At 43.9% G+C, this 72,089-nt stretch overlaps 1 protein-coding gene, 1 long non-coding RNA gene and 1 pseudogene across 3 annotated transcripts; 2 read left to right on the top strand and 1 right to left on the bottom strand.

The window, feature by feature from the left end:
* Positions 1 to 16,493: 16,493 nt before the first annotated feature.
* Positions 16,494 to 18,866, bottom strand: LOC115516125. Of its 2 annotated transcripts, none has more exons than XR_003969473.1 (2): positions 18,405 to 18,866; positions 16,494 to 17,077 (listed from the first exon to the last, which is right to left on the bottom strand). It is a non-coding gene; the product is annotated as an uncharacterized LOC115516125 (long non-coding RNA). The 2 variants fall into 2 exon arrangements; XR_003969472.1 differs by lacking the exon at positions 18,405 to 18,866 and adding an exon at positions 17,673 to 17,872.
* THBS1 (thrombospondin 1) lies at positions 18,132 to 33,863 on the top strand. Its single transcript, XM_030318526.1, is given in 23 exon segments — positions 18,132 to 18,305; positions 18,899 to 18,994; positions 19,252 to 19,811; positions 20,737 to 20,812; positions 21,110 to 21,309; positions 21,422 to 21,544; positions 22,457 to 22,550; positions 23,975 to 24,148; positions 24,435 to 24,611; positions 24,909 to 25,082; positions 25,337 to 25,464; positions 25,576 to 25,728; positions 26,097 to 26,315; positions 26,770 to 26,877; positions 27,408 to 27,567; positions 27,681 to 27,799; positions 29,048 to 29,282; positions 29,466 to 29,693; positions 29,864 to 30,135; positions 30,567 to 30,628; positions 30,630 to 30,662; positions 30,767 to 30,906; positions 31,748 to 33,863. Coding segments are annotated over 22 exon segments (3,510 nt in total). The 5' UTR covers positions 18,132 to 18,305; positions 18,899 to 18,927; the 3' UTR covers positions 31,756 to 33,863.
* Positions 33,864 to 39,132: 5,269 nt separating this feature from the next.
* LOC115516045 lies at positions 39,133 to 39,728 on the top strand (annotated as a pseudogene).
* The last annotated feature ends 32,361 nt before the right edge of the window (positions 39,729 to 72,089 follow it).

The raw sequence follows: 72,089 nt of genomic DNA, 5'->3' as shown, positions 1-72,089 counted from the left end.
TGGAAGACATAAGCATTTTTATTATCCGCTTTTTCATTTTTTACTATAAAGTTGCCTATTTTATCACCATGTCATCAACACTGTGTTTATTAGCTTTCTTCTTAATCCTCGCCAAGTTGATAAGCCAAAAGTCGTCTCGTCTTAATTTTTATTTGTCTGATCACTAGTGAGGTTGGCCTTTGCTTTCCTTTGATTTAATGACCACTCGTATTTTTTTATATATATAAATTATGTTTTGTGTCTCCTGCCTACTTTTCTGCTGGAGTATTCGTAGTTTTCTTGGCATTGAAAAGATTAGGGATATATATGAATATCTCCTTGGCCATATATATGTTACAAGTATCTTCACTGTCATTTGATTTTGACTTGGTTCATGGTGCCATCTAACTCTCAGAATCTTTAGTTTGTGTATAGTCAAATCTACCCATATTTTCCTTTTCAGTTTCTTCCTGTTTTTAAGTATAGAAACAACTTCCCCACATGATCCACCATCCAGGTTCATTTTCTTCAAGTTTTTATGATTCGATTTTTATATTTTTAAAAAAATAATGCATTTGGGGCGCCTGGGTGGCTCAGTCGGTTAAGTGTCTGACTTCGGCTCAGGTCATGATCTCACGGTCCGTCAGTTCGAGCCCCACATCGGGCTCTGTGCTGACAGCTCAGAGCCTGGAGCCTGTTCCGGATTCTGTGTCTCCCTCTCTCTGACCCTCCCCCGTTCATGCTCTGTCTCTCTCTGTCTCAAAAATAAATAAACTTTAAAAAATTTAAAAAAAAATAATGCATTTACATGATTACAAGGCCAAATTTATAGCTTTATATATACACTCAGAGGTCTTGACTCTACCCTTGCCTCCCTCAGCCCCTCACTCCCATTCTCTGGAGGTTATCATTTTTATTATTGCCTTGTTTACCCTTCCAGTGCCCCCTTTTTGCAAACTTTAAAACAATTATCTATTTGATCCTCTGGAATTAATAGACAGCATTGCATATTGAAAAGGATTGTGTTTTTCCACTAAATTTTCTAATTGGTTATGATTAATATCAGAATGTTGATTTCTGAACATTTATTTTTAATACATTCATCTTGTTGAATTTTGAATAAATTGTCAGTTTGTTGTCTTAGGTTTTTAGATAGACGATCATATCACTTTTTAAATTTATATTGATAATGTCATCTACCTCCACATAGTATATTCTTACTCTAACTCTTATTTTGTTATATTGAAATAAACCACCATGTTTCTTTGTGTAAGTTTATAAATATAACTTATAATACTACTTATGATTTTTAATCATAAGAATCTTTTACAGCTCTCAAAGATAATGGCCAATGCCATTGGAGGTGCTGTTCTCATTTATATTGGTTAGGATGGGCTAAGTTATGTTGCTTTAGTAAACAACCATGAAATCTTAAAAGCTTAGAACAATGAAGGTTTTTCTCTCACTTAGAGAAATCATGACCATGCATTGTGGGAAGCTCAGTTCTGTGTGAGCCAGACTCCAGGCCCCATTCCATTTCCAATCACATTTTATTGGCCAAATCATGCCATATAACCATGGCTGCTTGAAAAGAACATAGAAATTCTATCCTACAATTTGCCTAAAGGAAAACAACTTGGAAATATGAGTGGACATAACAAACTACTATGTCAGTCTAAAGCACACACATCTATATACACACCCACAAATGTACGTGAATAGATTCTTCACTGTTGATGATAGTTTTTAACATGTCTTGGGGTTTGGGTGGTGACAGAAGTAATCCATGTTAATTGTACTAACTAGATGATTTTTACATAGACTCTCTAATCTAATGATGCTCGCCTTCCAATTCAAAGATTGAATTTTTTAAATTGATGAACTGTTGGGGCTTTTACTTATTTCTTCCCTTCTCCTTAGAGAGTCTAAATTAATTAAATTTTACTATAATTTACTGGTGGCTGATTTCCAAATTTAGGTTCATAATCATGTACAGCATAGCTAGTAATTTAATTATAAATTCAAGTAATCCCTAAGAGGCTATAGTTTGCTTCCAAATATTACTCATTTCAGAAAATTTGAGTAACCCATGCTCTAGAAAGTTCATTGCTTTACGACACTGATCAACAGATGATCACGTATTCATAAACGTCCAGTAATTACTAAATAATTCAGCCTGATAAATCATTTCTAATTGTGCCTAAGTCAAAGATATTATTTAATCTTTCTTCATTTGAGGTTAATTGCATTTATTATATCAAGCAACTCTTTGCCATGAAGAAAGTGGAATCATTCAATCCTCACCATCCCAAACAGAACAAGATCTTCCACTTCCATGGCCTCCATCATGCCCACGGGGTTGGCATACCTAAGACATGAAATCACATAGACATTCTCTTAGGAATCCCCCAAAACATGTCTGTGAATCAAGAGCTGGCAAATATACAATTATGGTTTCAAATCACTGGTTAGTAACACAGAAAACCTGCGTATTTTTATAGCATGCACTCCTTAAGAGATTTATCTATTGACGTTAAAATCCCCAGTAAAAGTTCTTGGTATGGAGGGTACCAGCTGTGGTAATAACATTTGGTAAGAACTTACCATAGCCCATACATCATGCTACATACTGGCCCCACCTTCTCATTAAAGCTCTCATCTACCCTAAGAAGTAGGAACTACTTACTACTTTTATTTTACCAGAAGTGCACTGAGTCTAGAGAGAGCAGGGGTTTTAACCAAAGTCAGACAGCAGGAAGACCAGTTAGGAGGAATTGCAATGTCGTAAACTGTCAGGAGCTTGCAGGAGGTCACCAGAGTGGAACTAGAGAGGAGGTAATTTGAGATACACTTTACAGCAACAGCGTTGCTGATAGACTGAGTGTAACGGATAAAGAAGCAGCAGCAAACAGGAATGACTACCAGGAGTCTGGCTTCGGTACTATGATGATGGCACTTATTTACATGAGGAAGATTGGAAGAGAAATAAGTTGGTATGTGCCCCACCCAAAAAAAAAAAAAAACCCTTTATAATCGTAATACATGTAATGCATATAATACACACATATGCATATATACATTCTTTAAACATGATCCTGGAGGAGAATGTTCTTTCACTTGCTGTTTTTCATATTGTCCTAGTACAGGAGACCCTCAATCATGAGGATTTTGTTTGTTTGTGGTTTAGTTAACGATTTGGTCTGTTAAAGTAAGGCACACAATGCTGAGGAGAAATCTAGCACCAAACCACCCTTGAATGGACCCACCCCTCGTCTGGTTTCTATTAGCCTTAGCACTCAGCTAAGTTAGCATTGTTTTAAAAAGGCTATTCTTTGTCTGTTCTCCCTTGGAGTACATGTCTCACTTGTAACCCAACTATTTTTTGCCAGCCCAGAATTTTACTAATGCTGAGGCAAGTGCCCCGTTTTGGAGGACAATTCTGAATGCATGTTCCTAACTGTCATAGGGTGTCTTCTATTGTTTTTACCTTCACTGTTTTCCTTCACTGGTGTTTTTGACCTGTGTCTGGAAATGTCTGGTTTGTACCATTTTAATTTTATAACTTTTTGTGTCATTTTATTTAAATTTTAGGAAATAATGGATATTTCAAAGAATAAGCATTTGAACTCAAACAATTAAAGGGTAGAATTAAACAGAGCATGGGATGACCATTTGAGTCATGACCAAAAGGGCCCAGAAAAGCCTTTCCAGTATGCTCTGCAGGGATGTCTGTCCAGGCTCCAAAACATCAAACATTTTGATACTCCCAAACAAGTTCTCGGCCACTCAAAATAAACCACCAAATCTGAGGAGATGATATACAATTAATTCTCAGTTTTTTGGTTCACTGTAGATGTAAAACCATGTCCGGCCTTAATTTGCCTGCATATGTGAATAGCCAAAGAGCTCTCTCTGTCATGTGAAGAAAAAGGGAGCAAATCTAATCATAGGTATAAATATCCTTCTAGAACCGCACTTTAGATAGCATGGTCCATGGAACAACAGTTCCTTGGGATACTAACAAGCGTCCTGAAAGAGAAAAAAGATCTGTGGTCATGTAGCTATGCTAAGTTAAATAAGTTTAAACTATGTTCTTTATATAGACTTCACTATATCTTTAACATGATGTTAATATGCATTCTGAATCTCCAATGCAATATTAAATATGCACTTAGCTGTTTCCCAAATGTATGTAATCACAGAACCCTATTTTTTGAGAAATCTTTTGTGACACATATTTTGGGACTCTCTAAGGGAAAGAAAAACATAAATCAGTGTTTAGTTGAAAAGACAACCTCATTTAAAATGAGCAGATGAGGGGAAGGCCACCATTTGGATCACGGGAAACTAACTCCTCATACCTAATATGGAGCCCATTTCTCCATTTGGTCGCTAATATTAAGATTTGTCCTTGTAAGGGATTCTCAGCACCTGTGAGTAAACACCTGTAGTAAATTGACCCTTAAGCATTATCATACTACCAACTGTAATGAAACCAAGTCTTGGACCAAATTCTGTTTCATACGCAGGCATTTATTAGATAAAAATTTATTAACAGCTCTTACAGCATGTTAGGTAATGCCAGAGAAGTCCTAATTTTCTGTCTTTTTAGATGCTGTCACTAGCACCTTGAGTGAAGTATTTCTTCAAGGCGCACCTGACAACATTCCAGAGGAAGGATTCCAAAAACCTCAGAGTCCATATCAGACATCCTTCAACTAGAAATCCTTCAACTAAGTGGCTGGAGGAGCACCTGGGTGGCTCAGTGGGTTAAGCGTCTGACTTCAGCTCGGGTCATGATCTCACCCCTCGTGAGTTCGAGCGCCGCATCTGGCTCTGTGCTGACAGCTCACAGCCTGGAGCTTGCTTCGGATTCTGTGTCTCCCTCTCTCTCTGCCCCTCCCCAACTCGGGCTCTATCTCTCTCTCTCTCTCAAAAGTAAATAAACATAAAAAAAAATTAAAACAAAGTGGCTGGATACAGGACAATTGAGGAGTCAAGTCTCAGGCACTGTCCCTAAGGGAAAGACTACAGGCTTTGCTGGATTCTTATGTTCTCTTTATTACAGCTCATAGAATGGCTCTAATATTTTAGTCAATCTATGCAACTATATTAATTTTCTAGGGCTTCCATAAGAAAAAGTACTACAAACTGGCAGACTTAAATAGGAGAAACTTCTTTTCTCACAGTTCTGGAGGCTAGGAGTCCAAAATCAAGATGTCAGCAGGTTTGGTTTCTCCTGAATCCTCAGAAGGCCACCCTGCTTGCTGCGTCCTCACACATTCTATCCTCTGTTCATGCACATCCCTGGTGTCCCACCGTGTGTCCAAATTCCCTCTTCTTATAAGGACACCAGTCATATTGGATCGGAGCCCACTCTAAAGGGCCTCAGTTTAACTTACTCATTTTTTTTTTTTAATTTTTTTTTAACGTTTTATTTATTTTTGAGACAGAGAAAGACAGAGCATGAACGGGGGAGGGGCAGAGAGAGTGGGAGACACAGAATCGGAAGCAGGCTCCAGGCTCTGAGCCATCAGCCCAGAGCCCGACGTGGGGCTCCAACTCACGGACCACGAGATCGTGACCTGAGCTGAAGTCGGCCGCTTAACCGACTGAGCCACCCAGGCGCCCCTAACTTACTCATTTCTTTAAGGGCCCTGTGCCCAAAGACAGCCACATTCTGAGACACTAAAGGTTAGAGATTCAACCCATGAATTTTGGGGAAACATGATTCAGTCCATAATAACATCCTAATTGCTGATTGCATCAAAGTGGCATCTCTAACGTCCATCTTGTTAATTCGTAAGTCACTAATTTTCACAGGAAGGACCCATTACTGATTTTTACGATGCTAATCAGTAGTTTTGCCACTTCTTTACACCACTGGCTTTGCCATCAGTCAGGTACGAGGGCACCAACTGACAGAAGCTACTAGCAAGGGAGGCTGGTGAAATAAGTTTCTGGCTTTTCCACTGGGAGGTGGGGACTTATATAACTGGGCTCTTTCTTTGCAGTATCTGTATTGCTCCCCATATTTCAGCATACGCAGTACGATATCACGGGTGTGCCAGCTTCAACTCTAGGGGCAGCCAATTACATCGGTAGAGAAGCCACACTCAGGGCTGGTTCTACAGCAACGTTCAGGATGCAACACCAAACAAATGCTCCAGCTATTCCTAAACTCAGCAGCGTTCCTAAACTCAGCAGGTTTGGCTGTATTTTATTATTTTATTTTTTAAATTTACTTAATGTGCATTTATTTTTGAGAGAGAGAGAGAGAGAGAGACAGAGCATGAGCGGGGGAGGGGCAGAGAGAGAGGGAGACACAGAACCCGAAGCAGGCTCCAGACTCTGAGCTGTCAGCACAGAGCCTGATGCAGGGCTCGAACCCACGAACCGTGAGATCATGACCTGAACCAAAGTCGGATGCTTAACCGACGGAGCCACCCATGAGCCCATATATTTTATTATTTTAGGTGGTCGTCTGCCTCCCAGAGATTTGGTGCATTACCTCACAGATAATTCTTGAAATAATTCCCATCTATGCTTAAAGTGGTCAGAATTGGTTGCTTTACAGTCAAGTCATCTACCAATTCTCGGATGTCCAGAAAGCACATACAGCGGAGTCGTCTCCTTTCTTACATAATCAATCACAGGTTGACCAGCTGGTCAGCCTACATTTAGGCATCTTGGACCCAAAGCAAGGAAGAGAGGAATTTGAGATTTATATTATATCATAACTGGAATGTACTGTAGCAATCATCTAATACAGATGAAGAAACAGAGTTCTAGAGAAAAAAGATTTCTCAAGATCACACTCATGTTCATCCTCACCACCAAATGGATGTTGTAAAGTAACCCCTGGGGCGCCTGCGTGGCTCAGTTGCTTAAGCATCTGACTTCAGCTCAGGTCATGATCTCGCCATTCCCAGGTTTGAGCCCCACGTTGGGCTCTGTGCTGACAGCTCAGAGCCTAGAGCCTGTTTCAGATTCTGTGTGTGTGTGTGTGTGTGTCTCTCTCTCTCTGACCCTCCCCCACTCACACTCTGTCTCTTTCTTTCAAAAATAAACATTAAAAAAATTTTTAAGTAACTCCTATAATTCATTCCATAATTTTCAGCGTTAAGAATTCTTTTTCTTTAGATTGAATCTCTAAACCTATTAATGTCACACTGGAAGATGAATACAATATGTATTCCTAGTTGTTGGGGCTTTAAGTTAGGAGACAACAATTTTCTGTTTCATTCTAGACTCATAATCCATGGTGGTGGAGAGAGGTATCAAGAAAAGAAAACACAGCTGGGCCTTTACTAGAGACATGCCTGGGCCAAGTTGTGCTACCTGTGCAACCTTTCACCTTGGCAGGGATCCCCCAGCCTTGGCAGTGATTCATCAGAGGGTCATCTGGGCATGTCTTGCTCTGTCCATCTCCGTTTCACACAACAACTCAGCTAGGCTATTAAGATCAGCATCCTAATACAAGGCAGTGGAAACTTCCCTGGTTGGGGGACCAAGAGGGGAACAAGACGCTTGTGCCTGAACCTGGCCCACATGTCCTCCCCAACCAGGCCCAGCTAGCCAGGAGAGGCACTGTTGTTTTTTTATGGATGTCATCCGGGGTAATTCATTCCTCTGTGTTTGCCATTTAGCCATAACTGTGGTCGGAGAGTTTTTTTTTTTTTTTTCTTTGAGTTTTGTGTGTGTGTGTGTTTTAAACCTAAACTGTTCAAAGAAAATATGTGTTGTTCTTGGGCCTCTGCAAAGCATGTTTTCTGAATTAGATGCATTTTCACAGAGAATTAGTCTTAAAACCCCTGTGAGCTTAAAAATAGACCAAGAACTAACTGATTCCTCTCTCTTTGGAATTTAAAGTGTTTTTGTGAGTGGGTATTGATTTTTCTTTTGGGGGTGGGTGCAGAGGGAGTAGCATAATGAAGCAGATCAAGAAAAGAACAAAAATTTAACTATTTCCATACCGCCCATACTTTGAGACTTACTTATGTTGATAATAAAGCTTATCCTGGATATTCATTCATTTATTCATCCACACCTTCATTCACGAAAGTTGACTGTGTACCTATCAAGTTCAAGACACTGTGCTAAGAGAAATGGAGCATTTAAGAGCAGGATATTGATGTACAAACAAATTGAAGGTACCCTGATTTGAGCTTCTGCGATTTTTGACTAATTAAAGCTCAGGAAAAGTGGTATCTATGTTGCCAGCAAAACTGCCAACAAAGGAGTTATCAGACAGAACAATCCACAGTAAGTTTCAGCAGCCAAGAAAGCTCATTTCATTATACCCGTCCAAGGAGAAAGTTAATTACTGGCTTTGGTTAATTGCTCACCTGGCTCTGTGGTATTATCTTAACACAGAAGGCAAGAGAAGGCAAGAAAGAGTTGAAAGAACAATCCTTCCGAAACACACTGGGGAGAATCAAAACTACCGATGTTCCTCTCTGGGACCCTTATGACTGGTCAGATTCGCTTGCCCAGATCCTAAAAGGGCTTAGTGGAAGCAAAAAGGCTAGGTGTGAATGTTAATATATTAGTTAGTCTTTCTTCTGTATGGAAATGTCCAAGCCTTTCTGAACAGAGTCCTTCAAGACTCAGCTTATACATCTCTGTGACCTCCGCACCCCCAAGCCTCCCCACACAACCAAGCCAGCCCAGACCCCTACTCAGCACTCCCATACATTCATGCTTACCCTTGCAGTAAGCATTGGGTATTTGTGGGTCCCTCTCCTTCACAGGCCTGGTGGATACATGGTGGGTCTTTGGCACATAGCAGGCACTCAAAAAATGATACATACTACATAGGTAATGAAATACATTTTCAGAGCATGTATGTACAGGAAAACATAAACAAACACTCTCTGTGCACACTGAAATAATAAACACTACGTTAAATGTGGTTTACATCCATAAATAGAAAAGATTTGGCAAACAGCAACAACAACAACAACAACAACAATGTATCTCACAGGGTGCACGTAACCTGCCACATCTTCCAAATTACCGAAAGAGAGGTAATTAGCCTAAAGGTAACTCTCAACTCTGATCACTAAGAGTATAGAGCCCATTTGTTTTTAATAGCAGGGAGCATTTAAGAACAGGATGTTGAGACACGTACACACATGCACATTGGAGGCACCATGATTTGAGATACTGAAATCTTGGATCAGCTAAAGCTCGTGTTGACGGAGCTCACTCCTCAAACTTTGCAAGACTATCACATGTAGAAAACCTGTGACATTATAATGAAAACTTAGACAAGTTCATCTGCAACATTAGTTGGGTTACGTAATTATTATTCTGCTCTACAGTAATGAGGTATCGGCAGTAAGCAATTCATGTAGATTATTAGAATAACTAGCAAAGCCAGGTCATACTTTCCTTTCCCCCTTCTGGCTTCATTTTTTTTCTCCAATGTCTGTAGAAGTGTCAGTGTCTATGGTATTCCTGACATCGTGCACTTAGCAATGCCTACCACACATACACATAAGCACAGGCACCAAAAGACGGAGATCCTATGCCCACTGTCCTGATGATCTTTCACATGATTGCCTCTGTTATCCTGGGGAATGCTCCCCACTCTCCCTCCCTCCTCATTCCCTCTCAGATGCATCTCCTCCAGGGGAAGAGTCAAGTTAGGTGGGCCTAAAACGTATATAGTTTGGGAATTCCTACGTAGGAAAAGTATTACAAACTTATGAGTTCAAAATCAGGGGAAAATGGATGTTCGTTTGCAATGAGAAAAGTCACAGCAAACTAAAAAATACTTCACAAATACCACAAACATCATGAAATCCGGGAAAAATAATAGAGTATTTGTATTATACACTTCCGTAGTGCTTTTCCACAGACTACCTTGTGGCTCCATACATTTAAACCTTTGTTTCTGCCCAATTACACACATGTATCCCACGTCAGACACTATAGGACACACGCCACGAGGTCGCCTCTAACCCTGAACCTTCATTCTAGGACACCAGGTAGGCAATAGCAACATTCATGGAAGCTCCTTCAATGCAAGGAGGGCTAGCAATTACTTCACTACACAAATATATCTCTCTACCACATCCCTTTCACCAGATCCAAAACCTGCCTGTGGCCACTGTAACTCTCCAACATGAGAAGTATGACAGAGGCAAGTTACGGTGAAAACGTCGGCAGCGCTGTGGTTAAAATCTTACTTCTGTTTTTTTGTTTTTTCTCAAATGTTTCTTTATTTTGAGAGAGAGCGCACAGGGGAGGTGCAGAGAGAGGGGGAGAGAGAGAGAAACCCAAGCAGGCTCTGCAGTGACAGATGAGGGACTTGATCCCACCAACTGTGAGATCATGGCCTGAGCTGAAACCAAGAGCCAGACGCTTAACCAACTGAGCCACTCAAGCACCCCTAAAATCTTACTTTTGTGCATGTTAGTGAACGTACAACCGTGAGTCATTGCTAGAGCCTCTCCAGGGCCTTGGAAGGAGCCCAGGCACAGGAGGAGCCCTGAAACTAAAGTTCCATCAGCTTGTTGATAAATCCACCACCATCCCCCACCCACACCTCCTACCATGAATCCAACCCTTACCTCCCAGGTTTGACAAGACCATGAGGCTCAAGGTGCCAAGCCCCATGCCTTAAGGAAGGACGGACAGACTGACAAGGGAAACAGGAAGGGGAAGCCAGAAGGTGCCCTCTGCCTTGGGACACCTTGGGACAAAGAGGGATGGGGGCAGCGGGTTGAATTCTGATGGAAGTCAGGACTTCAAACTCAAGCAAGGGGACTCAAGGTCATTGGGTAATGAGCATCTAACTCATTAAGATGAGAAGGAGAAGAGGGGCGCCTGGGTGGCTCAGTCGGTTAAGCGTCCGACTTCAGCTCAGGTCACAATCTCACGGTGCGTGAGTTCGAGCCCCGCGTCGGGCTCTGGGCTGATGGCTCAGAGCCTGGAGCCTGCTTCCGATTCTGTGTCTCCCTCTCTCTCTGACCCTCCCCCATTCATGCCCTGTCTCTCTGTTGTCTCAAAAATAAATAAACTTTAAAAAAAATAGTTTAAAAAAAAGATGAGAAGGAGAAGAGAGGGGGAGGAGGCAGGGGAAAGAAGAAGAGAAAATGAAAGAGAAGAAGGGAAGGGGAAGGAAATAAAGAAGAAAGGGAGGAAGAGAAGAGAAAAAAGAAGACATTTCTTCCGTGTACACCTCTTCCCTGGGAAGCAGCAGTGTTTATCTGTGTGTCATAATAACATTTACAAGCTTTCTTCAGACTATACACTCATCCTCTTAAATTAGAAAGAGTGAGAGTTCTCTTGGCTCGGCTCTGCAAAATGCCAGTTGTCATGATCTCACCAATAAAAAAGGGGGAAAAGGGGGAAAAAACCACCTCCCAAGAGACTGATATCACTTAAAACAAATGCCCGGTGGCCCTGCCATTTGGTCAGTGTCCACATTCCCCAGTGGCATGTGAGTTTTTCATCCAGACTGAAATTGGACACCAATCTCCATGTCATATGCAATCTTCAAATTTCTCCACACAATAGTTGGAGTTTTCTTTATGTTTGCTTGTCTTACTCTTTTAAGTGACTCTCATAATTTTCTTCCAGGAAAAAAAAAATAACAGAAAACTTGGAAAGATCACTTAATCTGGACTGCACATGTGAAGACTGTTCAGAAAATTTGAAAAATTATAATTTATAAATGGGTGGCTTGAAGTAGCATGTTGAACCTCAGAAAAGTTAAATTATTTGGGAGGAATGTGTTTAATCAGCATCAGGAACAAACTCCCTCACGGAAGTCCTGGAAACTATCGTTTCATAGCTTTGCAGTGTCATAGACTTCCTTAGTGACAGGGACCCCTGGAAGCCACCTACTTCCAGATCAACTACCATCCATGCCATTGGTAAAGACATCCAGAAAACATTTCACAACCCATCCCAGGAACATTGCAAAGTGTCATAATCCTCACTTTTAGGAAATCGTTATTTCCAAAGATACTGCCATTACTCCACACACGTTGTAAAAATAAATAGACCAACACCTTTACACCCTCAATAAGGAAAAAAGGTACAGAATTAAAGCACATTCTATTCCACTGCAAGCTAACTTGTCTGTTCTTTTTCCAGGCTTTGAACCACCTGTGAGGCTCTCAGACATGACCCAGGTCCTCCCTGGGTCCTTCAGTTGTGAGCAGAACAACTAAACATCTCACTCTACAGAAGATTTGGTTGGTGATGGGCTGAAGGATTCTTTCATAGTTCCTGGAGAGCCTGCAGGTCAGAGTTCCTCTAGTTCCATAAGAATCAAAGTGATTCTTAGGGGCACCCGGGTGGCTCAGTCGGTTAAGCATCCGACTTCGGCTCAGGTCATGATCTCACGGTCCATGAGTTTGAGCCCTGCGTCAGGCTCTGTGCTGACTGCTCAGAGCCTGGAGCCTGTTTCAGATTCTGTGTCTCCCTCTCTCTCTGCCCCTCCCTTGTTCATGCTCTGTCTGTCTCTGTCTCAAAAATAAATAAACATTAAAAAAAAATTTTTTTTTTAAAAAACAAAGTGATTCTCCATCGTGTCCAAGGCTGGGTAAACCTGAAGTGATGGTGCATTTCTAAAGCACTTGGCAATCCCAGCATCGAACCAAAATGTAGCACCTCTCCCAGAAGCAGAAGTAAGTATTACAGAAAAGTCAAGGGAGAGAGTCAGGAAACCACAAGAGTCAGGGACTCTGAAGAGAACAGAAAGAAAAACAGAGGCAGCTTTGGTCAACAAGCTGTGTTCAGCATCTTCTGCTCTGCCCTTCCCTCCTCCCTCTTCCCTTCACCGCCTGGTCTCCCACCTCTCATACCCTGTTCGTAAAAGGCAAATTGGAAAGCTCTTCTGCTGATTTTAATACTGAAACATCTTTGAAACCATATGAAATGAATCTCGAACAGCAGAGTGCTATCAAGGGAAAGACTGAGCTGGAGGTCAGGGCCCCAGAGCTGTTTTCTGGATTTCCACCACCGACAGGCTCTGTGACCTTTCTCAAGTCACTTCACCTCTCTGAACCAACTTCCTCATCTATTAACTGAGTGGCTGGACTAGATGGCTCTTTTTTCTGACTTAAAAAGTTCCAGGATTTTATTTTTGGAGGAATTTCAAGCGCTGGGAAAGAAAGAAGAGACTGGGAGGGAGGAGGTGTTCTTCGGATGCATTACACTTACATCGACCGGTGATTTCCCTTCCCCTTATCTGTAAGGCTGCCTTTGGAAGTGCACCCTTCTTGTGAGGTGGCAAACACAGAAAAGAAAAAGTTCCCACACTGAAACCCAAACCAGCCCATACTCATGAATGCTCCGGAAGGACACTGAGATGATAAAGCATAAAAGTTGCACAGAGTATAAGGTCTGAGGATCTGATGCATGACATGGTGACAACAGTTGATGCTACAATATTATATAATTGGCATTTGCTAGGAGAATAGAACGTAAGTATTCTCACACGCACCAGAAAGGTAACCATGGGGCGTGATGGATGTGTTCATTAACTCGATGGAGGGAACCCTTTTGCAATATGCACATATTTCAAATCAGCACGTTGCACGTGTATTGCCAATATCTGACCATTTTACTTGTCAGTTTTACTTCAAGAAAGCGGAAAATAAAAGTTGGACAGAGAGAAGAGTGTGAAAGGGGAGCTGAAGAGGCTGCTGCGAAACACAAGGCTTTTCACCGTCCACCCAAGTTAGCCCTGCACCCCCGCCCAGAGGACCGACGGGTCTTTTGTCAAAGATGGCATTGGAGGCCTGTCATTATTTCTGCTAAGAGGAGTCCCCTCACATCCCTTTCTTGCTAACCCTCCCCACTTCCATCTCTGGGCCCAGAGGCAGAGATCTCACCACCTCGTCTTTCCATCTTCTCACCCCATGTCCTCGATTTCCTAGCAGGTCCATTTGCTAACTCCTTCCCTCGGGGTGAGCTACTCCCCAATAGCCTTTCCTTTGTGTGTATCTCAGCAGTGCCGGGTATCTGCAATTAGTGGGCTGCTGGCAAAGGCACAGGAAAAGAGAGAATGGCACAACTTCTCCAGAAAGCATTTGAATAATGTCTGTGCAGAGTCCTTAAAATATTTTATCCTATGACCTATTCTCATTTCTCTTATCCTAAAGAAGCCAGAAGAGGTGCAAGCAAAGTATGAGTGAAAAGGCAATTCAGACAGATGGAAAAGAGCTGCACGCGTTGGGACGTTTGTGGCTCTTAGTAACAGGAACAAAGTGGCTTAAATAAGCAGCACATATCCAGAGAAATCTGGAGATATGACAGCCTTCAGGACTGGTAGCCTTAGAAGCTCAAAAATGTATTCTAACATACTACATTCTTTTTATGTCTCTGCTCTTTCTTCTCCAGCGTTGGTCTCTTGCTAAGTTTGGCTCCCCTAGTGGCCAACAGCGCTTATCGCATTCTTGTTCACGTCCAAATGGAACCAGAGAAAGCCTGATTTCACAGAGCTCTTTCTCAAAAATAAGAAAGCACTTTTCCCAGAAGCCTTCAGCAAACTTTTCATTGGCCAGAATTGGATAACATGCAAATTCCAAAATCAATCACTGTCTGGGAAGGGGACGATGGTCGTGGAGAAGGCAGTTATCCTTATTGCTTCTCGGCCTTTTGGCTAAGATCAAGTGAAGGCAGTTATCCTGAAGCCAATAGTTCTACTCGTTCTTACTGAGATCAGTTCCCAGAGAGTACAGCCTCAGTCCTGTGGGGAGGGGTGCAATGTATGGAAGTTCCCTCATGCACCCCAAGAGCTACGGCATATCTACGTGAAATGGCACAAGTGGTTAGGGAGGTGGTGGGTAGTCCAGTCCTTTTGTGCCATAAATTCACGTGCGCACAAAGGGATTTGGCAATTCAACTATTACAGCCCTTCCCAAGCCCAAGCCTTTGGGTACTTACAATAGAGTCCTTATATATAAGAAAATAAAAGTTATTCGGAAAAACTGAACACTAAAGAACGTAAGCAGATGAGTTACATGGCAGGCATAATGCATGTTTCAAAGTTTCACAGAAAGAAGAAACAGTGGAACATAAAGCCACTGGAGAACATCTCATGAAGGAGGGGGATGGGTGTTTGACTGAAGAATAAGAATAATCCGCTGGAAACTTCCCTCTGGCCCTGACCATCAAGGCAGCTGAACTGAAACAACTTTGAGCTATGAGCTAGGGAAAATATTCAGAGGCGATGAATTTGTGATGTCTTCATTTTAGAGATGCTATGATTTTGGTCTATTCTAGAATTCCACGATTTTTGGGTGCTGCTCACTTCGAAGAAATGTATTTCTCGAATTGCTCACTTCCTGCAATGTATTTTTTTGAATCCCTGCACAAAATCACAGCCCACCTTGCTGTTCTTTGCTAGATAAGCAAAATTTTTTCTCAAGTATCTTGCTCTCCTTAATCGTATGTCATTTTTAAACTAGGTATTACTGACAGTCCTTTCCTCCTATTTACTGGCAGTGTTTTTAGGTCAATCCCACATCCAATTAGGGGAACTTGGAAAAAGGAAATCCTACAGCAAAATGCCATATGCCTTACAATTTAATTTTAAATACATAATCCTCAAGGATGGCAACTTGGCAAAGAGAGAACTGGACCGTCTCCCTGGAACACCCATCACTCAGGTCCATGTCAGATTATTGGCCTGAAATCCCAGCATTTGTAAATGTGGATATACACACACAAGAGGGACAATATCCCCCCAATTAAAGGTGTAGGCTTTCTTACTCTTTTTTTCATTCCTGCTTCTCTCAAAGCTTCCCAGAGGTTATTTAGGTTTCTAGGGAATATGTGCAGCACACACGGAGCAGCCGGAGTGTGTGTGAGTTTCTAACAGCTGCCCAAACACCCCTTCCACCGTGATGGGTCCCTTCCAACAGAAGGACCTTTGTGACCTGAGGAAGGCCTTTGCGTTTGAGATAAATAACCCCTACACCTCTGTCAGCTTTCTTTGACAAGACAGCTCTTCCCTGCCACCATACAGGTCACCTTCCTAGCTGTAAAGCATGTTGGAGGATGAAATTCTTCTCCTTGTTTTGTTGAAAGAAGCCAAGTTCCAAGAAAAATCCAGAGGGATTCCTAAGGTCCCTTAGTCACGGAAGCAGCTAGCCCTGAGGGGGCATTCCAGGGAGCTTTTACTCTATCCTTGTGGCTAAGCCCAGGGGAGATGATTGTTTTATAAAAGAAAAGATGTATCCTGCTTCTGTGGGTTTCTTGTAGACTTGAAGCCCCCAGCTGATCTGTATAAAAATAGCAAGTGGGCGAAAGGAATGGGGGAGGGGGGCATTAGCATGCCATCCCTCCAAACACTGTTCCTAAGTAGCTGATATTGTGAAGAATTATTGGCAATTGTAAAGAAAAAAAAATGCCTCTCCAGGAGCAAACAGGATGCTAGCTAGCTAGGGAAGGAAAGGGACATATATGGCTGCTGCCTCTGGAATCTTCAGATCTATTTGCATGAGTCATTACCTATGACTTCCACAATAGGAATCTGATTCAACGAATCATCCGATAGAAACTTTTATTTCTGTCTCTCAACATGTGAAATCTATCTGTCAGGTTTAGTTATTATTTGAGCAACCAACAAACATGTGTCTTAGGAACATACTTGTCATCTTCCAGAAGCACTTGATGTATACTGAGTAACTAGAAAACACGGATGCCGCAATCCGCGCACACGTGCACGTTGTCACACAACACTCCCACACAAGAAAAGCGACAGGGCCCTTGTGATGAAGGCAAAGTCGTGGGCGTTTCCAGCAGTTAGGAGTCCTGCCAGGTGTGAGGACTGAGAAGGAAGGTGAACCAAAGGGCTTTCCCCAGCCTGTGGCACAGCTCCTTATTTGGTGAGGCTACTACCTGCGTCCTGTGTCTCAGGGCCAGCCTGACAGTGCAGGGCCACAGCAGGGGAAGTGTGGCTGCTGACATCCCGGCCCTTAGAGATGAATGGAATTCCAGGCAGCTGGAGTCATGCTGGCTTGAGACGGTGGTTTGGAGACCAGACTTCCAATGACAGAAGCATTAAGCAGCCGCGCTCATGGCAATTGGTGCACCCGCAGAAATGTAACCCACACCTCGGTTTCGGGAGCTGAAAAATGAAAAGAACGTTGAGGGAGGAAAAGGGGAAATAAAATGATAGGCAGAGGGTAACGTATTACTTTCTGGGTCTGTTCTGTAAATAGTTTAAGACCCCAGAGCCAGATGGTTCCGCAAATCCTCCAACCGGGAGTCACGTTAAGAAGCACGAGTGGGCATAAAAACTGTTTTTCAAGACACAATTTCAGTTTTGGCTTGGGGGAAGAGGACAGGAGTAAGTTTCCTTAACATTCCTGACTAGAAAGAAGCCGTCCTCGCGGGTGCCCTTCATCAGAATACGCATGCCGCCCCCAAGCGGCCAGCCGTGGAAACGCCGTAGCCGGGGCGAGAAGCGACCTTCTGCGCGCCAGGCAGCTGCAGAAAGTGTGCCCCGACGGGCAGCGGGAACGCGAGCTCCGCTCACCGCCCGGCTGGTCGACGCGTCCCGCACCCAGCGCCCGTAGGGGGGCGGGCGAAGGGCGGGCGAAGGGCGGGCGAGGCCGAGCGCGTGGTCGCACACCCCGCCCCCCCCGGTGGATGGAAGAGGGCCCCCAAATACCCCCAGAGGGAACTTCTTTAACGACTGGTTCTCTCTTGGCCGCATTTACCCCGTCGTACTCATCTGGCTTTGCAAAGACTCTCGGTGCACAGTGTCAAACGTCGCCCAGGTATTCAAGGAGACGCGTTTGCCTGAAATCCCGCCCGACGACCCCCCCCCCCGCCCCCACCACCACTATGGGCCCAGGGGCGGCCAAAGCCCGGTCGCCGCTCGGGGCGCTCACACCGGACTCCAGAATCCAAAGTGCCGAGCGCGAGTGCGCCAAGGCTGCGTGGGCGGGCACCTATTTTTCTGAGAAGTTCCACCGCTCCTCCGCCCCGACCCCCGCCTCCCCCCTCCCTTCACTCTCTAGCTGGAAAGTTATGCGCCAGGCAGCGGGGGGCGGAGAGAGGAACCCAGACTGGCCCCCCTCCCGCTTCCTGCCCCGCCGCCTCCCATTGGCCAGAGGAATCCCCAGGAATGTGAGCGCGCCTTTAAAACCGCGCCGCTCCGCCGCCTCGCCAGCCACTGCCTTCGAGCCGGCCGCAGAGTCCCGGCTCCCGCGAGCCCTTCCGGCGCTGCCTCCGACTCCGGCGGCCGCCTCCTCCTCGGGCGCCCCGCTCGCCCCGCGCCTCTCCGGGACTCGCCGCCTGTCGTTGCTCCCTAGCCGTCGCTCCGGGTCGCTGCACCCGTGTGCACACAGGTAAGGAGTCCCCAGGTGGCCGCCGAGGACCGGGTGCTGCCCTGGCCAGACACCTCGAGCTCCGAGGCTTCAGCCCCTCGCGGACCCTGGATCTCATACCTCTTCGCCTTTCCCCGCTGTCTCTCCCAGTTGATGGGAGACTTTTCTCGTGGAAGGGCTCCAGAGCTATTCTTTCCCGCTTGGGGTTCACAAACCAACTCGTCAGGACGCCCCTTCCACAAGATTTTCTTTGATTCTTCCATTGCTCCCTACACCTTTTTTGTCACTCGTCTAGACCTCTAGTTCCCTGTGCCTCCCTGCACCCCCGAAACTGCGGCTCCTTGTCCTACTGTTTACCCTCGACTTGCCAAGGGAAAGTCCCCAAGTTGTTGGTCTTTGCCCCAGTGCCACCCCCAAACTTTAAAACCGTTGTCTCCTCCCCTTGATTCTTTTTCTTTCTGATGTCCTGTCCAAAGTAAATACTGTTGTCCCTCATTCCAGCAAATGTGGGGCCAAGGGGGGATCCCCCAGGGCCCTGGCCCCAAGCCCAGCGCCCAGTTTTTGCCCACCCTCCCTGCTTGGCTGCCTCTGAGGATCTGTATTTCCTGTTACAGGCTCCCTGCTGGGCACAAACAGCTCCACTATGGGGCTGGCCTGGGGACTCAGTGTCCTCTTCCTGTTGCATGTATGTGGCTCCAACCGTATTCCAGGTGAGTCTGTATGATAGCTTTTGAGGGGGGGGGGGAAGATGAGAAGGTGCTGGTTACCCCACGTGTGCCTCCCTGTCATGCTCTCCACTGCTAGCTGTTTCTCCCCAGAGCCCTGATTGAACATCAGAACGCAGTTTTCCTCTGACCATGGCGTTTATTTAGTGCTTTCAGTGGTTGCCCAGAGTGTTCTCCCTGTCCCTTTGTCCCCATCCCTGGCCACAGCCTAGAAGGCTCATTGTATGTCCTCTGTTGAACAGAATCCGGGGGAGACAACAGCGTGTTCGACATCTTTGAACTCACGGGCGCTGCCCGGAAGGGCTCTGGGCGCCGGCTCGTGAAGGGTCCTGACTCTTCCAGCCCAGCTTTCCGCATCGAGGACGCCAACCTGATCCCCCCTGTGCCTGATGACAAGTTCCAAGACCTGGTGGATGCTGTGCGGGCAGAGAAAGGCTTCCTTCTCTTGGCCTCCCTGAGGCAGATGAAGAAGACCCGAGGCACGCTGCTGGCCATAGAACGGAAAGACCACTCTGGCCAGGTTTTCAGTGTGGTCTCCAATGGCAAGGCGGGCACCCTGGACCTGAGCCTAACCGTGCAGGGGATGCAGCACGTGGTGTCGGTGGAAGAAGCGCTCCTGGCGACCGGCCAATGGAAGAGCATCACCCTGTTTGTGCAGGAGGACAGGGCCCAGCTGTACATCGACTGTGAGAAGATGGAGAATGCCGAGCTGGATGTCCCCATCCAAAGCATCTTCACCAGGGACCTGGCCAACGTTGCCAGACTCCGCATCGCAAAAGGAGGTGTCAATGACAATTTCCAGGTGAGGCCTCTTCTCCAGTTCCTGGTCCTTGGGTTCGACTGCTAGGCAGCTGACTTGTCAGGAGCGCTATAGCAGGAGAGGCAGGGTTTCCAGTATAGAAAATACTGCCTGGGGACCAAGGCAGTGGTTCCCAAACTTCAGGGCACATCAGAAACACCTGGAGCACTTGTTAAAACACATACTGCGGCACCCAGCACCCTACTCGCAGAGATTCAGATTCGGTGTGTCCGCGATGGGGCCTGATCATTTGCATTTCTAACAAGTTCAAAGTGAAGCTAATGTTGGTGTTCTGGGGACCACACTTCGTAAACCACTGACAGAAGCAAGCAATGGTTTTCCTAGAACTGCCCGTTCAAGCCTTAGATCCTTCATATGCTATTCGCAAGGAAAGGGCTTAGTTTACATGCATTCTACCAACCGTAATGTAGCTCCTAATGGGTAGTGTGAGCATGGTATTTACCACTTGGCCATTTGATTCCTCATGGGAATGTAGCCAGTCCCAGGAGCCGCTCTCAAAAAGGTTAAAATAGTGCTTATTTGCTGCCACGGCTTCTTCCTTGCTTAAACGTCTCGATCTTTGCAACCCGGGCTTTGAAACTCCCACATCTAACTCTTTGACACTGGAGAGTGTCGTTATATCCTCTGTCCCTGGTGTCCGATTCCATTTCCTGTGTATCCAAGTGGGCTGAAAACTGATTTCCTTGTAAAATACTGAAGACTTGGCAGAAGGCCCAATTGAGATGGTGAAGTTGTTTGGCAGTTTATGTTGGCGTGTTATTTTGACATGGTGATCTTGAAAGCGCGCTCTTTCAAACTGTTAGAACCTCCTTTGTGTGCTTTTCCTGGCATAAACCCTCTCTCCTACCCATTTCCCCCGCCCCCACTCAACACTACTCGACAAGTAATGTGTGTCCTCTGCCCCCAGGGGGTGCTGCAGAATGTGAGGTTCGTCTTCGGAACCACACCAGAAGCCATCCTCAGGAACAAAGGCTGTTCGAGCTGTGAGTACCATTCTGTTTTGGGGGGGCATATGAGGAAATTGGGGGAGCGCCACCCAAACCAAGCTGGGAAACTTAAGTAATGGTGGTCATGCTTAAATTACCCCAGGTGACCTGGTTAAAAGATACGTGTAGATCACTCTTGAAGGTCCCTTTTATACATGTGCCTCCCCTCCACCTGTGTCCTTCGCCCCAGGTGTCCTGTCTTTACAAGTAGGAACTCCAGGGGCTGGCTGGTGAGAGCAGCCGTGTGAAGACCTTCCATTACTTTCCTCATTGTATTGCTTTCTTCCTTGGCAGCTACCAACGTCCTTCTCACCCTCGACAACAACGTGGTAAACGGCTCCAGCCCTGCCATCCGGACTAACTACATTGGCCACAAGACAAAGGATCTGCAAGCCATCTGTGGCATTTCCTGCGATGAGCTGTCCAGCATGGTCCTGGAGTTGAGGGGCCTGCGCACCATCGTGACCACGCTCCAGGACAGCATCCGCAAAGTGGTCAGTGCCCCTCCCCCCAGCCCTTTAGCATGAGCAGCTGAAGGTGTATCGCAGGTGACCCCAAGTGACTGAAAATGAAGTTGGGCACTAATGGCCTGTCTCTCCCTTCTAGACTGAAGAGAACAAGGAGTTGGCCAATGAGCTGAGGAGGCCTCCCCTCTGCTACCACAATGGAGTTCAGTACAGGAATAACGAGGAATGGACTGTTGATAGCTGCACGGAGTGTCGCTGTCAGGTGGGGATCGTTACAGACTGAAATACGGATTGATGGCATGTGTTTGGGGCCAGTCTCTAGGGAAATACCCAGATGGCCTGATACCAAAGTGGATTGTTCTCCAGACGCAGTTGTGACCTCTATAAAATCTTGAAACTCTCAGAATGTTTTTCAAAGTCTTAATTATACCCCAGGCCAAGTATCTGAAAGATAAGTCTGCTAAGACATCTGATCTAATTTGCCTGGTTCAGTTCAAAGGCTAAGTGTTGAATGTTAGGTAAATAAGACCTGGTTGGAACATTCCTTTTATTTTCCCAGCCCCTGACCTGTATTCAGCAATGACCCCAAGATTCCCATAGTACAGTACTGGTTGTTCAAATCACTTAGCCCGACACCGTTAGGACGTAACTGTCTACTTACCTCAGATAGCACTGTTGGCGGTGTCTGTCACTAGCTGTCCCGAGTGCCACCGGAAGCCGCTTGGAGGGTTTGCCTGACTCACCGAGCAAAGCCAAGCTTAAATACAAATCCAGATCTGTATGTGAAGCGGGAAAAATGCTCACTGATCTCTTCTCTGTAAAGAGAACATTTTAAAATTTAAAAGCCCTGGCTGAGTTTTGAGTTCATTTTCAGACACAGATGGAAAGACTTGACTCCTGGTGTTCAGTGGTTCCCTTCGGACGAATTCTTTGTGCTGTCACTTCTACCACTATGTAGCCATCAAGAAAGACCTCTCTAGGGCATGGAGTGACAAGTAGCTAGCACTAGAATGGTCTCCACAATATGGTGGCTACAAATAGGACAGACAGATGTACTAAAGTCCTTCCAGTAGAGCATTTCTCCCCAGGACCGTGTTTCATCTTGAAATGTTACGGTATATAAACTTCTGCCTGCCACACACTTAGTAACCCATTTCTCCCTCTTGTCTTCCAGAACTCTGTTACCATCTGCAAAAAAGTGTCCTGCCCCATCATGCCCTGCTCCAATGCCACAGTTCCCGATGGAGAATGCTGCCCACGGTGCTGGCGTAAGTTCTTAAAACCTCATAACCATTCCTTAGTGTCTAGCTCAGTTCTCCATAAACCCTGGACCGCTGAACAGGACACTAGAGCCCCACCCCCATTTCCATTGTGTGTTTTAATTCAGTTTCTTGCTGCAGCATCTGGTTAACTGATGGCTTGGCTGCCATAGAGGCGATAATGATCTTGGTATAGCTTATTAATTTTGACTTGATGCTCTGAAGAAAGGAGAGATGAATTTGTAGCAGCACTAGCTCTGAATTGGCTGCCTTTTAGAATTCAACACGATGGCCTAGAGTTAAGAAAAATCTCAGCAGAGAAATAGACGGTCTGTAGTGCAAGCTTTGGACTTAATTGGGTCTGAAAGTTGCATCTGTCTTACCTGCAGGAATAGGAGAGAGGCCTACGAATGACAGCAGGTTCGGGGCCCTGGGAGCTTCTCCCAGATACCATACTGTCCCACGGCAGACACCCTATCCCCTGGTTTTTGTGGGCAGTGTAAGTTAATCACTTTGCTGAGTCAATATTGAATGTAGTATGTACAGGTCATAAAAATGACCTCATCACAACTAAGAAATAAAGCAGGAAAGTAGCACTCCCCGTATACACACACACACACACCTATACCTACACACTCCACACTGGCCACAGCTCAGGACAAGCAGTCTCATCGAGGCTGTGTTAACGATACTGACACTGGGATGATGGCTTGGGTAACTGCTTCTGCTCAGCATACACTTCAGGTGTGGGCTCAAGGGAACAAAGCCAGCTGGAGACTAGTGGAGTCCTGGACTTCAGTCTGGGATTGCTAGGAAGACTTCCAGCTGATGGCAAGAGAAGCAAATTCTCGGTCCTGTGTCTGATACAGCTACATGCGATCCTAGTCCTGGTGCCTGGGCGGCTGGTAAACACACCCCTTGTCTTGTGAAAACCTGCGCAGAGCAGGCCCCACATGCTAGGGTAAGAGGAGCCGCACACTGATTAACCTCATGACCGAGTTGGAGGCAGAGCCAAGAGCAGCTATGCTGCTTCCAGCTCACCTGCCAGACACATGGTCTGTGGCTCCCCCGATGTCCAAAGTGACTCGTATAAGCTGCCTACAGATCTCCTGGTCTTGGAAGCCTGGGACTAGAAATGCCTACCAAGCTCTCTTCAGTTAGGAAAGGGAAAGCCACTGGAAATGCTGAGAAAGGAGACCCCATGAATAGGTGAACATATGCTACTGGGAGAAGGCTTCGCGGTGCTGACCCAGGCTGAGCTTTCATTGACCCCGGTGCTGTAACGCAATGGCAGGGTGTAAACCTTTTGGCTCTTGGCCTAAGAAACCCCTTGCCTTTCACCCTCTGGCAAAGGAAGGAGGTCCTGAGGAGCACAGTCTAAACAACAGCATATCTTGGTGATCGCACACTAAATGACCCCGCTTCCTCTGCAGCCAGCGACTCTGCGGATGATGGCTGGTCCCCGTGGTCTGAGTGGACCTCCTGCTCTGTGACCTGCGGCAACGGAATCCAGCAGCGCGGTCGCTCCTGCGACAGCCTCAACAACCGCTGCGAGGGCTCCTCCGTCCAGACGCGGACCTGCCACATTCAGGAGTGTGACAAGAGATGTGAGCATCGTGGCCCCTTAGGAGTGTGGAGAGCTGACTTGTCCTTGTCTGCTTCCAGAGCATAGAGGTTAAGGGGACAGTTTCTAGATGGTCTGAATCTGAACCCCAACTGTGCACCCCTGAACACAGCTTCCCCTCCCTGCGGCTCTTTCCTCAACTGCACATTGGGGATAATAGCTCTCGATAGGGTTATTTTAAGGATTTCACCTAGGTGATGCATTTCAAACGGTTAGCATAGAGCTTGACCCCTTGTAAACACCCTGTAACCATCAGCTTTGCACTTTAGTTAAACAGGATGGCGGCTGGAGCCACTGGTCCCCGTGGTCGTCTTGTTCTGTGACATGCGGTGACGGTGTGATCACAAGGATCCGACTCTGCAATTCCCCTAGCCCCCAGATGAACGGGAAGCCGTGTGAAGGCGAAGCTCGAGAGACCAAGGCCTGCAGGAGAGACGCGTGCCCCAGTGAGTGAGAGCGTGCCGCACCCCTGCAGACCGGGCATCCATGGCCTCCTGTTTGCCAGGCCATGAAGGGGGGAAAGGTTACTTCCTGGGGAACAAGTAGAAGCCAAGTCCTGCATGCTCAGCAGCTTATTTTAAGAAAAAAACAGAAAACCATTTCAAACTGGCCCTCTTCACAAACGTGGTCCTCCTATGTCCGAGTAGGAGAGGTTTCTCGGACAAAGTGAGGAGAGTCTTCTAGGAGAGGTGAGGTGTCAGAAAATGGACCTTCACTTTGGCATGTGGTTCACTTTCTTGCAGTCAATGGAGGCTGGGGTCCCTGGTCACTGTGGGACATCTGTTCTGTCACCTGCGGAGGAGGGGTGCAGACACGTAGCCGGCTCTGCAACAACCCCACACCCCAGTTTGGAGGCAAGGACTGCGTTGGTGATGTGACAGAAAACCAGATCTGCAACAAGCAGGACTGTCCAATTGGTGAGTCATGCGGCCCCGGATAAAACCACCCTGGGTTTTTTGTGTAACTGAAACCCATGGTCAGCATTCAGGGGATGCTCCCGCTGTGAATGGCCCTGAGTGTTTTGACTACACTGTCCACCTGGCATTTCGGACTCCCCTCAACAAGTGAACAGTTACATGTTCCCCACAGTGTTTCACACCGTATTGTTTTGTGAGGAGCGTGGCAGTAACAGCCGCTTATACCCACCATCTGCCTGTCTCTCTCATCCCAGATGGATGCCTGTCCAATCCCTGCTTTGCTGGGGTCAAGTGTACCAGTTACCCTGACGGCAGCTGGAAATGTGGTGCTTGTCCCCCCGGCTACAGTGGAAATGGCATCCAGTGCAAAGACATCGATGAGGTGAGGAAGCGATGGCCGAGTGCCTAGATCTAAGAAAAACCGCTGAATTCGCAGTCTTCCCCTCGGGCGGCGTTCCCTGAACAGTAGGCAAACTGTCATTTTCTCCCATAGTGCAAAGAAGTACCTGACGCCTGCTTCAACCACAACGGGGAGCACAGGTGTGAGAACACGGACCCGGGCTACAACTGTCTGCCCTGCCCCCCACGCTTCACTGGCCCGCAGCCCTTCGGCCGGGGTGTGGAATATGCCACCGCCAACAAACAGGTAGACGAGACCACACGACCAGTGTGTGTGTGTGGGGGGGGGGGGGGGGTGTCCTTCACTGAAACCGCCAGGGAAGGCGGGCATGGCATTTCACCGCCTCCACAAAGAAATAGGGAAAAGGCTCAGTGTCCAGTCGAGGTTTTAGAAACAGGACAGGACAACCCCATTGTAAAGCCAGCAGGGGAAAAATCGTCCGTCGTGTTTGAAAATGCTGCTCTGGAACAAGTTGTGAGCTGATGGGCTAGGACACCCGCAGGGGCCAGGGAAGAGGGAGGGACAGAGTACCCCACACTCCTCCTCACTGAGGAGCGGGATCTGGGGACTCTCAAAGGCTCTGCATATGCACATCAGGATGTTGTTGCCCCCAGGTATGCAAGCCCCGCAACCCCTGCACAGATGGGACACACGACTGCAACAAGAACGCCAAGTGCAGCTACCTGGGCCATTACAGTGACCCCATGTACCGCTGTGAGTGCAAGCCCGGCTACGCAGGCAATGGCATCATCTGCGGTGAGGACACGGACCTGGACGGCTGGCCCAACGAGGACCTGGTGTGCGTGGCCAATGCCACCTACCACTGCAAAAAGGTACAGCCTGCCTCCTGAAAGAATCCACATTCCCCTGATCCACAGAAGAGGCCACGCAATTTTAAATGCCTGAAGTTTGCAAATGAAACCAACAGATGAAATTACACAAAGGCAGAAGGGCACGAATCCTTAACATGAAGTCACTTAGTGCCAAGTACGTGCACAGGGCAGACCCTTTTGGCTGGTGTGCTCCAGAGTTGGTCATGTTTCTCCCAGACGCCAGTGGAGTGGGACTTGCGTTCCCAGCACGCATAAAGCCCACAGCATTTCTACAAATGATCTATGCCCCCAGGAAAATGCTTAATTTCTTGTCTTCCTGTTAAAAAATACACCCCATCAGGGAGCGCAGCATTCGACTCGCTCTCGGTGTGCTGTGTCTGGGGGCCCTGCCCCACGCGTGAGCCGAGAGCCGGGCACACAGTCTGCAGCTGTCATGTGGGTCCTCTCTTTCCAGGATAATTGCCCCAACCTTCCCAACTCCGGGCAGGAAGACTATGACAAGGATGGAATTGGCGACGCTTGTGATGACGACGATGACAATGATAAAATCCCAGATGACAGGGTAAGGATGCTTTCCAGTCGTCCTTCTCTTCTTCTACTTAGTAGGATTCAATGGAACTACAGTACATGTACTAGGAAAAACCAACCAAACGTGTATATAGAAGCTAATAGTCATTCGCTGGTAGTTGTAATGCCTAGATATTGCCAAGAGAATATTTACATGAGGGTTTTGGTTTTTCATCTCGACCTTCCATCCCCACCCCCACCCCCACCAATTTGAACAAGAAATGACAATATATAAACAAGGACCCTCTGCTCCCCAGGTATGTTTCACATTCTTACCTGAGTTGCAGGACAATTTATTTCAGCCTACAAAGAACAGGGATGGTGTCCTTATATTTCCATTTCACTGACGCACAACAAATGAGAACCTGTTTTTCATCCATTATGCTCCGGTTTTTAACTTCTACAGTGATCATGAAGTAGAAAATGTTAGATTTTTGCAGTTGTATATAACACATACGGTTTGAGGCTGGAGCTGGCTGCATGGACAGTGTTGTAAAATACTCCCTTTTTTTTTTTTTTTTTCAGGACAACTGTCCATTCCACTATAACCCAGCCCAGTATGACTATGACCGGGATGACGTGGGAGACCGCTGTGACAACTGCCCCTACAACCACAACCCAGATCAGGCTGACACAGACAACAACGGGGAAGGAGATGCCTGCGCCGCTGACATCGACGGGGATGGTAAGGCGCCAGGGGCCATCTTACTTCTCTGCAGCCCCGGATGTGGGGGGATGGCTTATCAAAACCTCAGAGGCTAGAGATTCCAGCCCTTACTGGTCACCTGTTCCCTGCAGGTATCCTCAATGAACGAGACAACTGCCAGTACGTCTACAACGTGGACCAGAGGGACACGGATATGGATGGGGTCGGTGATCAGTGTGACAACTGCCCCCTGGAACACAATCCAGATCAGGTAGGTGGACCCCTGGCACAGCCTCCCAGGAGAGTACTGGAATAGCTCCTGTTAGGCTTCTAAGAAAACAGCACTTAAAGAGTTCAAACTGTTTTGTTCCCATGGCTCTTTGAGGTCTCCTAGCCCAGTTGTGGTATTTTCATACACACAGTTTGCCTGATGAGAGCTCCTTGCAGAGTCCCAGAGGTCTTCCCTGTGACCATCTTGTAACTTCACTCTGGTCTTCTGTAAGGTTCACGTGACTTACTTTGTGTGATCTACCAGGGTCAACATAAATTACACAAAGCAGAAACCTGACTACTCTGGTAATGTTAATCGTTTCTAAGACTGAGATGGAAGACAAGATTCTTAAAAAATTAATGACCATTTTCATGGCTAAGGATAGAATCTGGCTGTTAAAAAACCTCCAACTAAAAATACTTGCAAAAGCTCAAATTCCTGTTTGCAATGCCAGATAATTTTGAAGACTGACAAACAGATCGTTCTGTTCTCTACCTGTGTGAGAGAGTGCTACAAATATACATGAGCCAGAACAGATTCCATGTCTGAAAATATTTATTTTCATGTGTAATTGGCCATAATTTTCTAGCAATGTAAGTTAAGGCATTTCTTTTCTCAAATGCTATGTTGTAGAAACTTAGAAACCAGATTTTTTTTTAAGTTTATTTTGAGAGAGAGAGAGAAAGAGAGAGCACGAGCAGGGGAGGGACAGAGTGTGGGAGAGAGAGAATCCCAAGCAAGCTTTGTGCTGTCAGTGTAGAGTCCAACGTGGGGCCCTGTCCCAATGAACCATGAGATCATGACCTGAGCCAAAATGAAGAGCCAGGCACTCAGTGAACTGAGCCACCCATGCACCCCAGAATCCAGCTTTTTAAAAATGAGAATTGTATAAGATTATAGAAATGATAGATTGAGCTTTTTCTTCATAGCGCTTATTCTTATGAGGTCCTGGAAAACAAAAGCAATAGGATAAATAGCTTTGGGGCCAGAACAATAAAGTTCTAGATCTTGGGATAACGTTGCAGAGCAAATGGCACGGAGGGTCCACTGTTTGTGGAGTTTGGGTCTTACCATAAATTTTATTTCTTTAATATCATTTAATCTCCTGGAAGGGTTGGCTCTCTTCTGGCAGAAACTTACAGACCTGAAACCCCACTGGCCATATTAAACATGGGAGAATCTTCTGTAAGTCATCTTTAACAGTCATGACTTATACCTCAGTTTACCATTGGCTTCTGTCTCTTTCAGCTCGACTCTGACTCAGACCGCATCGGAGACACCTGTGACAACAATCAGGATATTGATGAAGATGGCCACCAGAACAACCTGGACAATTGTCCCTATGTGCCCAATGCCAACCAGGCTGACCATGACAAGGACGGCAAGGGAGATGCCTGTGACCATGATGATGACAACGATGGCATTCCTGATGATAGGGACAACTGCAGACTCGTGCCCAATCCTGACCAGAAGGATTCTGACGGTGAGTTAGGGGAGCCACTTTAAGAGACTGACACCATGGCTCTCTCAGAGACCATAAAAGCAAAACCAAATGGATAATTGCGGAGGATGAAAACACCATATGCCAACTTAGACAAGAGAGTGAATTTCTGACACCAGCAAGATTTCAAAATTCCACTGAACTCTTGCCTTTTTTTGACCTTAGGTGACGGTCGAGGTGATGCTTGCAAAGATGATTTTGACCATGACAATGTGCCAGACATCGATGACATCTGTCCCGAAAACATTGATATCAGTGAGACCGATTTCCGCCGATTCCAGATGATTCCTCTAGATCCCAAAGGGACGTCCCAAAATGACCCTAACTGGGTGGTGCGCCATCAGGGTAAAGAACTCGTCCAGACTGTCAACTGCGATCCAGGACTTGCTGTAGGTAAGGAGTTCTCCAAACAAAAGACAAGTGCATACACAGGAAAGAAGCAAATGTAAAACGTGGCACTTAGGTGTCTCCCTGAAGTATTATGGATGTCTGGGAATGTAACCCAGGAGCTTCTGAAGGGCTGCAGCTGTTAACCCACATCTGGCCTCATTTTCATTTTCTAGGTTACGATGAGTTTAATGCAGTGGACTTCAGTGGCACCTTCTTCATCAACACTGAGAGGGATGATGACTATGCTGGATTTGTGTTTGGCTACCAGTCTAGCAGCCGCTTTTATGTGGTGATGTGGAAGCAAGTCACCCAGTCCTACTGGGACACCAACCCCACTAGGGCTCAGGGATACTCAGGCCTTTCTGTGAAAGTGGTGAACTCCACAACAGGGCCAGGCGAGCACCTACGGAACGCCCTGTGGCACACGGGAAACACCCCTGGCCAGGTGAGAACAAGGCCCCCGAGGAAGGTGCTGGACAAGCACTAGGGACCCTGTGCTTTGGCCAAGACTAGCCCCAGGCAGTCTTAGATATCAAGTTCCCGGCCCCAGCAACCCCAGCATTAAGTTTTGCTTTGTAAAAACCAAATGGCGGCCTCTGAGAGGGGAGCTCCCTGTAACCAAGAGTTCCCTTCAAATCCAAAGACCGTTTCAGCCTCTTCAAACAAAACTTTCCTTCCTCTTTCTGCTTCCTGTGTTTCAAGGAAACACAACATGATTCCTTGATTCAAGGCCACACATCAAGTGAAAGGTCTTGGAAAAAATCCACATTGCAGCCCTCTAATTTAGGCCCATTGGTACCCTTCAAGTACTCCTTCCTATAGAATGAAATAGAAATCTTGATTCAGCCATGTTTCAACCTTTTCCTTTTCCTTCAGGTACGCACTCTGTGGCATGACCCTCGTCACATAGGCTGGAAAGATTTCACTGCCTACAGATGGTCTCAGCCACCGACCAAAGACGGGTTTCATTAGGTAAGATGGTGTTGATTACATTTCACTTAGTCACACACTGATGGTGAAGGAGGAGGCGGCCAAAAATTAGGAGTGTCACTAATGAGAGTTTCTCTTCCCTGCAGAGTGGTGATGTATGAAGGGAAGAAAATCATGGCTGACTCAGGACCCATCTACGACAAAACCTATGCTGGAGGTAGACTGGGGTTGTTTGTCTTCTCTCAAGAAATGGTGTTCTTCTCCGACCTGAAATACGAATGCAGAGGTAGGAGCAACGATACAGTGAACCCACGTTTGACATCTCTAATTAAGACTAGTATTGAGAGTGCCCATTATGGGAGCATCTGTTTAAAAGACGGTTTCAGAGACCGGGTTATTTCTATTTTGCTGTTGAAGACCACGATAAAAACAAGGCCTATAGGCTGTGGCTTATGAAAGCTGGACTCCTTGTTAAGAACCTCAGTTTGCGTAGCAGTCTCTGTGCTCTCATTCCCAGTAGAAAGATAAACTGTGGACAAAACTGGTGTACAGTTTGGACCCCCATGAATACTACTTTCAAGTTTGACCTGTTTCTGTGCCTTACACACTACTTAGTCTTATTCCCAACATTCGAGCATAAGAGGGCCTGCCCAGCCTTTCCTTGTGTCTATGGGTAGAAAGGGTATACTACCGTCTGGTTGATGGGCTCAATTAATTCTCACTAGAACCTCAGTTTATTTTTAGTCTTTTTTCTCTCTGTGCTTACTTGAGCCTCAAGTCCAGCGCTGGGCCTACCACACAATGTCTAATGTTTACTGGGCCAAGACCTGATGCCTACCAGGATCAGTCAGTAAAAAGACGGATTTTACTCCAGATTTAAATTATGACGTAATCTTTGAGTCTGAACGTGGAATACTCCCTAAACACTGAAGCCTTTAGAAAGCATAGTGTACATATACCCTGGAAGGTCCTGCTCCGTCAAGCTCATTAACATTTAATAAGTTGACAGTCTTAAGCTTTTGTCAGTATAAAAGTAGAGCTTTGCTAAGGTTCATTTGTTAACTGTTAACGCTAGTGCCTTCATGAATGAATTGGCTTATCTATTTATGTGTTTGTTTATTGAACAGATTCCTAATCATCCGACTGTTGATCAAAAGACTGATCCTAACCAATGCTGGTGTTGCACCTTCTGGAACCACGGGCTTAAGAAAACCCCTAGGATCACTCCTCCCTGCCTTTTCTCTGCTTGCGTATCATTGTGGACTCCTAGGATATGGGACTTGCCTCAAGAAAATGCCGTTTTCCAAATCAGACTCAGCATACAGCCTCTGAATGCAAAGACAATCTTCCAAGAACAGAAATAATTACGTTGGTTTGCTTTCCAAAAAGCAAAAGCATCCCCCCGCGTCAGTGGGCAGGTGGCTGCCCCACTCTGTTTTTGTCAGGGTAGGGTGCTAGCGTGAGGCCATCTCTGAGCAGTGGACTCCAAAGCGTTTTCAGGCGTGTGGGAGAAGGGAGGACTCACTAGAATGGCAAACCACCATGCTTGACGCTTAGAAAGAGGAGGAGCAGGGGCCAAAGCCCTACGGGGAGGGCGTGGCCCCAACAGATGATTGTATGAAGAAAAGGTGGAGCTGTTACATGTTCGGTACTCAATCATTTTCAGGGGATTGAAAGACTTGCTGGATTTCATGATGCTGACCAGTGTTAGCTGATTAACCGCGTACATAGGCACTTAAATAGAAGCAGGGAGGGGAGGGAAAGACTGGCTTTGGGACTCCCTCCCAGAACCCCATCCCTTAGACATCACCTGCAGTGACCAAACTAGGGAATGAGAATTAAACCATTGTAAGGCTGTGCTGGCTGCCACTGCCTGGTTACCATGAAATTGTCGGTTTTATTCCAGATGTAGCTTGTGCAGATGTAGCAGGAAAATAACAAAACCTACCATCTCAGCACCAGGCTGCCTCCAAAGAGACGGGCAGCCGGGCTTGTATTTTTATGGTTAGAAAGGCACAAAATTCTCAACTAAACATCCTTTTCTCTTTTTTCTTGAGTGTCATGGAGTTTTCCAACTATCTTAGACTGTAGTTTTTGGTTTTTTGTTTTGTTTTTTGGGTTTTTTTTTGTTTGTTTTTTTTTTGTTTTTGTTTTTTTGGGTTTTTTTTTGTTTTACAAACACTTTACAATATAAAATATTTATTTTTTACTTTGGAGGATCTGTCTGAAAGACTATTCATGGAACAGGAAGAAGCGTAAGGACTATCTGGATCATCTTCGTTAGGAGTCTTCATGACTGTAAGATTGTAAATACAGATTATTTATTAACTCTGTTCTACCTGGAATCTAGGTTTCACGTGGAAAGTGTTTGACAGCAGGTAGTGGAGATTTATCAGCAAATCTCTCACAAGAACGGCACAAGGAAAATCAGAGCAGGCTGCTCTTGCTTTGTGCTCAGAGTGAATGATTTGGGATTTTTTTGTCTTTTCAAGTGGAATCAGTTGCCCATTTGCTAGTGTTTGTAACTTTGAAAAAGAAAGCCAAGAGTCCTTTAATACTGTTGTACCCTATCCCTTGTGCCTATTTCCAGGGAGAAGAAAGCATCTACACTTTGTCATTTTTCCAAAAGAGGAAAGAAAAAAAAAAAAGGTGAAACTTATATACAAATATTACCTCATTTGTTGTGTGACTGAGTAAAGAATTTTTGGATCAAAGCAGAAAGAGTTTAAGTGTCTTACAAACTTAAAGCTACTGTAGTACCTTAAAAAAAAAAAAAGTCAATGTTGTACATAGTATAAAAACTCTTTGCAGAAAAGTATTCCCAATAAGGAAATAGCATTGAAATGTTAAATACATTTTCTGAAAGTTATGTTTTTTCTATCTTATATACCATTGCTTTATTTTTATAAATTATTTTCTCATTGCCTTTGGAATAGATCTCAGATTGTGTAGATACGCTATTTAAATAATTTATCAGGAAATACTGCCTGTAGAGTTAGTATTTCTATTTTTATAAAATGTTTGCACACTGAATTGAAGAATTGTTGGGGTTCTTGTTTTGTTTTTGATTTGTTTTTCGCTTGTTACCCCCCAGTTTTTACTATTTACCAATACCTTTTTCTAGGAATGTGCTTTTTTTTGTACACATTTTTATCCATTTTACATTCTAAAAGCAGTGTAAGTTTGTATATTACTGTTACGTACAAGGAACGACAATAAATCATATGGAAATTTATATTTATACTTACTGTATCCATGTTTATTTATTCTCTACTGGCTTTGTTATGAGGTGTGGGTAAACTCCATTCCTAAACCAATACAACATACACAAGACATTACAGTAAATATTAGTAACATTGACAGTTTCTATCCAATTGAAGGTGACTGATTTGCTTGGAAAACACATTTGCTGCATTTGTGGAATCAGAACAAAACATTAGCCTGCCCTATTAAAAACAAAGCAAGGACTCAAAAGGTGGACCCCAATAGGATACAATTTTATGTTTTAGAAAGGTAATTAAACGTTGAGTCCATTTCAGAGTACAGTTCTGTTTCTAAAAAGAACAATGAAAACAAAGGGAAAAAATAAAAGCGAGGTGCACACAATGCTCACGGCTACATTTTCTGACCCATGCATGACGGCACTGGATAGGTAGCACACAATTACATGTCGTCGAGAAGCGTTAGAAGTGCGAATGAGGGAGGAACCGTCATTACCAAATTGGACCAAACTTTATAGACATCCCCTGTCAGAAGATGAATTTACCTTTGGTCAAAAACAGGACTAAAAGGATTTGGAAGAAATCCAAAAAATACACATCAAGTATCAAGTTTTTAAAGAGAAGACCAAAGCATTACAATAAGCAGAACTTGAGTATGGGTGAGCTAACAATGAAAGCAAAATATTGACTAATTTCCAGTTTTAATAACAACAAGTACAATCAGAAATCTTGTGAGTAGGTTTAAAGGTCTGGCTTTGGGGGTTCCATCAAACACCACACATGACTGGCTGAGATAGATTCTTGTTGATTTTCCCTCTCATTCTAAAAACACTTCCCCTGGGGCACCTGGGTGGCTCAGTCAGTTGAGCGTCTGACTTCAGCTCAGGTCATGATCTCGTGGTCTGTGAGTTTAAGCCCTGGTCAAGCTCTCTGCTGACAGCTCAGAGCCTGGAGCCTGCTTCGGATTCTGTGTCTCCCTCTCTCTCTGGCCCCTAACCCACTCGCATTCTGTCTCTGTCTCTCTCAAAAATAAGTAAACATTAAAAGAAAAAAAACACTTCTCCCATCTAAGGCAGCATAATCATACAGAAGTATAAATTACCAAATCATTTCATAGTGCCTAGGTAAAGAATAAAGAACTATAAGATATCAAAAAGGGCTACAGAGTTTGGAAACTGATCCTGAAAGATAATTCTTTGAAAGAGGACATCATCCCTTCTCAGAGGAGCACAAACATGGCAAGTCTTAGGAGAGAATTCTAATTCACTTTTTTTTTTTTTTTTAAAGTAGACTCCAGGTCAACGTGGAGCCCAATGCGGGGCTTGAACTCATGACCCTGAGATCAAGACTGAGCTGAGATCGAGAATCTGACGCTTAACTGAGCCCCCTCAGGCTAGTCCCAATTCACTTTTTAAGGAGGCAAACCTACAGGAACTGTAAAGATCCTGATAGGACACCAAAAAGTGTCCAGGAACGGGAAACTATTTTCCCAGGTATCCTTCATGTTTACTTTGAGACTGACCTTCAAATCGGTAGATTGTACGGAAATAAAAGGCTTGTTAAGAACTAAGATTATGCCATCAAGGTGCTAAGAGAGTTTTCCTGCTAAGAGAGTTTACGATCATGTGTTTTAGAGACAATTGGATTTAAAGGGCAATAAACCTTTTTTAGTCCTGTGGGGATTTACAATAAAGGTGGTGCGGGGTAGTTTTCCTGAGAAGTCATAGCAAAAAACTTCAATTTTAACGATCCTAAATTTGTTTCTAATAGGAGCCAGCTCTTGCTCTTTCATAGTTTTTCTTCTCGATCTTGTTCTGGGGAAAGACTCAGGTCTAGAGGGAACCTTAAAATAATAACACTGATTTTTAATAAGAACACTTTCCCTATCAGGGTAACATTTTTTAAAAAAATTCTGGAGCCTTTGTGTTGAATTATATTGTATCCCTTGAATGCACCTGATCTCATCTGAATTGTATTCTAAATTTAGCTTACCAATCCTTGTTAGAAGTACCTTCAGCTGACATGCTAAGGAATGAACTGTGTCACCTCTTTTCATGAAAAAAATCCATTACTTGAGATCATTCTGTATTCCTTCCCTTCTCTTAAACTCCTATAACAGAAAAGCTCAGTATGCCTCAAATACCGTTTGCAGAAACACATTAGAAAGCCATAAGCTCTCACCACCCCCAACAAAACTCCCCCCCCACCAGCCCCACTGCACACACTCAAATACCAGAAGCACAGAGATTTAGAAACCTGAGCTCTTCATAAAGTTTGATGGGCAAAAATGGCTCCTCTCTGTCACCACTGCAAATTCCCACCCATAACACCCCTCCCCTGACCCAAACTTTAAAATGCATGTGTCATTTTTAGGAGCGTCCAACAGCACCACTTTAACATCTGCTGGTACCCTCCCCCAACAAAACTCAGCGTCAAGATAAATCGCACTGTCACACATTGACATCAATATGAACCATTGTTAGTTTAATGTAAACTGAAAAAGGAGGCTCAAAAAAGAAATCGCTTATCCATTCCTCTAAATGTAATAGCTATAGAGTTTATTTTCCAAAGTCAAGGAAATGTGATATAAGCAATCATTAACATCCTCAACTATCAGCAGATAAAAATGTGTGTGAGCAAAAAAGAATCATGCTACATACCTATTACCCCAACCTTCATTAAAGGTAGCACAATAGCTAACTCATTTTTTTTTCATCAGAAATAAATTGGACTTCGTGCCAATTCATTGTATAAAGTGTTGACATAAAATTTTCTCATGAATCCAAGTTACTGACTTGTAACTAGACAACACTTCTCTCTCTTTCAATAGTACCCCAGAACATTTCTTAAGTAGCTCATCTTTATTTGCTGCATTCTACTTTTTTTTTTTTTTTTAATGCACTCTGGAGAAAAAAGTGTGTCTTCCCTTTGCCCTCTCTATGTGGTGCTTATGGTGCTTTGATTAAGAATATCATCCATCCCTGCTGCATAAGCATGACCTTAGAAGGTCATAGAAGAGGTCATAGGAGACCTCTTCATATGGTCCTTTCATAATAGTTGTGTATTAAGTTAACACCTAGAAAGTGGTGGTCTCTTTCTATGACATCTGTAAGTCCAATGGAGAGGAGCAAGAACAAATTATTTAATATTTTACTAATTAATTAGTATCTATCCCCTCTGGTCTCCAAGCTACTTAAATTTAGAGGGTTTACCATAGTATTCTCATTGGGAGAAAGTAGAAAGTTAGTAATTGCAGTGGATGTATGTTCACTTCCTCCTCAACACTCATGGTTACTGCTGACTCTTTACGATTGCCCCTAGTTTCTAGAGGTTATCCCAGAGAGATTAACCTAACTTCCATCTAGGACAGTAAGCATGAATCCTGGACTATAGCAATCATTAGAGTCCATCCCACAGCCACAGAATTTGCTTCAGAGAGAATGTGATTAAGGCAGTTCAATTAAAGTGAAGCACAGAACCTCTGCTCAAAATCCTGACATATAAACTCCTTCCAATCTGGATGATTTATTTGCTGCATTCTAAAAGGCAAATTCTGCAAGATGATAAATGGTAATAAAAATCAAGTAATTCAAGTAAATCAAACTCTTGCTGAGCAAAATACCACTGCTAGTAAGGGAAGCAAAGTCCTGCTAACATTGCTTGTTGAGAAAATTCATTTCTTTCTATGGCAAGTTGTACTTAACAGGCACCAGACGGGAAGAAAGCTGGAAAATCAGGGCCCAAATAAGAAGCCATAGTGATTCCATCTGTCTAAATCACAATGAAGTTGTAACATATAAAATCAAATACAAAGGTCATCATAGTACTTCAACTAGTTTTAACAAAGCACACACATACATAAAATGTTGGTTTTATAACATATCCCTGATGTTGCAAGATTAGCAATAAAACAAATTTCACCAGGCATTTCAGTGAAGAAAAAAATCACTGACCAATGCACCCCATGTCTCAAAATATCAAAGAAGCAAAACCTAGGAAGAGAGAATCCAATATTAAAAATCGTATTTGAGGAATGGTCTCTATAGATGCAGTCAATGAATGTAAGAATTCAGAAAACAGTTTAATTTACCAACTTCCTTCAAAGCAAGCACGCCCAGAAAGTCATTGCTCAAGATTGTTTCCAATCTTCTGTCACATCTTCAGTCTCCTCTTCATCTGCACATTGAAAACAATAACCACAGTTTTTAGGTGATATAACCAAAACTATAACTATTTTTCAGATGAGAGCATCCTGGATTATCCAGATGTGTCCTGTTTTCAAAAACATCCTTAGAAGAGAAAAGTAGAGGTATGGGGATGCCTGTGTCATTCAGTTGGTTAAGCATCCGATTCTTCATTTCAGCTCAGGTCATGATCTCATGGTTCATGGGTTCAAGCCCCAAGTCCACTCCTTGCTGACAGCTTGAGATTCTCTCTCTCTCTCTCTCTCTCTCTCTCTCTCTCTCTCTTCCCCACTCATACATGCACACATACGAGCTCTCTCTCTCAAAAAATAAACTTTAATAAGAGAGAAAAGCAGAGGGAGATTGGAGAGACACACACAGAGAAAAAAAAGGTAATGTGAAAACAGAGACAGAGATTGGCATGATGTGACCACAAAGCAAGGAAACCAAAGAAGCAATAGCCGCTCAATAGCCTGAGACAATGGAAGAAGCAGGGACGCATTTTTCCCTGGAGTCTCCAGGCAGAGCATGGCCTTGCTGACTCTTTATTTCAGACTTCAGGCCTCCAGAACTTCAAGATAATTAATTTCTGTTGTAATAATTTGTTGTGGCAACCACAGGAAATGAATACAGGTATATAAATTATATGTCAGTAATGTTTTTTTTAATCTTTTAATTAATGACAAATGATCTGGAGTTTCAGAGAGTGAAGTGAGAAATACAGTGATATTGTGAACACACGGAGAAGAAATATTAAGCAGGGAGGAAGGTGGGATAGATGAGAAACAGACCTCAATATCCCACCCCTGAGATGAGGATAAGACCGTGACCCAGGCCTCCGCAAGTACTATTTCTTCTATCTGGAGTGTTCCACTTCTCGCCCACCCAGTAAAAGATCATCATCCTTGGGGGCTCAACTTAAATGCCACTTCCCCATCTCCCCACGTTCATCATCCTGTCTGTGGTATTGCTGTGCACCTGTCCAGAAGCTCTTACTACACTTGTCTCGCCCCTGCTGTGGTTCTCTGCTTAAGTTCCTGCATTCCTCAATGGACTATGAAATAATGCAGAGCAGTGATTAGGTCTTATTCCTTATATCCTACAGCAATGTCCTTAATGAATGAATACAGTGAGCACAGTGGAACCCTGGCACAGTGATTTCAAAGCAATGGCTACACAACTGAATCACCCAACACACCTGAGTCCTCCAACACGGACTTTCAAAAAGACTGGTATCCAGTCTTTCTACCTCTGGCTGCCATAGTGAAAGGAGCTGCCGCCATGTCTGCCCGCCCTACAATGGGTTGGTCGTGCAGAACTGCTCCAGCTTCCTGATCAAGAGGAAGAAGCAGGTGTACATCACAGAGTCCAATAAGCTGAAGGCTCACACTCCCTCTGCTACAAGGGGCTGATGCACCGCAGGACTGTGGGCGTGAAGCCGGCAGCCAAGGGCAAAAGGGTAGTAGTGGTGGTCATGAAAGCGGAGATCTGGCCAGTGAAAGCCTGCCACACATCCTACGTGTGGCCCCACCGTCAACAAGAATGCCTGGGCCCCCCTCAGCAGCATCAGGCACATGATCCGCAAGAACAAGTACCGCTCAGATCTGCGCATGGCTGCCATTGGCAGAGTCAGCGCCAACCCCTGCAGCCACGAGCCCATGATAGTAAAGAGAAAGCAGGCCCACCCCACGAAGAGCTTCTGAGCACCTGCCTCTCACTGCCAAAGCAATGAAGATGTCAACCACCGTAAAAAAAAAAAAAAAAAAAAAAAAAATACTGATGTCCAGAGCCAACCCCTAGAAATAGATTTCATTCATCTGGGATGGAACCCAGGCACATTAGTCTGTTTTCAATCTCAGCTAGTCATTCTAATATGTTACCAAAGGTAAGAAGCATTGCCTAAGGGATGGACTCAGTATAGCTTAAAATGCCAGACAGCTCTGAGGCAGATGCCAAGTAGAGATATTTGAAAACCAAAAGTATACAAAGCATAGATGATCCCATACTGGCCATTTCTGTCTCCAAATAAAGCCATGCAAGAGGAGAGAACCTAAGCTAAGATATGCTTGCTCTGGGTGTCAAAGGGGAAGGTTACCCAAAAGCAGTACAGGAGAGATGTTTAGAGAGGTAAAACAATCTGGAGAAGGTAGTATCTTCATTAAAATGAAATTTAAGAAGAAAAAGTAGGGATTGAGCACATTATCAAATAATTGACATTATTTTCACCATTAGTTTTTTGGTTTTTTTTTTCCACAACCCTGAAGTAGAGTGACTAGTAGACCAGAGCTTCTCACACATTAACAAGCATATATCACCTATTGGATCATCTTTTTAAAATGCAGAGTCTAATACAGTAGGTCTGGAGTAGGGCCTGGGACTCTGCATTTCTAAAAGCTCCTAGTGATGCCAGTATTTCTGGTCCATAGAGGTAGTCTGCAGTGACGATCTTAATCTTTTCATTTTACCCAATATGAATGAAGCAATGGAATCACAAGTTCTCATTAACTGATAAAATGGTAATACATTATAATATCAAAACACTCCAACATGCCATTGTTTACATTACTAAACAAAATGATCAAGTGGTATTTTATCAGTAGATAGAGTAAATAATCACTGGCACATATTTATATGAAAAGTCCACCTCAAATCAAGAACCGGCTGAAAGAAAATTAGGTGAAAGTAACTTGAAAAGATAAGCTTAACAAATATAAACTTACTATATCCTCAAGTTTTACATCAAAATGTGATTACCACTGGACACTTGCAATAGAGCAGCTCTGGTATTTTGATCAAATAAATTTGGGAGGTTAAGTTACTAAGAGCATCTGAAAAGCAGTGAGTAGCCTTGCAAAAGTAATTTAGCAAACAATAACTAGGAAGCCCGAAGGCACTCACAGTTTGAGAGAAACAGAACTTCATCAAGGCAAGGATGAGTCAAGTATTTCCCTAAGAGCAAGCCAAACTATTTTTTAATGGAAAAAAAAAAAAAGGTTAGCTAATAGTGTTACTATTCTAGAATCTCAGGGCTCCACTACAAACTGGGAAGCCTGTGTGACAACAAAGAAAACTTTCTCAAAACAATCCAGTGCCTTGGGAACTGTTCAGGTGGTCTGAGTAAGGACGTATACTAACACACACCCCCTTCAAATCACCCCAACATCCTTCACAAAAGCCGATCCACCTACAACCACCTCAAGATACAATCAAGTTACAATCGATGGTGAATCACTGTATCTTACACCTGAAACTAATTCAACACCATACGTTAACTATACTGGAATTAAAATAAAATTTAAATGTACCTAAGTAAAAATTACAATCAAATAAACTTGAAGCATATTCAGATGGTACATTACCACTGTTGGTAGAACTTGTTCTGAGGGCCCCAACAGAGAACATAAATGAGCTTTGTTACAACTAAACCGAAACACCTATTTCTCAAATACGCAAGGCAAAATCTTGTAGCTTGCATTAATTCGGCAGACTGAACGCTCCACACCGGGCACTCTAATTTCAGTAAGTCAGATTCGGGCCCCGGTCACAGGTATAAAACAGACCAGCAAAAAACTTCCAGATGATCCTGATGCTCAGAGCGGTTAGGAGTAATGCTCCATGGTTTGTAACAGTGCTTCTCAAACTTCACAGTGAGTATCGTTGGGCGATCTTGTTAGTAAATTATGATTTAGTAGGTTTTCTAACAAGCCCCCAGTAACTGAACCACACTCTGAGCAGCAAGGGCTTATAACCTGGGATGGAAATCCTAGGGCTCCAAATGCCCAGGCACATGAAGTAGAGAGGGGCAGACAGGGGGCCATGTCCCCCTGCATGTATGTATGTGCTCCTTCTAAAGGGAACATCCACTCAGCTCTCCTTACTGGTTTAAGGACCTGCTGATTTATCAGGAAAGTCAGAAGCCCAGGCTTTTATGGGAAATCTCCTGATTAAATGTTCAATACATTAGTCCCTCTTGTCCACAAGGAATATGTTCCAAGACCCTCAGCGCATACCTGAGATCATAGATAGTACAAAACCTTACATACACTAGGATTTTTCCTATACACCCATGCCTCTGGTAAGGTTTAATTTATAAAGTAGGCACATAAAAGATTGAAATAACCAATAAAATAGAACAATGGTAACATACTGCGATCAAAGTTTTGTGCACATGGTCGCTCTCAAAATGTCTTGTACTGTCCTCACCCTTCTTGTGATGATGTGAAGTGATAAGATGCTTACACGAGGAGATGAAGGTGAATGGCACAGACATTGACATAGTGTTGGCCTACCGTTAACCTTCTGACCTACTGTCAGAAGAATCACCTGCTTCTGGAATGCTGCGGACCACAGGTAACTGAAACCACAGATAAGGAGGGACCAGTATAAGCCAACTCAGTCTAGTCACTGACCTAATTATGTGGACTCTCTCATTCGATCCTTATTATAAGTATTAAAGCCATCTTATCTTAGATAAAGAAACCAAGGTGTAGAGAAGAGAGATTAAGTAACTTGCCTAAGATCACTGCTAATAGAGCAAGCATTCAAACCCAGATCTGTCTCACTCAGAGTCCACACTCCCAACCACTAGGTGACATCATGCAGGTGGGTGGGCATAGCAGCCCTCCCTCTGCTCCTCTATGTTCTAGTCTGGGATCCTACTACTCACCCACACTACTACAAGCTTTAACTCATTAATTTGCTCTCTGGTTTCTTGTTCTCACTTTCAGTTTACAGTGACCAATCATCCAGTTTGCCAGAGACTAAAGGTTTCCAAGGACAAGAACCATTCGGTGGTAAAACCAGGACACTTCCTGAGCAAACCGAAACAGTGGCCCTAGTCTTCATTTAGGGTTGTTATTTTTAAAACAACCTTATCTGACTCATTTGTTACAGAAATTTTTAAAAGCACTATTCATCATATGGGTCCTATGGGAAGGAAATTGAATTTTCTTTTCCTTGAAGAGTTAGTATAGTTCTGACCCTTTTTTTTTTTTTTTTTTTTTGCTACGTGATAGGCTTCATGTCCCTTTTTGCCCTTCTATATTTTTGTTTTTGTTATTCATATTTTCCTCTTTACTATATGAACTTCTGTTGACAAGGAGCTCAAACACTTAGTGGGGAAAAGAATGCTGTCCATGCACGGATGGCTTTTGGTTTGGATTATCTGGAAAGCAAGTCAACATAAGAACTTCAGTAGGGGTACCAGGGTGGCTCAGTCGGCTGAGCGTCCAACTCTCAGTTGAGGCTCTGGTCATGATCTCATGGTTCATGGGTTCCAGCCCCACATAGGGCTCAGGGCAGAGCCTCCTTGGGATTCTCTCTCTCCTTCTCTCTCTGACCGCCCCCCCCCCTCCAACTCCCTCTCAAAAATAAACAGTTTTAAAAAAAGATAATTTGATCAAATACTAGACTAACTATAGACCTGAAGGACTTTTTCTCTGAAGTGCCAGCACACTCCATGGTGCCTCTGAGGTTAGGTGGTACCAAAGAACAATTACTCCCTGCTCTCCTCACACTTGGATGTGGAAAAACTTACGGTGGGGAAACATCCAGCCTCGTTCCAGCCTCCTCCACTCTCCACAAGGGAAAAGAGCCAGTTCTCTGACCAGTGAGTTTGGGGGAAGAAACAGCTCAGCTCAGCCCCTTCCTCCACAGGAGTTAGCACGCCACCCCTCCCCCGCCAAGGGTGCTTCTTGACTCCTCCAGGCTATTGGTTCCACATGGACAGGTTTCCACAGGTGAGGCTTGAGTCTTTTCACCTCTGCCAGTGACTGGGTGTGTGAGTTCACTTGGAGGACGTAGCATTCGGAAGACCATTTGGCTGCCTACACAGGTCATGACAACGCCCTACATTTCATCAGCAATGAAGCCAACCTCCTTATTCTGCATCCGTCACAGTCCATCTATCTCTAAGTTGGTTCCGACCTGGGTGGGGAAGAGAAAACCCTATTTATCAGTCCCCTCAAGCCCCCACAGTGAGTGAGCGCAACACTGAATTCACTGGACCTTGTATCCAGAAATTCAAATTTTATCAGTAGTTACCGCTAAGCTGAAAGCACAAGAAAAATGGAACTTTTAATACAGCTCTGAGGCAAATCCTTATTTTTCTTTTAAATTTTTTTTTTCAACGTTTATTTATTTTTGGGACAGAGAGAGACAGAGCATGAACGGGCGAGGGGCAGAGAGAGAGGGAGACACAGAATCGGAAACAGGCTCCAGGCTCTGAGCCATCAGCCCAGAGCCCGACGCGGGGCTCGAACTCACGGAGCGCGAGATCGTGACCTGGCTGAAGTCGGACGCTTAACCGACTGCGCCACCCAGGCGCCCCCAAATCCTTATTTTTCAATACCACGATTTAAACTGGACCTCAATGGCATTCAGTTTGGTTCTCTTTTCGAAGTTGTATCTGACTCTGCCTTCTAGAAGAATTTTAATACTTGTGACAGACCTCGGTTCATCAAGAAAAAGACTACTATATACAATAGTACTTGCTACTGAAAGAGAAAATGATAAATGGTTTTTCTCATTCACTCCTGCCTGTTTCTAGAAATCTGCTCTGAATCACATTCACGTGTGTCTATTTCCTAAGAAAGACCTGAATATAATGTTGCAGCTGAAAACACTGCTATTCCTCATTAAAGTTATGTCTGTAAAGGGCTTTTTGCCAAGAAAACTGGTTTGGCATTCAGTTTTGGTGTTCACTTTGGTAGAAAGCATAAAATTTCCATTTAGTATTTTAGAATAAAATTGATTAGCAAAGTATTTCGATCTTGAACACTGAGGTTAGTAAAGTGAAAAACTCCAACCTCCGATACGCTGACAGGCACTCAAAATGATCGTGCAGAACCTATGCCTTAAAGTATGTAATAAACAGAAACGTAACAAACAAAAATGTAATAAACAGAAAATAAAATGTGGCTCACATATTCACATGTAGGCCATCTCAAGCCTCCAAACTCACAAGAGTTGTGCTAATCGTACATTAGGGTTATCTGGTGCCTTCAGAGGCATGTTCCATGAAGTTGTAGGTAAACCCTCACAGCTTCTTCCCAGCAAGCCATGTTAAGTTCTAGTTCATTCCATCTTGTTATGTTCTGCTCAGAAGCAGATATACACCAGTGTGACTCAAGTTCCCATAGAAGCAAAGTCATAGTTTAGCAAAGTGCTGTTCTAAACCCCCTTACCAAGGGAATGGGATCCCAAAACAATAAATCACCACAAAGTTAGCAGGTCTGCCTACAGTAGACAAAGAGAAGATACTTTCTCTGATGACAACCCTTTATCCAAAAAGAAAGAAAATATACTGCAATTTGACAATAGAACAAAGTTTTCACAGTTCATTTTTTAAATGAAGATCCTTAGTGGGGATATGCAGCCGTCTAATCGAATTGCGTATTGTAAAAATGAACTCTGCTGTTGGGTAAAAACTTCATAGCTTGTAAAATTTCATTAAAAAGGGGGGAAAGTTCCAAATATTTATAGAGAATGTGAGGCTTGCATAGTTCCTTTTTTATTTATTTATTTTGTGAAAGAGAGAGTACGGTGGGGGGGAGGGGCAAAGAGAGAGAGAGAATCCCCAGCAGGCTCTGGGCTGTCTGCATGGGTCTCGATCCCACCACTGTGAGATCATCACCTGAGCCAAAATCAAGAGTTGGATGCTTAACCCACTGAGCCACCCAGGTGCCCCAAGGCTTACATAGCTCTTAAGCAATACCACCTGCTTTCATTCACACTGTGAAGAATAAGCGTGACCTCTATTTTCAGCATATTATTCTAAAACTGGATAATTTAAATTGTTTCATTTATTAAATAAGCACTTGGTTTAGGACGGCACTTTGGACATCACAGAAGTAACAATAAATCAAAAGATAGGATCTTTGTCCTCAAAAATACTACACAATTCTAAGGAAGAGAAAGTGTGTGTGTGTACATAACAACTTCAAGACAGTATGTGTGAAATGATCTGATAGGGGACCAATGTTCTTGGACATTCAGAGGAGAAATCAAACGTTTAAAAGAGAGAAACAAGGAAGGTTACATTCAGAAAGGATGGGGTTGGAATTCATCTGCCATTGAAGGGGTACCTGAACATTCTTCAGAAGAAAAGAGTAGGGGCTAATACAGGGGCAGAGGAAAGCACTGGAAATCCTGAGACCAGATTAGCCATAACCTGAATAACATTTAGAGAACTAGGTAGAGAGTGATTACAAAGAGATTGAAGTTAGACTGTGGAGGCCTTGAACATCAAGGGAAAGAATTCGGGTTTCATTCAGTGGGCAGTGGAGAGCTCAAGAAGTTTTCTGAGCTGGGAGGTGTGGCTATCAAAGCTGTACTTTGGAGGGGTTTGTTTAGTGGGGGTCAGCAGGGGCTGGAGGAGGTGAGAGATCAGAGGCGGGGAGGATGGACCAGATCAGATCAGAGGGTTTTTACTCTGGTCCAGCTGAGGCAGCAGGAAGAACAAAGAAGGGATGGGCATGGGAAACACTGCAAAAGGAGAACAAACAATACTGAAGGTTGAAGGTGGGGAGCAAAAGAGACAGGAGATTCAATGATGACTCAAACAGAACCTGGGTGAGTGAGGAAACAGAAAGAAAAGAGGAAAATCTGAGTTGAAAAGGAAAGATGAGGAAATCAGTTTGAGGCCATAACCTCATGGAGCCGGCTAGCAGGCAGTTAGAAATATGGGACTGGGGAGTTAGTTCAGAATTAATAGATTACAGATTTCATTGGTAATATATAGATAATTATAGAAAGATATAGATTTAATAGAAAATACATCATCAATAGCATTATCTACATTAGAGGAAAAGTTGAGGCTATTTAAATAGACTTACCACATACAACACAGATTATGTTAGACTTCTAACTTAGATAAATAATTGAATATTTGTTTATTTCAAAAAATATCCGTAGTGTTTATAACCTGTACCATTGTACCACTGTAAAATGCAACACCGGATCAAGACAAAATGCCTGAGTGCATACAAGTAGCTGGGATGGGAACTTGTGTAGAAACTAATAAAACCACTAATAAAATGCATTTCACATTTTACAAATTCATCCCTTGGAATAAATTCTCATCACTGAAATTTGGAAGTTAAAAGACTTAGCAAACTATCCAAATTATTTGTATCTGTCCAAACTAAATTCTCTTTCATTCTGAAATCATCACTGTTTCCTGTATAGCCACCCAGAATATGTATTAATCACCATTAGGAATAATATATCTCATAAGAGCACTAATTCCAACCTTGATCTCATACAAACGTTGATAAATTTGTTATGTTGCATGCTATTGACACCATCTATGACTTCCTATCCTGTTCTACCTTAAACTATAACACCTTTATATTGAGATAATTAGTATTATTCACCAAAATACACATCTTCTACGCCTTACCCATTTTTGGTTTCTCTGGAGAGCTGACTTCCAGACGATGGTCTTCAGATGAAAGGCTCACATTGATGTCATACAGTGGATCATCCAAGAAAGAGGGCCTTTTCAGTCTCCCAATGCCAATAGTCTTCGACATAAAATAGTCCTTTGTGTCACTAATAACCTTGTCCTTGGGAAATTGGAGGCATCTCAAATTCTCTGCTTCGATGACAAGTGCTTGAGACATGCAATGCTCAGTCAAGGCTTTGGTGAGATAGTAACCTGTACATGTTTCACATTCTGCATTCTCAGACATATTTGCATCTTTTACCTCTGTGCTGGTGACTTTTGTTTCTGACCCATTTAGTAGCTCAGAGAGGACAGATCTGGAAAGATGGGGGGACTGGGCTGTTGAATCCTCTACGTCTTCCTTTTCTCTTTCTGAAGAAAGTCTAATCATGGATTTTTGTCTGAGTGTGCATTCATCCAGAAGACACTTTAACTGTTCCTCAGAGAGAGGTGATGTTGAATCTAACTGATGAAACAAACCAAATGTTTTCATAGTTAGGTGATTGAGTAAACACATTTATTTTTGATAGTTTCCAGTAATACAGTATAAGTGTAAGTGCCAAGAAATCCCTTATACAAAACACTCAAATAGCAAAATCATTCATTTTAAAGTATCCACAATTTCAGGAGAAACGTACAGCATCCCCAGAGAACAGCTTTAGAATCCATCATGACTACTAAAATCCTGGGAAAATCCCTGAAAACTGATGGAAATAAGTTACCACACCAAATTAACCACTAACACTCTCTCTACATGTGGAAGTAAGTTGAAATGGAGATATTAGAAAAGCACTTTCAATTTTACAAGTCTTAGGACATCAAGTAGGGAAGTAAGCAACCAGCCCATTGATAACCAGCTAGGAATCCTGCCATAATCTCCATTAGGTGTTTCTCTGCTTTCTACTACTCCTCAGTGTGAACCCCATCACCACCCAATTTCTTAAAAATCTGGGGGGAAAATCTCAGGCAAACAGGTCAAACTGCACCTGCCCCTGGGGATTTACCACTCCTATGTCTGTCCACAACTTTGAGTGGACACTATGACTGAAGACAGAAAAGGAAGGGTGAAGGGGTGATGCATCCTGAGATGTGTAGTGGTTTCAAAACTAGATCTAGACAGAGACCAGGGGCATTCCAACAGCAGTGCATTCTGGGAGGAGGATTTGATCACAGACATTGCATCTCTGCCTGTACAGGCTATCAGGGCTGAGCATTTCAACTAAGATCATAAGGATTCAGAAACACTGTTTTCTTCCAGTGATGTTCTTAGGAAATTAAAAAAAAAAAATCAAATGAAAGTATAGAGCTATGTTTCACAAGAATTCAACTGAATAGCATGCCCCTTGAATCGCATCAATCTCAAAAGGAATAGGATTAAAATATACTGAAAAACACTGAAAATAAGTTCTCCTTCTCTAAAGAGTCAGCACCATTCCTGATTTATATAGTGGATTATTTAGGAAAACACGTATCCTCCTTTACAGGGGAATGCATTATCTAGGAATAAGAAGTCCGCATAAGAAGACCTAATCATGAATCGCAATGGCCTTAATTTCTACTTCAGTAAACTAAAACAATGCTATTGCCCTACTTAGGATCCAGGAGAATTAACCAAATATTCGACATGTATAAAGTATCAAGGAGGGAAGGTATTATTGGATAGTTAATTCCCTATTATCGTGTAATGCTCCTAAGGCAGCTAACAAAAAACAGTATGTAAAACAAGCTTTTAAAACATATTTTGTGTCTTAAAATTACATTTAACTTCATATATTAAAAACTAGTTTTCATAGTGACAAGTACACAAGAAATTATCTGAGAATATATTCTTAATAATTATCTGGGATTCAAAATTTAGATAACTCACCCTAAGATTAATATACATGTCAGAAAATAGGAGTTGGATTATATATTAGCAAATGCTTCTTTTAATTACCAGACACTTTAGGCATCCAGATGTGGTACTTTATCCATTATTAGGAGAATTCCCTTCACCCCACTATGAAAATCTAGTCAACCAGAAAATAAAGGCAGTCCTTGAATGGTAGGAGATATTTAAAATACACTTTCAAAATCTGCTTATTTAAAATTGTTACTTGCTTACTTTTAAACTTTTTTTAAGGTTTATTCATTTTTGAGAGAGAGATAGAGCACGAGCAGCAGAGGGGCAGAGAGAGAGGGAGACACAGAATCAAGCAGGCTCCAGGCTCTAAGCTGTTAGCACAGAGCCCAACATGGGGCTCAAACTCATGAACCACGAGATCAAGACCTGAGCCAAAGTTGGACCCTTAACTGACTAAGCCATCCAGGTGCCCTACATAAAATTGCTTATAATGGGTAGACAATTCCCTGAGATTTAGAAAGGGCCCATTGTCACCTTCACAAATCATCCTCACCAAAGGCTTATCATATGAAATTTCCAGACAGTAGGGGAAGAAAAAAAAAAACACTCCATACTAGAGGAGGATGAAGGATTATGCAAGAAGGTCTGGGGTCAGGGATGGGGGGTGGAGGGGAGAAAGAGGAGGTAGAAGACAGATAAATTATCTGATATATTTGACCACTTCCACAAATAATATTGATAAAATAGATGCTTGGTAGTTCTGATAATGTATTTGGCAAGATACACAGAAAATGAAGTAAAAGGAACAACAAAGCAATTATGGACAGACTCTGGGGAAAACAAAAAGCTCTATGAAAAGAAAGGAGAGTAAGTCTCAGATAGATAAAATAGAAAATTAAGCAAAAGAAAATAAGATAATTTAGGACAAATAAAAGTTGAACAAGAAAGGATACCATAGGATTCTACTTGCTTTTGCTGTAAATAATATTTGTATGGCCATCATAACATAAATAGTGATGACAGAGGTAACCAAAAATTGTGATGTGACTATTTGTGAGAAATAAGAGGAGACAGAAGGAATTTTAAGAGTTAAAGTTAAATCCTTAGCTACCATTACAGGAAGTCAACATACAACTGATATAGTAATACAATACTATTGTATTATTGATATAAAATTTTATATTATTGTAAATTGACATAAAAGTGATCAACTAAGATAGCAAGTTATTAAAAAACAACATAGGGTAAGCAGTAGGGGAAAATATCTAAAAGAATTAAGAGTGCTTGACTCTGGAGAACAAAAGGGGTAGGGAAGGCTGGGGCAGGGAGCTACCATTTTGCTTACAAATTTTAACACAACTTGTTATTTTCTTACTATAACAAAAACTAAAATTAAAATGAAACAAAATAGAAATAATTTAAATCTATTCAATTTTTTGAATAAAAATTAATTCAAAAATCAAAATCTGAAATATTACAATGAAATCTCCAACTGATTACATCTTTGGGCATCAGAAGCAAATCACGTTTCACAGAGCCTGAAATTTATAATCTTGCAGCAGGGAAGGGGTACTTCTTTAAGAAAAGGAATACAAAACTGCAAATAGAAAATAGGTACTAGAGGAGTTTCTGTTTCTTAGAATGTGAGAAAGGTCACAACAAATGACTGGAGCCTTGGAAAGCCAAGTCCATCTCTTACATTACCTCTTTAGGTCATTTACCAGAAACGTGTATATAGAAATGTTTCCTGATTGCAACCTAGCTTCCTCTCCCCACTCAAGGCTCATACAAGTGAGGGGCCCTGAAGCTTAAGCTTCATTGGCTTCATAATAAGTCTGCTCCAAGATAAATCATAACACATCTGAGTCTGTGTGTACACAGAAATAAGCTCAACTACAATCACACTGATCCTCTGGGGGAAGCAGCCTGATGGGAAAGAAAACACCAGAGACTAGAACTTGGGCGTTGGTCCAAGCTTTGCCACCTTGTAAAAGTCACCCAAGAGGCCCACCTCCTTCAGTGGCGAAAGGAGGAATCAAAGAAGATGGTCTCCAAATTAACCTAGAGCTCTAAAATTGATATTTATGAGTAACAAGTCTAATAATAAAACTAAATATAAGAATAAGTTTTCTGTTGACATTAGCGTATCACCTTGATAGAATTCATGAAAGCAAAACAGTAACAAAAGAGAATTTTATTTCCTTAATTTCTTCACAATACCAATCCTGAACTCAAAAAGTAAGCAAAAATTCCTGGTCTCAAGACCTTACAAGTAAGTAAAAGTGAACCAACTACACAAAACCTTCAAATTAAGTTAATTTAATTACAGTGTTTTCTGGGTGGCAACACAGATCAGAACCTTCAACGGAGTCATCTTTCTCACCTTTTGATTCCCTGCAGAGACTTGCCCACAGTGTAAGCTCAGGAGCTCACTGTTGTTGGGAATCAAGTGAATTAAGGTTGCTGAGTGTTTTGAAGCAGCTACATACTACATTAATGTAAGTTATTACAAATGCTGGACTGGACCCTATCACAAACATCCCTAATGACCCTTGATAGTTAAAGGACCATAACCCACACCCCATCATTAGGATTACTTTGAAACTCCGAGCTTAACGAGCTCCATAACTGAGCGACTCCCAGCAAGCACAGTCAAGTAACCATCTGTTTAAGTATTCACCTCAAAGTATTCGTCTTTCACGCCAGTTCTAATTTTCCAGTATTTCATAAAAAGTTATATTCATTCTATTCCCGTCTCTCACAAATTCATACTAGTGCATCTCAGTCTTCATTTTTCCAGACCAGAACCAATCTATTTATCCTCCTTATGTGAAGCCCCTCTGTTCCCATCTCGTTTTAGTAGCCCTTTCGTGCACCTTCTTTCTTGTTTTAGCCAAAACACACACATTCCACAGTCAAAGAGGAAATACATTGGATTTTCTCAACAGAAAAAGAATATAGAATACTTGTGGTGCTAGTTCTCGTGCATCTTGCTGATCTTGTTGACATACCTGGTGATGTCTTACAGAACAGTAATCACTAGCATGTATTAAGCCCTACTCTGGGCCAGACACTGCTCTATGTGTATGATGTGCATCAATTCCTTTAATCTTCACAACAAACCGATGAGGTGGGTACTACTGTTATTTCTGTTTTATAGATGAAGAAAGTGAGGCACCAAGAAATTAAGTAATCTGTGCCTGGTCATACAGCTGCTAAGTGGTAGACCCGGGCCGTATATCGATGTAGTCTGGGTCCATAGCTCACGTGCCTAACTACTAGGCTCCATAGCCTCTCACTGTAAGTGAGTTTTCCCTCTATCATTCCCTAAGTGTCTTTTTCCCAACTGGCAGTCACTTTTCTGTCCATTCCCTCAGGTATGAAATCTCTTCCTGTAGAGGATTTTACCGAACTTTGAATTGTATCACCCAGACTACCTTAGTGTCTTATGCAAACTTAAGAGTGCCCTCTCTTTCAGCTCATCTCAGGAGGAAAAAAAAGGGGGATAACCCCAACTCTACTCCCAGGGTGCCCACTATTTACACTTCTTCATCCAGATAAATACCAATTTGGTGTAGGAGCTAAGTCTGATGAGGAGCACAACTTGTAATTGCTGGAGATAGATCACGGCCTCAATTACCCCACCCTCATCCCTGCCTCTTCCCTTATGCTATATATCTGGAGTTTCCCCAGCCATAAAAATCCCTAGTTATTTGGCCACTGAATTTGTTGACAAGGCAATCAAGAATTTGTCTCTGGTGCAGATAATCAGAAATCCCACTACTGTAAATGAGCAGAGGCTATCTCGTCCTTTGATGTAAGCTTATGTGTAATGTGGGCTTTCTGGGGTTTTTTTTTCCACAAATGGTGAGTTCCTAAGGACACACCCTATAAAGTCAATGTGGTTATCACAAGTGAGAAAACAGTTAAAAGCAGAATGTCCTAAATGATAACAACAAGTATGGATGTAAAAAATAGCTTCCAATGACATCAAGCTCTACTTCAAAAAAGCAAGTAGAAACATTCCACCCTTTCCTTAATTGTCAAAAGTTTACAACTTTCCCTTGCAGCCACTGGCTGGCAACACATAAGTAGTAGTTTATTTTAGTAAGGTTTTTTAGCCAGAAGGAACATCAATCCTTATCTAAAAAAAGAAAAGAAAAGAGAGACAAGGGAGGGAAGGGAAGGGAAGGGAAGGGAAGGGAAGGGAAGGGAAGGGAAGGGAAGGGAGAAGAAAAATCAAGCAATGATCAATCCTTCACTTTCTCTTGTCTGGAAAACTCTCTGAGGCAGTAGAGATCATTTGGTCTTGGATCTAAGAAATCATCTCATGGATACCAACAAGTAGGAAATGAAGGACAGAGAGACCTTTTGGGGTCGGGAGCTGGGAAGCCACAGGAACCTAGGTCATGTGCTTCATCTTTCTCTCACTGAGTCCCTGTCTCGGGGAGTCCCTTAACTCCCTGCTTGTCTGATGCATCCTCCTCTCTGCAAACAAGCTTTCTCTGCTTATTAATGCTTTCTGCTGTCTCACAACCTCAGCTTGCCTATGTAGCATGAATTGACTCTGGTTCTATTCAACATAACCTTAAGAGTCTAGCACCCACCAATGACTGACAATGATCTTTATGCCCATTGGCTCAAATTTTCAAGCAAGATGGCCTGGCTGGTCATTGACTCAATGGAGAACTGATGGTATCAGCTTCAAGGGTCCATCACTAGTCCATTCACCTGTGGTGAGGGTCCCATGGTATGAACATGGTCACCCAAGTCCATGTTTTTGGCAGTGCTGTGGGTAAGGGGGATTTCTCAGAGAAGAAGATGTGAACAGAGCAGGAATCCCCGAAATAAATCTACCATATGTAGAGCATCAGAAAGAAACTTGACACTCAATGAAGTTGTATGGCCAACTTCATTGATTAGAAATCACGGTGTTTTCAAACTTCACCAGTCTCATTCAATCTGAGTACGCACTGAATAGTTCATTGAGAAATAAAAGTAGAATTACTCGTTGGGAAATATTCACTTGTGGATAGAATGGTAAGTTGGACTTCCAGTTAGAATACAGAGCAACCCTACTATCAAGCGCTACCCATATGCTCCCAATCAGCCCATACAGACTCAAAAAGTTCTTATCACTTGCTGTGCCTCTTTGAGATGGAGCAAATCTAAAAGTCATGGGCGTAAAATGATTGGTGTTCCTTTTAATGTCTGCATCAATAGTGCTACATTTTCACAGAAGGAAGGCACTTATTCGTCCTTGTCTTCCTAGCTCCTTCCCTCCCTATTCCATTCTTCCACCTTCCCCTCTTTCACTGAGGCTACCTCAATCACGCAAAGGCCAGTCTGGTAGACACAGCACTCTTAGGAGGCCACACCAGGGACCAAGGGTGGTGGGAGCCAGGTAAGCTCTGGCATACTTCTACCCAGAATAGTCACAGGTTGTCTGGCCAGAGGAGAATCTGAACTCTAGTCAAAAGGGAAGCAAAGGTCATTGCCAAAGAAACTATGTAAAACATTAGGAATGAGGGTTGAGGCAAGGCTGTAAACAGGAAAGTGAGTCAGCCCCCAGGTCAGAAGCCGGGAGGATCCGTGGCTAGAATAACACAGAGTGTGAAATAGGTCAAGGCAAGTGGCTCTGAGATGAGTTTGTGAATGATGTGGTGGTATTGGAAGGCTGCTTGTATGTGGGGCCTGGCATATCAAAGTAACCATGCAGAACAGGACACCGCCCTTGCTCAGGCCACTGATCTTCCCTGAACAGCTGGGCCAGGCAGGGCCTGGAAGGTTTTGCCCGAGGGGTTTGCCTCGTGAAAGGCTGCCATGCCCCCTGAACATTCTGTAATGGTTCTTCAACAGCCCAGCAGCCAGAGCAGGTCTCCCTGGCATCAGGAATGCAGACTTCCTGTTGTGTCACTTCGAAGATGGGAGGGGTGGGATGGCAGCGTGGTCCCAGTGTGTGAGGTAACGGTGAGCATGGATGGGAAGAGCTAGAAGCTGGAAGCGGAATCCTCAGTTCCGGCAACTTGAAAAGGGGCCAGGAACTCCGCATTAGTGGGTGACATAGTCAGAAGGGTGCAGTTGTGTTCAAAGGAAAGTTAGACCAATTTCACTACTTTGGTTTCTAAAAGGATGACCTGAAAAGGGGCTCTAAGTCTTCTATTTGGTGGGAATTTTTCATTCGAGGGTTGCCAGAAGCAGCTGTTTTCTAGCAGTAGAGACAGCAAGTCTGCTCAGATCAGATTCCCCTTATTCAGAGCAAGTTGCTGGAATGCCCCTTTTGTCACATATCTACAACTTCCTGTTTAGAAACAAGGCTCGGGTTCCAGCGTTGCAGCTAGAGGCAGGGAGCCTGGCACCCCTGCTCCTCATACTCCCAGCAAAACGAAGCTTGGCTGGCGGGTTGCTGAAAATGAAGAGACCAAGTTTGTAGACAGAGCACTTTTTTTCTGGTGAGCTGGACCACCTACCCACCCCCCATTCTCCAAGGAATTATATCCAGTACGTCACTTTTAGAGCAACTAATTCCCCCTACTATGCAAGATTGCTGGTTTATTGGATAATAACGATTATGAAAATCATTTTCATGGGGCATCTGGGTGGCTCAGTCTGCTGAGCATCAGACTTGACTTCGGCTCGGGTCGTGATCTTACCACCGTGAGATTGAGCACCACCTTGGGCTCTGCACTGACAGAATGGAACCTGCATGGGTATTTCTCTCCACTCTCTCTGCCCTTCCCCCCCCCCACTCACACACACATGTTCTCTCTCTCTCTCTCTCTCTCTCTCTCTCTCTCTCTCAAAATAAATAAACTTAAAAAAAAAAAGAAAATCATTTGGATTTGCATGGTCTTCCCTATTTTCAGTTTGAAAGCCTATTTTTACTATGTTAGAGAGACAGACTGGGTCAAGGGAGGCCATGATGGGGTCAGAAGTCAAAGAGGCCATTAGCTAGTTAAATGCTTTAACCTGGGCCAGAGTCCAGATCAAGGCTCACCCATTGTAGGAGGCCACGTGAAAGATGAGTCAAATTAGATTAGTATAATGAATTTCAGTATAATGAAAACCTAAAGAACCTCTGTATGCCCACAGGGCTCCCCCTCTAGAAATACAAGCACTTCTCTTGACATCAACTTCCCAAATGAAGAAAGGGTAACCCTAGAACTCTATCTCTGGTATCTTCAACATGCATTTTCTGGGTGAGCTGTGGTCACTACAGGAGCTCACTTAAGGCCAGGTCAAGGGAGTACATCCAACAGGTGTCAGGAAAAATAAATGATCACCCAGTCCAGAAGGGCATGGAGGAGGACGTCTACAAGAGCTGAAACAAGGTGGCGATATGGCATGGCCTACCGGCCTTACACAGCTTTATCGATGGATTGAATAAGATCTCCAGACTCTGACCATAAGTACTTCTTTCCAGAGACATGGGCCCTCAGTATGTGATCAGTGCCACATTCATCAGCTGCTCCAAGGACAGCTCTTCCTCTTGCTGTGAGAAGTATCTCACTAATGTAGCATTATCTGGGCCCTCCCTCCAATCAGAGAGAACCCTCATCTGGACCCCACCCCCATAAGAGATACCCCTTAGAGACATGCACAGCCCTAGGAACTGGAAAGGGAGACTGAATATTTCCTTGGATGGACAAGAAGCTTCCTAGCAGCACAAGCAAGCCCAGAAACCAACCTGCACTGACATCAAAGTGCTCCGTGTGACCGGATTCAGTTTAACCATCATCCAGATCTACATGCTTTCCTGATGCTGAACGGACCTAACACAGCTTGTGCTCCCCCAAGAGCTGCAGATCCGGATATCACTACTGATGTCAATGCCACGGCTCCTCGTGTCACCGGTGAGCACATCACGTCCCTCTGGCCTGCCATCCACGACTTCTCTATTGCTGCTGAGGTGTGAGTTGCTAGCAAGGTGTGGTATGGTCAGCTGGCCACTCCTGAGCTTATGCAAATTGGATGTCCAGGTCGGCCCTTGGGGCAGACTTTGACCAAGAGGAGAGAGGATCCACTGACTAAAACCCTGTCCCCTCCTCCCTGTGGAAGGATGACCATGAAATGTAGTCACTATCATGGATTCTCTCTGAAGATAAGATCAGAGAGCATAAGATCAGACAAGCAGCTACACTTGCCAGGAAACAGCGGCCTGACCAATACTACATCTTGTACATTCCATCCTCCCTCCTTCTTTGTCTCGCTCCTTTTCCCCACTTCTTCTCTAGGGTTGCTTTCGCAAGTTATGTGGGAGCATATCAGCTTTTGCCTCTGATTGTGCTGTTCCAGACTGAGACAGCCACAATATGCAAGAGCTCCCAAGTCCCGGCAGGTCTCTGGACGTGACGGGTTGAGCTGTACAGGGTGAGCCCGGGAGCACAGGGCCAAGAGCTCCACCTCAGTCTCTGCAAATTGGTCAAAGCCTCGCAGGGCAGTGCTAGCCTGGTGCAGGGACCGCAGAGCTAGGGCCAGCACTGTCAAGGCCATAGGAAGAAAAGTGATGCCTCCTCGAGGCTCATGGCTTCACAGCTGGTTCCTACTGGCACTGCTGGACAAGAGCAGGAGGCCAAGAGGCCGCGTCAAAGGAGAAAAATCCTTTGGAGTCCTGGGAGGACTTCTGCCCAGGGCAGTCGGAGGTAGCATGGCTGGAGGGAGACTCTGACGTGGAGCTAAGGAGAGAAGGCCAAGGTCAATACCTTAGGTTTGAGCATCAAGATAAACAGAAGAGAAATGACAAACACCAGGTATAAAAGACGTGATGGTATGGTGTTCGGTAATAAGGCACATTTGCTACAAAAACAAGGCGGGCCTGCCTTCATTCCATGTGGGCAGAGTCCAAGACTAGGCCTGGGGTCTGAGGGAGTTAGGCAGGAGTAGACCCTACCATGTCAGCATCCAGTGAAGGGCTAGGGCAGTGTGCAAATAGGTGACGTTCCCCTATAGCTTAGATGTGACTCAGCGCCCTTTCTCCACGTTGCTTTTCCGTGGCCATTTGTATTCCAGTTGACAAGTTATGTGTCCCTTAGGCTGCATGCCATCTTTTTGAAAAGATAGAAACCCCCAGATGGAGAGGAGGTACCCTGAACAACAGCGTGGAGCAGGAGACGGAGGGTGACGTTTCCAGGTTAAAATCCCAGGTCTCTCACTCCTCAGCTGTTCTGTACTGGACACATTACCCGGCCTCTCAAAGCCTCATATATATAATACATAATATATTATTTATATACTACATATTTATTTTATATTATGTATATTATATTATGTTTTATATATATTTATATATATATATTATTTATTTTTGAGAGCAAGAGAGACAGAGCACGAGCAGGGGAGAGGCAGAGAGACAGGGAGACACAGAATCCAAAACAGGCTCCAGGCTCTGAGCTGTCAGCACAGCCTGACACGGGGCTCGAACTCACAGACCGTGAGATCATGACCTGAGCCAAAGTTGGAGGCTTAACCGACTGAGCCACCCAAGTGTCCCTCAAAACCTCAAATTTCTAAATGGTAAAATATAAACTCTAACGACTAGCTGACTCCTGACTAGCGGTGAGGAATCCTCACAACTAACGGTTTGCAACGAGCATGAGATACTGTGTGTGAAGCCAGCACCCTGCCTGATGCAGAGTAAACAGAGTTCCAGGGAAAGCCACCACATAGATAGTAGCTCTAGGCTTCAATTTGAGGAGCCGACTGCAGTAAGTGGCTAAGTGACACCTCTAGGAAGTCAGAGACTGAAGTCTGCACATTGCACTTGCGAATTCCAAGTTCTGTTGGCCCCTACCTTTGAGGGTGTCTCTGGGAAATCAGGAATGGGGCTTCGCAAATCATCTAACAACAAACAGTTTGCCATGCGTCAACTGTCATGCCTACTCCGGGGATTAGTGTGGGGGCTACAGCGGCCATTGGATGCTGGGAGAGGACACCCAAGAAGGAAAGATCGGAGTATGAATCTCAGTCATCCCGGCAGGAAGTTCTACACTGCAGGGCAGACCCTATTAAGCCTTCAGTACCAGAGAGTAATACAGTGACCATAAAGGACCCAGAAAGGGGCTGGTTTCCAGGTACTTTTATCTTTGCTTGAAATAATCAATGTCAGGGCTCATGATGAGTCGTGAAGAACAGGGATATATGGGAAGCGGGTTTGTCCCTTGCTTCCTGTGCGACACACACACAGAGGCACACACAGGACAACCCCATCCCTTTCGCCAACCCCCTCTTTTTCCTGCCCCCTTCCCTAAGTTACCCTAAGATCTCATGCTGCCCCCTCAGCCCTCTCCACCTGGGCACATCCCCCTCAAAAAGCGTCCTCGATTCCAAACATTTTCAAATGTCCTATTGCCCTCACATCAAAACCTACCTATCCCGAGATGCGTTCCCTCATTACTCTCCCTAAGACTGAGCAATCCAGGTCATTGTGTAACCTTCCTAAGGGACAAGCTCGAATTTTACAGGAGCCTCTTCAAATCAGAATGACTTCATCAAAGGAGTGATACTAAGAATGGGAATGTGGGTCTGTAGGAGGCTGGTAGAAAGTTACGTGGGAGACACCATTTTTAGCACCCTCGAATCAGGTCACAAAGTTAGTCCTGGGTGAGTTCTATAAATGATTGGTCCTGTCAAATCTCATCAGATCTGCTTTTCCTCTTGGGTATGAACCTAGCGCCAGAGAGTTAACTCCACGTTTAACTTGCTAATCAAGGAGAGCTTTTTCTGGTCACCAACAGGCGACCTGTAACTTTTCCCAGGATTGAGCAAGTGCTCTTGAAGCTTTACCCTGTCTAGACATGTATCCGAAACATCTAATTACAGCTGTACATTCTGTAGAGCACACAAAGCCCCACGTTATTACATAAACATGAAGCTCTCTCTTAATATTGCCGCTCAGTGAACTGTCCTTTTACATTTGCCAATCTGGAAGTGAAGCCATGCTACCACTGAGAATAAGGATAATTTACTGTGAACAATAACTTCCAAGTTTTGCTGTGACCCAAACTGTGGGAGTTAAATTCTCTACAAATCAAACAAAAAAGCCATTTGGCAAGCCATTTGGATCCGAATTCAGAAAGATCTAAATAGCTTGATGTATATTCTCTCTTAAATGGTGCACTTAATTTTCCCTTCCACAGAGCCAGAGGCTCGACGGCAGAGATAACGCTTTCCACCTGGTCCGCTGGTTGTTGGCCCCCGTGTTAGGCAGGGGTCCGGACCGGCTTGGTCATTAGTCAGCTGCACTGGGCTTGGGCCATGGAGTGGACAGGGTTTACAGTCCTGGACGATCCACCATATGCCAGGAATGCTGATACACATTATCCCATTTCATTTTCCCAGTTCCCCAACGGGAGGAACTGGGAAAGCATTCTCTACGTCAAACAGACAAGGAAGATAAGGCTCAGAGAAATTCAATGTCTTGGTCCAAGGCCCACCAGAACTAATAAAAAAATGAAGCCAGATTATAAAGCTAAGGCTTTTCCTACTCCTGTCTTCACACAGATGCTCAGAAGAGCTGATTAGCTTCCATTTCCCGGGGCGGGGTGGGGGGAGCACTCTGGCAGCAGCGTGGGTCCATGACATGCCCTTTCACTCTATTTCACCTCTGAAAATGTGATACAGCAGAGCAGCCTAATAGCCAGAATTGCCTCCGCAAAAGTAATTCATAAACGCAAGGCCGAAGTGTGAACAAGAGGCCCTCTCCAGTGAGTCACAGCTGCCCTCTGCACTCCCAAACCTGGACTGCCAGGATACATCAACACAGCACCCTCTGTGTCTGCCTTCCCTGATGGATGCAAATTTCTCAAGGCTGGAATCAGGTCCTCCTCATCTCTGTGTCCCCCGGCCTGTCGTGTAAGATGGACACACAAGGCAAAGGTTTGTTGGCTACATGAAAACTTCCTGGGGTGTCCCGCCACCTTCTGCAGGGGCGACATGCTCCTATAAACCAAACTCCGTGGCCTTCCTTGGGCCCCTAATAGCCAGCGGTCCTAGAATGTGGGCCAGTCCCTCTTCTCTCCCATGAATCCTGCTCCTGCCGGGCCCCGCTCTCCCCACACAGCCTTGGAAGGAGATGGTTTAACCAACTGATGAGCCTCCACTTATGATTTGGGCAGACCAGATAATGATACTTTAATTCCTGAAGAGTTTCTTAACATTTCAGATCCCAACAAGGAGAGACAGACAAATTGGTCAAAGGGAGGAGATACTTCTGGTACTCTCCATCTCTCCCTCCACAGGCAACAACTCACCAGACTTGTGTGCAAAGATGATGCTAACAAGGATTCTCCCCACCCCCAACACCCCACCAACCTTGTGCCCACTGACCAAGGAAAAATGCTTCAGATTCATAAAAATTCCAAGTGCAATCAAAAGCCTGTATTGGGGGCCTTTTGCTGTGATAGTCACTAGAAGTCTGACATAGAGGTTTTATTTGGTCTGCCGTGGAAATAGAACAAATACTAATCGGTCTTTTTGGTTAGGTTTAATTATGGAAAACTACTCACGCACTTATAGAAGAGGGCTTCACAAGGATGCAGAAAACCATTTCTTTCCATAAGTGTCCATAGGGAAAGAGCCTTCTCAAAAGGTTCTTTATCAGTAAATAAATACTTCAAATAAACAAGCCAAAGTAGGGCCCTACCTTTTATGGGACATAAATCATAATCATGTCACATTAACAGTCTCTCTTTCGATTTCCAGGGATGAGCTAGGAAGGGCTCTGGTCTCTGCACCAGGTGAGGTGCTGAGTCACTCATTTTGAATGGAATGTGGATCGTATCAAGACTGACAAGTACGATCGATGTTCAGAGCAGTGGTGTTGGAAGCATTGCCTAATTAAATATGCTAAAATATTTTGGCTCAAGAAATAGAAAAGAAAGCAGTAAGAACTTTAAACCTTTGTGCTTTCTGATTTCATAATATAGAAAATACTGTCTCTGGAAGTGAGACAAAATAACGACCAGTCTGTATTTTCTTCTAATCAAATTTCAAATTAATGTTTTAACTTCAGGTATGCAGGGTACAAACACAATTTCCCCTAAATCACTTACCACTTAATAGCAATTAATTTAAGTATGACAGGCTGAAAAATACAAAATGCATAAAAACAAAAACACAGAGAGAAATGGATTCAGAGAAGTGCTTCCCTGGCTGGATGTAAATTCCCAAACTATAATTACTATTTTAAAAAATTTTTTTAATGTTTATTGATTTTTGAGACAGAGAGAGACAGAGCTTGAGCAGGGGAGGGACAGAGAGACAGAGAGGGAGACACAGGATCTGAAGCAGGCTCCAGGCTCCGAGCTGTCAGCACAGAGCCTGACGCGGGGCTCGAACTCGTGAACCACGAAATCATGACCTGAGTTGAAGTCGGCCGCTTAACTGACTGAGCCACCCAGGTGCCCCTAATCACTATTGTTTAATGTCCAAAATCTTCCCCACATAGACTATCCTTGTAAAATGCCTAAACAATTGATTAAACTTAATCAATCTAGGTTTTTATTATTAGTAAAATGTATTGTTTAGATGAATTCACTAACTAAGCCAGTTAACTTTTTCATAACTTGTTAAAATTGTGCATTTATAAATTACCCTGAATCTATCATTCCATAGCATAATTACTGTGTTATAACTAACTTACCATATTAAAACTAACAACATGTGACAGGGATGCCAGTGGAGATGAAAATCTAAATGTTTTTAATAACTCTAATAAATATATGAAATGGAAGATTCATTGGAGGTTTTAATATTGTTTCAAAACTGAAACCATAGCATGTTTTCGATCTAATTTATTTCAACATACATTTCATATTTAAGTGCTAGATATTAAAATGTCACATCAGCTGAAACTCTCAAGTTTGTTACTACCTACGCCCTCTCCAGCCACCACTCCATTTCTACCATTTTCTTTCCAATAAAACTTCTTAAAATGGTCTTACCGTCATCAGATCCCTCTCTCTCTATCTTCTGTTAAGCCCACTCCAAACAGGACCTAGTCACTAAGCCACACTGAAACTGCTCTTGTCCAGGGAACCAATGTCCTCCCCAGGTCTGAAACAGCAGTCAGTTCCCAGTCCCCATCTCTCAAGACCCCAAGCAGCATATGACATAGCTGATGACTCTCTCCTGATTTTCTTCCTTCTTCACTAGCTGCTCCTCCTCAATCTCATCAGTCAATTTTTTCTCATTTTCCCAACCTTGTGGATGGATGCCCCAAAGTTCAGTCCTTGGATGGGTTCTCTTTTCTACTTATTCACACTACTGTGGCGATCTCATGCATCTATACAGGGCTGACTCCCAAATCTAGAGCTCTCGCTTGGACCGCTCCACTAACTTTAAACCGATCGATACCCCACTTCCTATTTAACATGTCCACTTAGATATGAAATACACATCTGAAATTTAACATGTCCAAAACCAAATCCCCGATCTTACCCTTAACCTTGCTCCAAAGTCTTCATTACAGTTAATAGCAGCTCCAGCTTTCCGGTTGCTTGGGTGAGAAACGTGGAGCCATCCCTGGCTCCTTTCTTTCTCTCTCATGCCATACCTATATATCTGTATACTATATCTGCACATCTTTTTTGTTCTACCTCCAAATATATCCAGAATCTAATTCATTCCCACTTCTTCCGTGCTACCACCCTTACTCATTATCATTTTTCACCAGATGGCTACATAGCCTCCAAGCTACTCTTTCTGCTTCCCTTTGTTGCCCTACTGAGTTTTCTCAACCCAGGATGATCATATTAAAAATGTAAGTTAAGGGGCGCCTGGGTGGCTCAGTCGGTTAAGCGTCCGACTTCGGCTCAGGTCATGATCCCGCGGTCCGTGGGTTCGAGCCCCGCGTCGGGCTCTGTGCTGACAGCTCAGAGCCTGAAGCCTGTTTCAGATTCTGTGTCTCCCTCTTTCTCTGACCCTCCTCTGTTCATGCTCTTTCTCTGTCTCAAAAATAAATAAATGTTAAAAAAAAAATTTTTTTTAATGTAAGTTAAATCACTGGCTGCTTTCCTGTTGAGAATCTTCCAATGGTCCCCAGCTCTTTCAAAGTAAAAGTCAAACTTCTTGGGGGTTTGGCTCCCCTAACCATCTCTCAGTCCTTATTGCCTGCGTCCCTCACCATTCACTCCCTCCCACCAAGCTCACTGCCTTGAGGTCCCTTGAATCTGATGGGCATGCTCCTGTCTTAGGCCCTTTGCCCTTGCTTTTCATCCTCCTGAAACGCTTTTACTCAGACATCTTTATGACTCGTTCCCTCATCTCTTTCAAGCATTGGTTCAAACGTCATCTCACCGAGCCCTTCCCTGACCTCCCTACGTAAAAGTACAACAGCGTCCACCTGTTCTTGCACCTCATATAAGGCTTCCTTGCTTTATTTCTCTCCATACGTAGCACTTGCCCCTTTCCACACACTCCCCAATTCACTGGTTTGTTGCCTAACTCCTCCCACTAGAAGGCAAGCCCCATGGGGCAGAGATTTTGACTAATCATGTCACTACTCTCTCCCCAGAGCCCAGGAAAGCATTTGACCTAGTAGGAACTTAACAAAGACTTGGTTAATGGGTGAAATCATTTTTCTTGGAGAGTTACGTGCTGCACGTGTATGTGCATCTTTTTTTTTATTCTCTGGTAAAATTTTATCTCCCACCTGATGAGTAAGATTTGCACTATTTAGAATCCTTGCTCAAATAATTTCTTAAATCATTTTTTCTTGCCTTTAGTATCATATAGTAGTGTCACAAACCAATATGCTTCTTTTGACAGTTTAGTGTTTTAAAATTCTTCTTTAATGCCTTTACGAGGAATATGTATATTTCTCTAATCACCCAGAACAAGCTTTCTCTCTATGGTCTTACCCTCATCCATTTCATACCTTTTATATACCCTTCCTGGTCTCTGAAGGAATTTCACTTGGCAACACCTGCATAAAACATATTATAGATTTCATAAACAGCCCCACGTCCAAATGCAGCCTTCTACTTTTTTTTAATGTTTGTTTATTTTTCAGATAGAGAGTGCCAGTGGGGGAGAGGCAGAGAGAGGAGGACAGAGGACCCAAAGCAGCTCTGCACTGACAGCAGCAGGCCCAATACAGGGCTCGAACTCATGAACCACAAGATCATGACCTCAGCTGAAGTCGGACGCTCAACCAACAGCTACCCAGGTACCGCCCCCCAACGCCCCGCAGCCTTCTACTTGAATTTATCCAGCAATTCCATTTTTTGCCCAAGACGCATAACTTTCTTACTACGTTTCCCTTTATTCATTTTCATCACCACATTAGCATCTGACCCTTCAGGACTATTTCTTACAACAAAATAAAACATCTACAATATGGTGAGCATCACTGTGTCAGGACGAAGGACCGAGAATGGAGCTTCACTGTTGCATGGATGCTGAGAGACCATCTAGATTGTTTGTTTCCTTCCTGCTAGCACACAGGTATCTTATACCAGGACATCAGTAGTATCTGCTATATCCTACTCTCCAGGTCCTATTAGCATGTCACAATATATTGGACTAGAACAGTGCCCTGGGTGATGGCCAACAAACTTGTAGACCAAATGGTGACATTGAGCCACTGCCTAAGGCAAAGCCGTGAATATATTCTGCTGCTCCTACCAGATAAAAACAAACTGTTTTCTCTGCTTATTAGCCTGGAGGAAAAAAGTATGTGTCAGATTTTAAAAATTATAGCAAATATTGAGTCATATCTTGAGTTGCTCCAGTAAAGAGATTGTATCCTGAACAGAGCAAGCGTCTACTAATCTCTGTAAGGTCTTACTATTTCTTTTTCCCCAGTTACTCTAATAAATCTGCTCAGGTCTGTTTTGCAGGACTCTGTCTGGCAAGTTCTTGACCCTGCTTACATTTTTTTTTTAATGTTTATTTATTTTTGAGAGAGAGAGAGAGACAGAGCATGAACAGGGGAGGGGCAGAGAGAGAGGGAGACACAGAATCGGAAACAGGCTCCAGGCTCTGAGCTGTCAGCACAGAGCCCGACGTGGGGCTCGAACTCACAGACCGTGAGATCATGACCTGAGCCGAAGTTGGACGCTTAACTGACCAAGCCACCCAGGCACCCCTGACCCTGCTTACATTTAAAGGATGTTGGACTTGGGGCACCTGGGCGACTCAGTTGGTTAAGTGTCGGACTCTTTTTTTAATGAAATTTTTAATGTTTATTTATTTTTGAGAAAGAGAGAGACAGATTGTGAGCAGGGGAGGGGCAGAGAGAAGTAGAAACACAGAATCTGAAGCAGGCTCCAGGCTCTGAGCTGTCAGCACAGAGCCCGGCACAGGGCTCAAATTCACAAGCCATGAGATCATGCCCTGAGCAGAAGTCAGAAGTGTCTAACTCTTGATTTCAGCTCAGGTTATGATCTCATGGTTTGTGGGTTCAAGCCTTGCATCAGGTTCTGTGCTGACAACACGGAGCCTGCTTAGGGTTCTCTCTCTCTTCCTCTCTCTCTGCCCACCCCCTGCTCATGTGTGCACACGTTCTCTTTCTCTCTCTCTCTCTCTCTTTTCTCTCTCTCTCTCTCTCTCAAATAAATAAATAAACTTAAAAAAATTTCTTTGGGGTGCCTGGGTGGCTCAGTCAGTTGAGCATCTGACTTCAGCTCAGGTCATGATCTTGCCGTTACTGAGGTCAAGCCCTGCATCGGGCTCTGTGCAGACAGCTCCAAGCCTGGAGCCTGCTTCAGATTCTGGGTCTCCCTCTCTCTCGCTGCCCCTCCTCTCTCTCTCTCTCTCTCTCTCTCTCTCTCTCTCTCTCAAAAATAAATAAGCATTAAAAAAAATTTTTTTTTAATTTTTTTTAACGTTTATTTATTTTTGAGACAGAGAGAGACAGAACATGAACGGGGGAGGAGCAGAGAGAGAGGGAGACACAGAATGGGAACCAGGCTCCAGCCTCTGGGCCATCAGCCCAGAGCCCGACGCGGGGCTCAAACTCACAGACCGTGAGATCGTGACCTGAGCTGAAGTCGGACGCTTAACCGACTGAGCCACCCAGGCGCCCCCCAAAATTTTTTTAATTAAAGAAAAAAATAAAGGATGTTGAGCTTATGAATTAATCTCTTTCTGGGAATTAGGTGAGGGGTTATGATTTCCTGTTATAATAGCTAAACTCAAGCCTGTTTGCCAGAAGATCCAGAGTTTGGGGTTGTAAAGATCAAGTCGCATAACTAAGTGCCTATCTATTTCAATCACAGGGATCTCATTATCAATGGCCATTTCTAAAGACCCCCTGCTGGTCATTCCAATGAAAACGCCTGTCCTTCTGCCTGTCATGGTGGCCAAGCTGCCTACCTTGTCTTGTGATGGTGAGGTGCTCCTACTGAGGCTCCGTCATCCCGGGACCCTAATATCCCTAGTACCATCAGAGACTCCCACTCCAACTTGAGCATCTTCCATTAGCAACCCTGGCCTACAGAGACGGCCACTCACTTTTCCCAAGGATGTCCCTAGGCCCCTCATCACTGTATCTCTCAAGTCCTTATTGAAGAGAGTTTCATTAAGATCCTCTCAAGGGATATAGTTAAAATATGGGGTTCAATACCCATGATACATCCCCTCCAACAATCTCATCTCCCTGAGTATTTGAATTCCTTGCTTCTGCAGTCTGTAAAGGAATTTCTAGCATCTCAGTGGGATTCAAGTCCAAGTTGTGGTCAACCAATCGAGGAAACAAGCAGAATCAGTGCCACCCATTCATGCCAGTACACTAAATCCACGACCTCTGGCTGAGTGCTCCCAAAGCAGTAAATTCAGCCCATTTAAAATTCTATTCTTCTTTCTCGGATATAGAATCTTCAAAATCCATTCTCAGATATGTTTCCCAGATTTTTTCAATATTAATTCGCAAAATCTTGCAATCATTTACCACCATAAGCCTCTTCCTAGCTCTGACTTTGTCACTGGTGTTTTGAGGTAGGCTGGGATCCAAGTTCATGGGGCGTAAGGGGCATAAGGAAAACTGACTTTGTCATGCAACTCCTTGCCGTGACAGAAAATTCAATCAAGGCAGGAATACCCTCATCGGAGAGGGCAGAGATGCTGCATCAGCTGGCAAGGGTAGGCTTCACGACCCTGGGGATCCAGGGTGCCCTAAGTTTACCCTACCATGCCCCTGTTCTAGTTCTCAGGGTCCTACTTTTTCTCTCTAAATGCCCAAACTTCAACATAAAGGATCTGGCTGTGAATTCAACTGACACTCCAATTTGGGCAAGCCACATTTGGCTTTTGACCTTTTCAACCCTGAATGACAAAAGATATGAGATACTTTTTAGTGCAGTCACAGCAAAGTCCCTAGTTTGTAATCCATGCTTAGAGAAAACAATTTACGAATCTGAGGTCATATTCTTTCTTTAAGCTGCTCAACACCGTTAGATGCAGCTACCACATCAGCCCAGCCCTTCAAATCCTCAGCCCTCCACAATGTATGGAAGCTCCCACCTGGTTCCCAAAAGCCTCTTGTCTTCAATGAGTACTTCTTTCTAGAAGTTCACAGCAAATATGCTGATTTGCCACTTTATGTTATGGCGTGCAAGAGTCTCATCCCTTGTGTGGCTGCACTTCTCACTACCTTCAGCTCCAACTAAGCCAAACAAACAGTCCCAGCCCCACTCCCCTCATTCCTCTGTGGTTCCATTTCCTGCAGCCATTCCCGGTGTCAAATTTCATACCAATCAGCTTTCTTGGTTGCAAATAATAGAAATAACAAAACTGAGACCGGCTGCTTCAAGCAGAAATCAAATTAACTGAAACAATGTTAGCTATTCTCACATAATCACTGAGAAGGCTAGAGAAGGGCTCTGGAAAACAATCAGGAACAATAGGAGGCTACCAACCACAACCAAATTCACCAGGCATGGTTCCAGGCTGTGACCTCCTCCAGACCACTCAGCTAGCTGAGTTAACTAACGGACCAACATCACACCACCAGAGACAGGATGTCACTTCTGGAATTGCTGCCACCACTGCCTCAGGAAACGGACATTTCTATCACCACTGCTGACACTGAGTGGATTCTCCATGCTCCCTGGCCCATCCCTTAGTTCAGAGTGGGTATGCATGATAGGCTGGGTGTAGCCTACGTCCTGTGGCAAAGACTGCTGGGAAACTGAATCGTGGGGCTTCCCAGATTCTATGATGAGAGGCAAGACCTGAATCCTGCTCAGATTCGCAAAGTGGGGAATTTCCCAAACAAGGAGAAAGGAATCATATGCCAGCCAAACAGATTTTTTAAAAAACACATATAAGTATTCCCTACAAGTATCTTCTTTGTATTATGAGCAAACATCACTACAACAAAAGAAGGTAGATTTTTATGTGACCCAAAGTTGGAAATTTTCCATGCTAAGGGGAAAACAGTGTTGCAAAAGTTTCATTTACCTGTGGGTGTTTGGCATCTATGAAAAAGAAAAATGTCTCATGGTGAAGAAAAAGAAAGCTGGTAGAAAAAAAAAAAATCAAAGTTCCCTTGAGCTTAACTATGCAAATTAGAAGATCTGGAAATAATGCTCTTGACCCCTCATTCTTTTGTCAGGTCTCACTAAGGCTGATTCATGAAAAGTATTTAAAAAATCTACTAATATTTTCTCAAGGATGTTTTAAAATTTCACAAGGAGCTACAGGAAAATATTTGCTATCAATTTGTTATGGATATGAACATCAAGGAAGAGAAAATTCTGATAATAATTTGGTTCTCCACTTCCCTTTAAACGTGTTTAAAGCACACTATAGCAGAGCACATTAAAGCAATTTGCCCTCCAAGAAGTACAATTAAGAGTAGAAATAACACAGCAAAAACGGACAACCAGAAATCTTACTGGAGAAGCAGAGGAGGAAATAGGTGACTGAGCAAATGAATTGCTGAGCACTTGGGTGATTATACATTGGCATTGGAGCAGGGCATTTTTTTCTCCATATTAAGAAAACAAAAGATATGGAAGGTACAGAAATACACAGGGAGCTCTCATCTTGAGCAGGAATGTATTTCCCCCCTCCTGTTATAATCGCCTGAGCACTATATAAGTACTTTAATTTATCTGCTTGGTAGCATTTAAATAATTACATTCATTTCACTATGTGTGTTTTGGTTATAGACATCCGGAAGACAAAACATTTGATAAAAATGTGGTTAGCTGGACCACAAGGAGAAGTGAAAGAAAAGAGGAAAAAGGAGGTAGCAAGAAGGAGACAAAGAGGGAAGTGAAATCACTATACTCTTTTAGTATTTCCTCTGTGGATGTACGTTTGTGTGTGTGTGTGCGTGTGCATACGCGTGTGTGTGGTTTTGACTAACAAATTTACTCCATTTCAATTGAAACCTTAAACTTCATAACTCTGTTATTTTTTTCTTATTTCTAAGTATAAAAGCCAATACCAGTTATTCACAACAGCCAGGACAGGGAAATAACCTAAATGTCTATAGATAAAGGAAAGGATAAAGAAAATGTGGTATCCAATGGGCTATTATTCGGCTACAAAAAGAAGGAAATCGTGTCATTTGCAACAACATGGATGGACCTTGAGGCATTATGCTAAGTGAAATAAGCCAGACAGAAAAGACAAATACTGGATGACCTCACTTATATACGAAGTCTAAAAATGCCAAACTCATTGCTGGAGGAGGTAATCAAAAGGACATGGCCACCAGCTGACCCTGGAGCTGGACCCAGGCAATCAGTGTCTCCTCACCTCCTTCCCACCATCTTTATTCTCAGAATATACACTTTTCCCACTATTCCCACAGTGGGAGCTGTTTCGAGGACATAGCCTTGAGAGACGAAGGTGTTGTTGAGACCATCTGGACAGTAACATGTGACTGAACCTAGTTAAGGCTTCTGTACAAACTTTAAGATTCTGTGAGATGGGCACAGACATCTCGTGGGTGACCAGAACAAGCTTTATAGACAAGCTCTCTTGCTTATTAAAACTGGCACCTACTGGGGCGCCTGGGTGGCTCAGTTAGTTAAGCATCCAACTTTGGCTCAGGTCATGATCTCACAGTTCGTGAGTTCGAGCCCCACATCAGGCTCTGTGCTGACAGCTCGGAGCCTGGACCCTGCTTCAGATTCTGTGTCTCCCTCTCTCTCTGCCCCTCTCCCACTCATGCTCTCTCTCTCTCTCTCTCTCTCTCTCTCTCTCTCTCTCTCTCTGTCTCTGTCTCTCAAAAATAAATAAGCATTAAAAAAATTTTTTAACTGGCACCTACCAAACTACAGTGGACTGCCTCTTTCTTTGGTTTCTCCTTGCTGTCTTTGTATGGGGGCTGGTTTCAGAGTATACCCAGGAAGCTCCCAAGGTTGCAAACCAACATTCACATAAACGGTATGATGGTGGTTGTCATGGGCTGGGGGGTTCAGACGGGGGTGAGGAGATGTTGTTCAAGGGATACAAACTTCCAGTTATAAGATACATAAGTGCTAGGGATCCAATGTACAGCCTTGTGACTATAGTTAACAGCACTGTATTATATACTTGAAAGTTGCCGAGACAAGATCCAATTACGTGAGGTGATGGAGATGTCAACTACTTACTGTGACAATCGTTGCACAATGTACACATATATCGAGTTGTTACACTGTACAACCTTAAGCATACACAATATTGAATGCCAATCGTATCTCAATAAAGCTGAGGGGGAAGAGCGAATGCCAGGTTAAGACCCAAAGCTATATATTCAGAAATGTGTAGGGGTGCACCTTTAGGTTTTAAATGTAGTCTATGAAGTCAGAGGGATATTGTGACACAATACTGGAGAGG

The sequence above is a fragment of the Lynx canadensis genome, chromosome B3 (assembly GCF_007474595.2).
Source record: "Lynx canadensis isolate LIC74 chromosome B3, mLynCan4.pri.v2, whole genome shotgun sequence".
In the NCBI taxonomy this organism is placed as follows: domain Eukaryota; kingdom Metazoa; phylum Chordata; class Mammalia; order Carnivora; family Felidae; genus Lynx; species Lynx canadensis.
This window is presented reverse-complemented; position numbering and strand designations above follow the sequence as displayed.